Source organism: Cydia amplana, chromosome 8 (assembly GCF_948474715.1).
Source record: "Cydia amplana chromosome 8, ilCydAmpl1.1, whole genome shotgun sequence".
Taxonomy (NCBI): domain Eukaryota; kingdom Metazoa; phylum Arthropoda; class Insecta; order Lepidoptera; family Tortricidae; genus Cydia; species Cydia amplana.
Window position 1 is genome coordinate 16,560,878 of NC_086076.1, and position 61,678 is coordinate 16,622,555.

Genomic DNA, 61,678 nt, shown 5'->3' on the forward strand with positions numbered 1-61,678 from the left:
CGAAAAGCATCATTTTGTAGTGGAAGTGGAACTACTGATGAAGACTATAAAATAAAATGATGGTTTCTTAAACTGCTTTGTTATGTCGGCTCTTTCTTTATTCAGAGTAATTATTAAGATACTTCTAGCGCGTTGTTCTGAATGTATAGTCTAGAAGTAGTAGTCTAGCAAATATCTTAGAAAAAAGTACTTACGAAAATAAAGTATGTGGCCAAGCCAGGCTCTGATCATCCCATCGTTTTCCATGGCCGTGTAACTGAGATCCTTGAGAGACGACATTATATCTGAAAACAGAGTAGGTATGGTTTATTCTCAGGTACCTATGACAATGCAATCGGGTGACAAAAATTACTAATAACTAGTTTTTTTCCAAAAACTTATTCCCTATTCCAATATCTTATACTGATAGGGTATGCCCATTATAGGGGGCCCATTACTGGATCCACGTCCATTACCGGGGTTCCATTACTGGAGCTTTGGTGTCCATGACTGGAGAAAAAAAACATACTTTTAATTTATTAATTATGTGGAAACTAACTGCAGTATCTTTGATACAACACGCCTGAAACATGAAAGAAGGCTAGGATATTCATCTTTTAACAAGCTAAGCGGTAGAACTTTTACATGTATCAGGGAAATATCACAAATACTCCAAATTTCCTCTTAAATGTCCCAAGACTGGTGCCGTTACTATATTTACTTACCACTTTTGCAATGACACATTTGTCATGACTTTTATACATTCATCCACATTTACGAGTATCCACATTCTTTATTCATTTATCCACCATGCCTATAGGTATAATTTGCTGTCAATAAATATTGATCGGTACGAATATACTTATACTGTAGTTACTATATATATAATGCAGTCTACATTGTACCGTTTTCCAATATTTATTAATACAGCGTGTTTTTACCCTTATATTTAATCCAGTAAATTTGTCGAATTTTGTAACGTGGCTCCTCTGCGTCAAATCCGGTAGTTCTGATTTTTTGCAGACTTATTTATGATGTTGGCCAAATTAATAGGTATTCCAAGTTTGTGACCTCGAATGCTCTTTAGGGTTATATTATAATCGCCCAAATCTAAAAGAAAACCGAAACTTTCGTGGTTTTTTCGATTTTTGACAAATGTGCGTTCGGCGCTCAAGGTCACAAACTTGGATTATTAATTGGGCCAACATCATAAATAAGACTACAAAAATCAGAACTAACGTATTTGACGCAAACGCTAAGTGTATACTGTATTATTAGCCATACTACACAATGAACCGGATGATATATCATACTTATGTTCTGAAAAACTCTCACTCGTAGTTTTTGTATCTGAGTGTATATATATGTATATAATTATTAAATGCAATACATATACAAACAAACGGTATACCAGATCAAGGGTACTGCGCTGGCACGGAAAATGCTGCATTGTCGTTCCACAGTCATAACATAATTGAAAAATCATACAACACAACTTACAGTGTAGGTAAATAAAATATTCATCGTAACATTAAACATAAATAGTCAGATAAACTTTGAGCATTTTATCGATTACCTATTTCAAACATATTCGTCATCGTCGCGTTGACCCACCTAAGTACTAAGTATCGAACAGGTAGATTTGCGGCCATTTGAGTGGTGATGGCTGAGAATTTTATTTATTTGGCATATTTATAATTATTTCGAATCGACAGTGAGTATGTTTGTTTGGTACCCTACTTATTTCGTAAAGGAATTGTCTGAAGGTGTGAAAACTACTTAAGTTTTAATAATTAACTATGTATTAGCTATTCGTGATTGATAAATGGAAATTATGCTCGGCGAGTGTTATGTTATAATAACGTATTATTCATAATTTATGTAATTATCCTCGCGGTGGTGTGGTGAAAAATGTTGTGTTTACACTTTTACAGTAAAGTGATTTCTTCTTAGTTCTTAAGTTATCGTTTCAATTTGCAATTCTTTTAGAAAAAATACTACTATTATATGTATAGTCAAAACAAAACTTATAAATCCCAGACTATGGATATGTGTTAATAAGTTTTTAAATCTATATATATAAATGCAAGTGTCCTGACTGACTGACTGACTGACTGATTCATCAACGCAGAGCCGAAACTACAAAAGCTAGAAAGTTGAAATTTGCACACTAGGTTGCATTTATAAAGTGTACAAGAGATAAGAAGCGATTTTGAAAAATTCAACCCCTAAGGGGGTTAAAAAGGGGATGAAAGGTTGTATGGGGTTCAAGTTTTATTTTAAGCTAGGAATTTGAAACTTTGTAAAAATGTATTGTATTAAAAAACAAGAAAAGTAATTTCAGCGTTTTCGAAAATTCATCCCCCAAGGTGGTGAAAAAGGGGTTGAAAGTTTGTATGGAGATCAAATATTTTTGTGAGTGTGGGACTTGAAACTTTGTACATGGGTATATTATTATAAGACAGGAAAAGTAATTTCAGCGTTTTTAAAAATTCATCCCTTAACAGGGTTAAAAAGGGGTTGAAAGTTTGAATCCATTACAAATGCTTTGAAACTTCTTAGAAAGGCATAATAGCCGATTACAAAAAAAAGTAATTACGACGTTTTAGGAAATTCAACCCCTAAGGGGGTAAAAAAGGGGATGAAACTTTGTCTTGGGGTGCAAATTTTATTTTAAGCTAGGACCTTGAAACTTCGCAAAAAAGTATTAAATTAAAAAACAACAAACTATTTTCAGCGTTTTTAAACATTCATCCCCCGAGGTGGTGAAAAAGGGGTTGAAAGTTTGTACGGAGATCAAATATTTTTGAGAGTGCGGGACTTGAATCTTTGTATAAAGGCATAATATTATAAATCAAGAAAAGTAAATTCAGCGTTTTTAAAAATTCATCCCTTAAAAGGGTTAAAAAGGGGATGAAAGTTTGTATGGGGTTCAAGTTTTATTTTAAGCTAGGAATTTGAAACTTTGTAAAAATGTATTATATTAAAAAATAAGAAAAGTAATTTCAGCGTTTTCGAAAATTCATCCCCCAAGGTGGTGAAAAAGGGGTTGAAAGTTTGTATGGAGATCAAATATTTTTGTGAGTGTGGGACTTGAAACTTTGTATATGGGTATATTATTATAAGACAGGAAAAGCAATTTCAGCGTTTTTAAAAATTCATCCCTTAACAGGCTTAAAAAGGGGTTGAAAGTTTGAATCCATTGCAAATGCTTTGAAACTTCTTAGAAAGGCATAATAGCAGATTACAAAAAAAAGTAATTGTAAAATTAAAATTAAAATTGTGTAAAATTCAACCCCTAAGGGGGTAAAAAAGGGAATGAAACTTTGTCTTGGGGTGCAAATTTTATTTTAAGCTAGGACCTTGAAACTTCGCAAAAAGGTATTAAATTAAAAAAACAACAACAAAACTAATTTCAGCGTTTTTAAAAATTCATCCCCCGTGGTGGTGAAAAAGGGGTTGAAAGTTTGTACGGAGATCAAATATTTTTGAGAGTGCGGGACTTGAATCTTTGTATAAAGGCATAATATTAGATATCAAGAAAAGTAATTTCAGCGTTTAAAAAAAATCTTCGCTTAAAAGGGTTAAAAGGGGTTGAAAGTATGTATAGGGTTTAAATTTTATTTTAAGCTACGAATTTGTAACTTCGTAAAAAGTTATTTCATTCAAAGAGAAGAAAACTCATGTCAGCGTTTTTCAAAATTCAACATTTAAGGTGGTGAAAAAGGCGTTGAAAATTTGTATGGAGGTCAAAAAATTTTTTAAGTGCGGGACTTGAATCTTTGTATAATGACATACTATTACAATACGAGAAAAGTAATTTCAGATTTTTTAAAAATTAATCCCCTATAAGGGTCCAAAAGGGGTTGAAAGTTTGTATAGGGATCAAATTTTATTTAAAGCTAGGAACTTGAAACTTCGTGAAAAGGTATTTTATTAAAAAACAAGAAAACCTATTCAGCGTTATTAAAAATTCATCCCCCGAGGAGGTGAAAAAGGGGTTGAAAGTTTGTATGGAGATCAAATATTTTTGAGAATGCGGGACTTAAATTTTTGTATTAAGCCATATTATTAGAACACAAGAAAACTAATTTCAGCGTTTTTAAAAAATCATCGCATAACAGGGTTAAAAAGGGGTTGAAAGTTTGTTTAGGTTACATATAATTTATTATTTAAAGCTAGGAACTTGAAGCTTCGTAAAAAGGTATTTTATTAAGAGAAAAGAAAACTAATTTCAGAGTCTTTGATAATTCATCCCCCAAGGTGGTGAAAAGGGGGTTGAAAATTTGTATGGAACCCAAATATTTATTTGAGTGAGGGACTTGAATCGTTGTATAAAGGCATATTATTAGAATACAAGAAAAGTGATTTTAGCGTTTTTAAAAATTCATCCCCTAACTTTAGTTAGGTTAGGTTAGGTTAGGTTTAAACACTAAACTAAAGGTTTTAGGTTTTATTAAATAGTGGACTTGAAAATCTTCTGGGGGTTGAGAGAGATTATATCGAGAACATTATTTTATTCAGTTAGGGGCTTGAAACTTCGTAGCCAGGTTGTGAAAGACAAATCTCATGCGTTGTATAATAATTAACAAATGATTAACCATCCCTACTGCTATCTTTTGCTGCATAATGTTCCAAGCTAATGTAGAATTTATAACCACCAATATACAAATCCACGCGTACGAAGTCGCGGGCAACAGCTAGTACTTAATAGTTTCAAAGTTTTCAAACTACACTGATTTAAACTTACACGATTTTAAATTATGAAACAGGACTTAATCGCGTATACTTATTAATTAATTTTAGAAGTCGGAGGTAAATTTTATAACTTAATTATACGTGATTAAAAGTTCCCGTTTTATAATTTAATAATGGGATAATGTGACTATTAATTCTTATCCGTCAGTACTGCGAAGAAAAAGGCGGAATATTTGAAACATGTAGGCGCGGAGCGTTGTTTTGAATACTTAATAAGTATTAGAAATTTCTCGTAACATATATTTAAACACCTAATTGCTGAATTGAAGACCATCATCAGGTACTAACATTATTTTAGTGTTACAAATAAAAAAATGTACTCACCCTCCGTCGTTCCCGTGAACTTGTGTGTAATCCCAATAAAAGGCAGCTCTACCTTCCCGCCGGTTATGCGCGAGGCGAGCGCGTACATCCTCCGCCTCCGATAGCGGAACACCACCAACCACAACAACGGCACAACCAAAAACAACCACATGACCATCATAGTGTCCAAAAACTTTTAAAAGTCCAAAAAATCCTTTCGAAATTCGTCCTAAAAACTCTTTTAAAATCCTTCGAAAACCCGTTCAAAATCAAAAATCCTTTTTAAAAACGCCCGAAAATTGAAACTATCTACTACGTATATTTTCGAAAATAGTCGATAATCGGGGCGCGAGTGCATCGACATCTGAAAGTAAAATGATTGCGAATGAGCATAACATATGTTTTTATGAGGATTTTCCTCTCGGTGACGTTTACGGTCAATGATCTTTTATCAAGGCCCCAACGTTGTCATTTCTCAGTCCGTGGCGATTTTGGTGGTGGGCAAGCTTTGTATGTGTGCGTTAAAATGTGTATGTGTGGGTTTATTGCACGTTGGACTTGTCGAGTTTAATCGTTAGTATATACAGTAGAGTCCGGTTATAACGACGTCCAAGGGACCGCTGATATTACGTCGTACTAACCGGACGTCGTACAAAACGAACTGCCAATTTTAATATATTTTTTTGATCAAAATAATTACGTCATTTTATATTTATTAATACTTATGTGACAATCAAAGAAGAAAAAAACATTTCCTTTAAAATATTTATTTACGTTAGTATTACAACACTTTGTCTTAAATGGAGAGACTTGTGTGTTTAGAAGAAGCCACTTTTCAAGGTACGCGTAGTCAACTCACTCGTCATCCGCAAATTACTCGAATCCCGTAAAATAAAAAGTCGTAATTCTTGGGGATCTAATCCAGATGACGTTGTTTTATCACACAGTTCCTATGGCCATCTCTTGTGTCCATAGATTATCTCGAAGGTACCTACCAAAATATTGCATTGTACCCAACTTATGTACCTACATAATTATGTATGTGAAGTTTAAGCTCAATTGAATAATGGGAATTGGGTTTTATTTAGTTTGCAAGATTACAAAAAGTCACATGACTATTTCTACTTGCTGCGTAATTGCGTATAGGCAAAAGGGGGAGGAGAGTTAGGTGCGCGGGACGGAGTAAGCTTCTTACCAACTATTTATTTGTAAAAACTACGTCGCTCGTCGTTGTAACCTGACTTGACGGACGGATTTTGAGTCAATTTCCGTCGTTAAAAGCGATCGGTCGTTATAATCGGAGTCGTAATAAACGGTTGTACTTTCATAGTCGCTCATACTAAAACCAAACAAGTGCCTATACTTACGCCGCTTACGTCGTAAGCGGTTGGTTGTTATATGCGAAGTCGTCGGACTCTACTGTATGTCGTAGTCAGATCGTATAATCCGCCGTATTACATTACGGCTAGCCGTTTTACAAAACAGAGGGCCTACCGCGAACCACGTTCGAAGTGTTGCCTCCCTGTCACACTTACGTGCGAATTTACAAGAGCGACAGAGAGGCAATACGTCGAACGTGGTTCGCGGTAGGCCCTCAGGGGCGTTTTGAAATGCGGCGGTTGGACGATTAGCCGGATTGTCATTGCGATACGTTCTTCAATAAGGCGGCCTACGTTTAGCCGCATCGTATCTACTACTTAGATTGTAGAGTGACCAGTTCTTTCGGTCGCCTACGTAACCGGAGTTTGACAATGTTTGCAATTTAATTTATTTTTACTATGGTCCCACCGCACTACATGTGTTTCTTTTCCAAAACATTTCCTTCACAACTTAAATAGACGGAGCCCCGCAAGCGTTAAACCATTTAAATCAGCGGTCGGCAACAAGCGGCCCGCGAGCCTCCCTGACTATTTCGTATGTAATATTGACAAACGACAATGCCTGATAAAGTCACAAAGTACGACCCGCGTCAACTTCGTTAACTACTATGTGACCCTTGGCTGCTAAAAGGTTGCCGACCGCTGATTTAAATGACCCTTAACTACTGCAGCTAACAATGAACGACTACTTAGTTGCCGTTTCAGATGGTCCTTGAATAAAACATGCACTGCTTCGAAATGGGTTTTATTATAATTGTAGAGATGAACAAATTGGGCAGCTAGTGGGCGGAAGCCATGTTTGAAAGAGACCGGATACAGATCAGTGACAGTAAATGTCATCATTGACTTGTCGCTGGTGGAGAATAGACAACTAGAATATATTTTTAACATACTTTCATAAGCATATAAGCATAGTTTGATACGTTACTTTTGATGCTGACTGTACTGGCTCCTCACGAACAACCGCGTATTTGCACGCCGTGAAATGAAACAGAGTGGTGGTATTCGCGACTATCCACTGGATAGCCATTTATTCTCTTTAACTTTCACATTTACAGAGATATTCTACATTATGAACATCATAGGCATTATATTGTCATTAATAACAAAGAAAATTAGGCGTGATATATACAGAGGATTTAAAATTTTATTGAAAATTCTGTTTGCATTTAGATATTTATAAGCACTATACAACTTTACATAATTTGTAGTAAGCACAATTTGAATAGGTTCTAGTATCTATATATTAATAATGTTATGTATAACTTCACTGCTATTGCGTATAAGCGCAAGATTTACATTATATCGGGAACAAGGCTAATAGACTTTTGTTTGCTGTGTTTAGGAATATATTATGCTACAGTAAAAAGAGAGCTTTTAAAATAAACCGTGTATACTTAAACACTAATTCTCCCTTTCATGTTATCTAGCTAGCCACAAGCACTAGTTATCATTTCTCAAATGAAATATTCTAACGCCTAATATCTTAAAATAACCTAATCGTGAACTAAATAGTTACCAAAGGTACTCTATCGTACCAGCGTACAGTACAATTTTATGGCACAAAATATAATATTGGAAACACTTGCAAACGGTAACACAAGAATATCAAGCTGATGATTCACGTTTTTTGCAACAACATCGACGTATTTCGGAAGTGTTTTGAAATATAATAAAAAGACAAACAGTTTTAGCAAATTGTTATCATTATCACATTCAAATTCAAGTATTTGTGCTTTCACAAATCGATCAGATATGAAAAAGTGGATCAACCTAACTTTTGATATAGTAAATGCTGAACTAGAAGCTTATAGCTCAAAAGTAAAAGTAAAAGAGGTACCAGGGGCCTGTTTCTCAAAAGCATGTAACTTGTAATACAAGCGGATGTCACTTTTTGACAGCTTTTGTTAGAAAGGGAGTTCCACTTGTATTACAAGTTACAAACTTTTGAGAAACGGGCCCCAGTTAGAATTAAAGTACTTAAACAAATGAAGCCAGAGTTGGTGTCAATCAGGTGTAGCATTGATCTACATAAGATGTGAACGTGGTGGCACCGGTGAATGCAGAGCGACTGCAAAACGAGTCCTAGGGCACGGACGGGCCGAAGGGCACGCCGTCACACCTTTCATTATTAAGAGCCAACAGGAGCTAAGATTTAAATATTTTAGGTAAATATACCCGTCTCGCTAACGGAAGCGGCTCCTAAAACTAGTGCGATAAGGACAAGGCGAAAAATCCTGCGTAAAAATATCAAAAATCGAGGTTTCGTACTCGACTGTTTCCTCATCCAAAACTTAACCAATCGTAACCAAATTTGGAAATCTAAATGATTATGACATTATCTGTGTCGGACCGTTTTGCTTTTTTGACTAATTGATGTCAGTTTTGAATAGCACGCCTCTCATTGCGGCATAGTCAATTAGGCCATTTTGGCCATTTTTGAAGGGCTCTAGCGCCTTAAAAAACAAAAATATCAAAAAAAGCAAAACGGTCCGACACAGATATTGACAATATTAATCTGTGTTGAAAAAATCATTGCTCTAGCTTCAAAACCCACGGAGGAAAAAGTCGAGTACGTTTGTACGGAGAAATGACCACTCCTTTTGGCTCTTAACTGAATAGAGATATGTAGCAGAGATGTATGAATTATACAATAGATCACCATACCCAGTATCCAGAATACCCAGAATTAAACAACGTAAATATGTATTTCACGTGATTACCGCGTATACGAGTGACATTTTGGCGTTTATGATGTTTGGTTATGATATGACTACTATTAATTATTTTTTATGCATTGAGTAAAGTTACTTGTACTTTTATTTTTACATGGATATCTATACCTTCAAAATCATATTTTAAAACAAATATTTTTTTCAAACCGCTATCAGTTTATTTAACTCTGGATACATATGGGTCTACATGATGCATATAAATGTTTTACATATCTTGATATATCACGTGATCATATTATATAAAGATGTTACTGTTGACTCGGATTAAGAAATCGGCACACGCACAAAAGAAAATACATCAGAATATTTTTAGAAAATAAGTGAAACATTATTATCTGGTGGGTACCGAAAACTATCTACTAAAAATTTACAGTATCATGTAATCAATGCTTTATTTAAACAAAATAAACAAGAAACTTCTAAACAATCAGAAAATTTGATATTTGATATTTATTTAAAACAAATTTTACAGCATTACAGCTAACACCAATGCACTGTAAAATTAAGTAGTAAAATTAAGTAAGTAATAATAAAGCGATGAATAAGTTACCTATTGCATGTTTGATTCGCAAAAACGTAAAAAATCTTTAAAAATAACCGTCTTTGGAAATTAAATTAAGTTTTGTGACTGGTTTCTCGGATCGCATAAAAAATAGCACATTGTAGATTCACATGACAAATAATTAAATCGTATCGTGTTCAATTCAGAACACCAATCCAGTCCGTGAACCCTAAAATGATGTTCGGGTTTTCGGGTACACGGACATAAAGAGGACATAATCGTATAATAGGGAATGGCGATCTCTTTTTAATGTACTTGTTTTAACTGAAACAGTAAATAAAGGTGTGACATTTTCCGTTTAATTAATCGTCCGATGAACTGAATAGTTGTGACAAACAATCGATTAGCTATACAATTGTCGAAGATCACACATATTAACAGGAAGTTAGAGTTCATTTTACATTGCTGGTTTTTCTTTACTTAAAACGTTTTCTGAGTCAGTATCATTCATATTCACGTCAATAGCTATTGTATAGACCCGTAGTATTTTTCTACAACCCAATTTGTCATTCTAAGAGCTCACGGACAGTATGCTTAAAACAATGGCGGTGTAAAAATATTTTACTTATTAAAAAATTAAAGTCTTATACCGACATTACAAGTTCTTAAAATATAACAATATATTCGTAGAGTAGCGCTTGAATTTTCGTAACTTTATTAATAGGAGTTTTAAAATGCGATAAACTTCATTACTTACGTAGGTATCTACTACAGAAAAATATTTCTCTAAACTTTTCCTAGCTAGTAAACAAAGATCTTAGATTAGACTGAATTGAATTGCTAATGACGTGGCTTCAAAGCAAACTTTTACGTTGGATAAGAGATTCAACATCTAATCTCTAAGGCGGGGTCCCTTTCTTTCCCATAAAGTTTTAAGTCACAACATCATTAGTCATAAAACTGAAACCGTTAACTTTTCAGGATTTTCGTTAGGTTATGCTATAGATAGGTTAGGTTCGGTTAGGTTTGTTTTATGGCAATCCTGAAAAGTGACGCGTTTCTGAGCCAAATAAATTATGACTAACGAAAATGCGGGCAAACAATACAGTCATTATGACTTAAAACTTTTTGGGAATCAATAGAGACCCCTCTAAGACACTTCATAATACCTACTCTTAATAGAATCAAATATGTCGATCCGCGTAAAAAAGACTTCTGGGCAGTTAGCGTCACATATTATGCGTCAGTTTACAACCTAAGGTTCCTTTTTAAACGGACGACACTTACTGACTAGCGGAGCAGTGTATACTATGCACTATATAGTACATAGGTATAAATAATAAGACTGATTTTTTTCTCCATTATTTAGGTAACTCATTGTCTAATTTACAGGATTTAGAACTCAAACATACGTGGACAAATAATTTTTACGAATATTTTTCTCGCTTAAACGCTTTTTTTACTAAGCGTCACTAAAAATTGAACTATAATTGTTTAACTAAAACAAAAGGACTATTAGCTTTAAAATATTCTGCTTTAGCTCTGACACACAAACGAAAACATTTTTTAAAATTATGTTATCAACAATATGCTGCAGCAAAAAAATGGCAACGTATTTTTGGGCCACCTGTACTGTTCCAAAAAATAAATAATAGGTACAATCAGTGTCTGTTATTACCGTTGTCAATTGATATTATATTACAATCAGATTTTTTTAATTAATTGGAATAATTATGCTGTCATTTTATGTAAAGGTGTACAACCGGTGTACCTACAACAAAGGTAGGTAGGTATTTTAAACGTCAAACGTTTTATTTATTTATTGGTCATATTTTCATTGTACACGGTGTTAACACCGCGTGTTGTCTTTTGTTTAAGTTACATGTACTTATTTGTATTGCTTCGCAAATACTTGTAACTCAGTTTACTCCAACTAATTATATACTTAACTTAAATACCTACACTGCAAGGCTAAAGTGAATCAGTGGTAAACCCAAGATAATTGGTCTCCGAGTAAGAGTGGAAATGCGACGTATAAGCATGACTCGTGCGCGAGGCGTATTGTCGCCGTAACCCTGCGGCAATTATAAACCTGGACTTGTGTTCTTGGTAAGATAAAAATCTTACTTCCGCGTGTATACCAGTTATGCAACGCCCTGGGGCCTAGCCTAGAGACCATCGTTTATGGAACACGCCAATCAAAACTTGAATTGAATTATGTTTTTTTTGTTTATGATATAGGAACCAAACCAAAAAGGATGGTAAGCAACTACCGTCGCCTATGGATACCTACAACGCCAGCGGGGTTGCAAGTGGCCTATAAGTGTAAGGCCTGAGTGGACACACAAGTTGGGCGTGCAGCGGGGCGGGGCGTGCGGCGTGCATTTTAAACAAATGCAAGCGTATAGGAGCGGCCTTAGTGCACGCTGCTCAAATCACTTGCGAGCCCGACGCCACGCTGCACGCCCCGCCGAACGCTCCGCTTCGAGCGTCCACTCAGGCAGTGTAAGGCCCAACATGAGCGTCCACTCAGGCCTTACACTAAGACGGGAGTCTCTTGAAGGTTTAATTAAAGGTCGTATCGGTCGGGAAATACATTTTTACGTCCTAATAAATGTTGACATTTATTACTTTAAGATTGTCGTTTGTCGAAAAACGATTGTCATCTTGGCGACGGCACCTTACAACAGAAAATTGTAACCGACCATGCCAAAACTAAATAGGTTAATATACCGCATTAAACGCAAGGTGAAAATTTAACAGATTGTTGTGTAATAGGCTGCGTGAAGTTCCGGTTTCGTGGGTCCTTTACATGTTTAACTTCATAAATATTCTGCTCATACATTCGCCTACTTAAATGACTTCTTTATATTATCGTTACCATGAATTTAGTCACCAACTACGTTCTGTATAAAAACTAAATCGCGCGTACCTACTGTAGTTATGTTGTAAGGTAAGTCTCATCGAATAGCAATTCAAAAAAATCTATTTACTATTAATTTACTTGTCCATTTGATCATTTCAGAGATTAGGTATAGAACTAGAGAATTCATATTATCATCTGCATTATCAGCAATAATCTAAAACTAATTAGTGTAAAACAAAAAACCGATGAATATTGAACATGTTCCCTTGACCCTCATAATAAGCATTTTTTTAAAAATTCCAAGGTAACCATTAGGTTACCAATGAGTAGACCGGTATTGACATCTATTCGGCCGCATATCATAGCATAGTGTTAAGTATTTTTTACCCAAAAAATTATCGAGTAGAGAATTAGATCCTTATTGAAGATAGTAGATAAGTGTGCCCAAGAATTGTGATTAGTTTTATTTTATTGTAAATCGAATTGTAATTTCCGTTTAGGCAAGTACACATTAAAAATTTAAAGCTGCATTTATATATTTGTATATTATATTATCCTAGATTAGTAACTTAACCTCGTCGCGTCACATTTCTTAGTAAGATCACCTTCTTGTCCAACTGCGCAGAACTATAAACATATTTCTATGGAGATTTCAAACATCGCTAAAATACTAAGAAGATGGATCCTGTAATTTAAAATCCTATAAATGGGAGTCCAAAGAATATGCAGCCATTTCTTTCTTATTCATGCTAAAGATATGATACATATCCTCAGTTACTTTCGAGTAAAACAATTGGGTATGTGCCTCCATATTTATCATTTTATATTGAAACATTTGATTTTGAACCGTAATTCGGTTGATTTAATTTCATTTTCGCTATACCGGTGAATAAGTCCACTAAATGGCCCTAACCCGAGGCCAAGGCCAAAAGGCCCGGGACCGAGCGTTCATACTTGACGCTTACACCGCTACGCTTATGTATGCGCATTCAGGGCGTAAGTACGTTTCGAGGAGGCGTAAGTGTCACATAGACTTTGACACCGGCCACTAGCTATTAAGTTATAGTAAAAGTAACTTTCCTCGAAGTTCGAGACGCGTCATAGTTGGGTTTTATTGCGTTTGTCAATTCAAAATTATATTAAATGTGATGTGGTTTATTTACTAACATAAGTTAAGTAGTTATAGTTAAGTGTTTATAAAAACATAAGGTGTTTTGAAGTACAAGGATAAACAAAATTGAGCCCAAATTGAATATTCATAATAGGTTAGTTTACTTAACGATCAAATATATCTCAACAAAACATCAATCGACATTGCTATTGCTACTATGAAGTTTGTCAAACTAAATACAAAATAAAGTCCCTAAGTGCATTAGTATGATCTTGAACTTAGTGAATATGTTAAAATCGATTAACTTAGGATGTAGGTAAACAATTGAATTTATCAATAGAAAACTAACCTATTACGTCATGAAGAGTGTAGACGCCCTTGTAAGCATGTAACTGTCAATAGTCTTAATAGGTGCCTCATATTCTTATTGTACTTAATCTAACATAATTGTAATGCGTTTAATTTGTCCTGAAAAATATAGCTGCCTCGTTCAATAGCAAAACTTATTATTATGGTACATAATAAAAATAATGTAGTAAAAATAAATTCATTCACTCTCTACAACTAAACTAAATATAAACAAGCAACCGTTCAGTTCTGAAACACATTGCACGTACACTTTTGTAAAGCTCAGATTCTAATGTAATTAAAATCACATTTCATTAAATATCTTTGGATACGACCAAATAAAATTACCATATAGCGTACAAAAATACAAACAATATACAAGAATGTCAAATATAATTATGGGAATTCGGTAAGTGCCCTAATGTTTGTGCTATTCTGTACGAAAAGGGATCTTACCAGCACAAATGCTTATTTATACTTATTGTACATATTAGCGAAGGAATCTTTTTGTACAGAACGGCATCACGTTTGCACTAGTAATCCTTCAAACTCCTTTAAGAGCTGTAAAGATCTATTACAATTTAAATACACTATTTAAGTGTTGCGTATTTAAAAAGGACAGATGAAGCCGCAAATAGAATCTTGCGTAGGTCCTTGCGGGTCATGGCCCGTTGCACGAACGCTCATTAAAGCTAATTTTCTTTCGAACATTCCTAACCCCATTACCGAAGGCTGTACTTATTAACGTAATTGTGGTAATATAGGTACAGTTTGCTTCGGAAATCACTAGAATATTTAATCGCAGTAAATAGTTTAACCTTTTGGACGCCTTATATCCGCACTGTAGGTTCAACGCCAAAAACCGAATAATCGGTCACAGACCACAGAGCAACATAGACCTACGTGCGTATGCATAAAGTTCAATTTCAGTTTTGACACTTCGGTGACGTGACGTGGCGTCAGCGTGACAGCTTTTGTGTTTGACACAGCATCGAAAAGGTTAAAAGGGTAAGGCAGATTGAAATGTTACCTACTTCAATAAACGACAAGTTTAGTGTTTGTAGCAGTTCACTGTTTAGAACATTGACTTTTCTTTCCTATAACGCATCTAGATAGGATTAACTGTCGCTAAATGCATCCCAAATTTACTGAAATCGGAATATAAAAGCATATTTTGACATATGCGTTAATTATCAGTGATAATTTATCACTGCCGTAATATCGGTAAGGTTTTATACATAGGTATCGGAATGATCACTAAAATAGCTAAAACCACGAACGTCCATGCAACGAGTAATCGTCGTTCCCATAATTGTTATTGAGATTCGGTCACAGCATGTCCTGCACATGGGACGTGTCCAGATTCGTGATAAGGGTCTTCAGGAAGGTCATCTCCTTCCGCGCGTTCTCGAGGATGACCCTGGGGTCTTGCGACGTGCAGCGGAGGCAGTTGGGCGCAAACACCATGGCGAGGTTCGCAGAGTCCATTTTGGTTTGACTTACAACTTCTGGAGCGGTGAATTGTTGGAGGAAGCTTATGAGATAGGTTAGTACCTGTAACAAACAATTATAGTATTTATTTACGCTTACGCTTAGTGACAGTTCTCACCAGAACCCACGTGCCTTTAATGCTCGAGCTTGTAACGCGATACATTACACCAAAATTGTAAAACTCAGTCTCCACCTTAAAATTTTAAATCTCACGTACCATCGCCCAAACTGTTAACTGTACATCGGTGGACTTTATGCCTTTTGTAATAAGGTCCACATATACAGTTAGGAGTGTTACGGTTTTTACCTATACGCGTCGTGCGGCCGGTTTTTACTTCGTTATGCTTCCATTAGCTAGACCAGTTAAGTCATGACACTCGTTTATGTGCAGGTATAGCAGTTGACGCATACGCTTAATTGGCAGTGACCCTGTCTACGACACTTGAAGGGTCATCCCCGTAAGGACATGTGTGGCGAGCACGTGTTTTTTCAAGCTCTAGTAGACATAATTAATTACAAATAGTATGCGTCTAAGCTAACTATACACTTACTTGGCGGTGACAAAGAGTGGAAGTGCCAATATAATCGTTATATTTTTCAATAAATAATAATAAAATGATAAAGAATGTTAAAGAAGAAGCAAAGCTTGTATAATGATATTTATGATAAATACATACTTATACATTGAAAACATATGGATGGACCTCAGGAACCAATTTAATATTCGTGATAACACACTAAATATAAGGGCATTTACCGGGATTCGAACCCAGGACGTCCAAATTCGTAGGGAGGGTCATACCGACTGAGCTATGAGGCCGTTTTTTATAGGAATATGACGTTTATGCTAGCATTTCCACACTCGCTCACTGCAATTGATGTCCAAGAGATGCTTTAGATACTTAAGACAGTTTACAGAAAACGTATATCTCAACATATCGACACACGAGTACTAATGACACAGTTAAATAACTTCCCGCTCATTACAACATTCCGTTTGCATCCTAAAGAAGATACAGGATATGCTTTGGCAATTGCCAACTCATCCCAAGAATAGGCATAGCCATTATTTTTTACTGCCGTCTGACTTATAACTTATAACCCAGAGGGAAAACAACATGCCTTATCGGGATTAGACCGATTTACTTAGTATAATTTTACCTTCACCAAAATTGTTGAAACTGTGGTACCTAAATATCAATTTCGAAATAAAGCTAAGAACTGGATTTCGAATCCGCGACCTTTGGTTTCAACTTGGAGGATATAATCAAACGGAGACGCCATGTCTGTAATTTTCTGTACAAAACAGTCTGCCGATTTTTGCGGGGGAGGGGAACGTCAAATGTATGCGTAACGTAAAAATAGCCATGTCAGATAAACGTCAGTCCATACATTGTGTATGACCGTTGGCCGCCTATTTTCGACAGAGGGGAAAGCCTGTTAATGGCTACTCCGTTTAGTTGTATCCTCCAAGGGTTTCAATGTCACCTTACCGGTAGACTATGAGCAGTATAAACGTTTCTGACTCAATTAAATATATATTTATTTCAACATATAGATATTATGGGACTATCCCACGTTAATCGAACAAGTCCCCATAGCAAGCTCAATGTAGTTGGGTCATTATTATTAGACGACAATTATCTAGGTATATAATCGATAAATCTAATCACCTACTTCAAATATTTTTATAGTTCGTTTTTTTTAGCATTAGAAATAAGGTTAATCTTGACGTCACTTTTTATTGAAAAACGCTTTTGAAAAATAAGTCACGGCAAATATGTAACAATTATGAATCATAATATACGATTATTTACATTCTTTTGCTTTCATAAGTAATAGTTACTGATTTCTTAAAAGCGTTCTCAAAAAACACGTCAAGATCGCGTAGGTAGAATAAAATAAAATAAATAAAACCAACTCGGTTTGGTGGTAACTACTGGGAATTATTTTTCCCAGTAGTTACCAGTGGTAAAAGGTGGGAAAAAAAATCCCAGTAGTTACCACTGGTAACAACTTGGTGGTAACTAGTGGGAATAACCCAGATAAATTTATAAAGTAGAATTCAATAGAAATTGCACGAACGGTGACGTGCATCCTAAATATAGTTTGTCAAAGGACTGTCTCATTTCAAACATAGACAGAGAGAATCATACTATACTAGTTGATGCACGTTAACAGCTTGTGCGGTGTGCTGCAGCATTGCTCAGCGCCAGTGTTGGCCGAAAGTTAATGCAAATTGAAAATGCTGGCCATTAACCATTATAAATTGAATCGTAAACTATAATCGTCCGATACGGTTTAAGGTTCAATTTATAATGGTTAATGGCCAACATTTTCAATTCGCATTAACTTTCGGCCAACACTGCTCAGCGCACATGTTCGCAGACGACCTATGCGCCTTGCGCGCGGGCACTGACCTTGAGGACACTTTCCGTCTAGTTCAGCAAGACATTAACTCGGTCATTAAGTGGTCTCACGACAATGGAATAGTTCTCAACTCCAATAAAACCAAGTTCTTGCTAATTCATTCACCGTACTTACCAATTAAGAATATCCCTTCCAAACTATATGCCCATACTTTCCATTGCTTTCACCTTAACAACTATAACTGTAACTGTGAACCTATTCAACAAGTAGAATGTATTACTTACCTTAGAATCAAAGTAGACGAGCACCTATCCTGGTCGTATCATGTTAATTTTATTTATGAAAAACTTAGTCTTATTAGGTAAGTTCTATCACTTAAAATTCAAAGTTCCTATTAGCACACTTAGATGTTTATACATGTCACTTGTAGATTCAATATTGAGTTATGCTCTTGACAGCTATGGGCTCACAACTAAGACCAATATCGATAAACTAGAGACTAATCAGATCAGATTTTTAAAATTACTTGTCAACCATAAAATTAAACTCAAATGTAAAGGTAACTACAGACTACTATTTAAAATTTGCAATATTTTACCAGTTAGTTTAAAACATAAATAATTACTCGCGATCAATAACCATAGCTACCAAGAGTCTAACTCAGCGGATTCCTTAACACCAGTTAATCATACATACATCACAAAGGCTGTGACTACAGGCAAACTATCCGTTCCTAGAATTAATAACTACTACGGGGATAGAACACTTAGAAAAAGAATTCCATACTTACTCAATAGTTTGCCTGAAGCTATAAGACGCGAAAACAAGAAGTCCAAATTTAAATCTATGTTAAAAAAACATTACCATGACACATTGTAGTAATTAATTTACCTACTTTAAGTTACATTAAGTTACATATTAACCAGAGACTGATGACCCCACAGTCAAACTCATTGTTGAGTTTTGCGGGGCTATGATTATAGTTAAGAATATCACTGTACTTTATTAATTAAATAAATAAAATAAAATAGTACTAGCACCCAAAAGAAAAGGATGAGTATAGTTTATTTTGTTCTTATCACTGAAAATTTGGTTTGGGCAACTAACTAAGAGTACAAGTTCAGAACGTCAGTTGTTCTACCGGCCATGACGCGCATGCGCGACGATTACCGCGTGTGACGTCACGCCGCATACTTCGCAAACTGATTTACATATTCCGTTGCAGTTCAAGTGACTGCGTCAATAGCATGTGCATTTACGATGCACTTTGTTGAGGTATAATATAATCAATAAATAAATACTATAGGACATTCTTACATAGATTGACTAAGCCCCACAGTAAGCTCAAGAAGGCTCGTGTTGTGGGTACTCACACAACGATATATATAATATACAAATACATAGAAAACACCCAAGACTCAGGAACAAATATCTGTGCTCATCACACAAATAAAAACCTGGATTCGAACCCAGGACCGCGGCTTCACAGGCAGAGTTACTCACTATACTAGGCCAGACCGGTCCTTAGGTTTGGTTTGTTGATTTTCTATTTTACAGCAGGGTCGCTAGTGTCTTATGCATAGTTATTACTGTTATTAGGCCGCGATTTGACTTCTGATCCAGCGTGTCATATTGCGGTCTAATAATGCCTACGACACCAGGGATCGGATACCGGTATTTTTTGTATGGGAATGGAAACGGTATTTTTTCGTTCTTTGCTAATTACTTCATTTCTAATTAGGCAATCTAATAATACGAAGTCGTAACCTAAAAACACAACTGAGTCCTACATTTCGAGTATAAAATAATTCGAAAAATATGGTTACTTCTAAGTTTTTGCTAAAAACCGGTTCCGATCCCTGTACGACACTGTTCTAGTGACCCTTGTCTAAGTACACAGTCTTGCCATAAATTCTGTCCCTAGAGACTATGATTTCAAAGTTATCTAATTAAGTTTTACATTTTTAATAAAGGGACTGTTGTCCCTCGCCTCAATACATGCCTATTAAGGAGTAAGCGAGTCATCCCTAAAACAATTACCATTTTTTGCTGAAATATGACATTCTTGTTTTGGTAGTTTTTATTTAAGTTACCAATATTTGTGCAATTTTTGTCTGCATACGGATCTAAAGAAGCGGCAGATGCAGTTAACAAAGTGCTGCAAGATTATCATCGTCTATTTTATGGTTTTGTGACAAGACCAAGACAAAAGGATCATTGATTTCCATATTTGTGAAAGTGTTCCAGCTAGATTACTGCCGAAAGTAGTCAAGCAACAATGAGCCTTGCGTATCCGTATACGCAAGGGCAGTAGAGCGTGTCCGGTATAAGGGGCTCGTAGAGTTCCCGGTACCTACCAGAGTTTGAGCACAGACCTCTGTGCCAGCCAAGCTAGGATGAACCTTATGTGTACGGAATAGAGTATAGTAGCTCACCAGTCGGTTCAGCGCCGGCAGACGTTGTAGCGCCCTCGCGCATGCGGTGTAGTCTGAACCCGCAGCTACGCACGGCGCGTACAGCGCGTCTGGTATAAGGGGCTCGTATAGTCCCCGGTACCATAGTTTGAGCACAGACCTCTGTGCCAGCAGGCAAGCTAGGATGAACCTTATGTGTACGGGATAGTGTAAAATAGGTCACCAGTCGGTTCAGCGCCGGCAGACGTTGTAGCGCCCTCGCGCATGCGGCGTAGACTGAACCCGCAGCTACGCACGGCGCGTACAGAGCGTCCGGTATAAGGGGCTCGTAGAGTCCCCGGTACCATAGTTTGAGCACAGACCACTGTGCCAGCAGGCAAGCTAGGATGAACCTTATGTGTACGGGATAGTGTAAAATAGCTCACCAGTCAGTTCAGCGCCGGCAGACGTTGTAGCGCCCTCGCGCATGCGGCGTAGACTGAACCCGCAGCTACGCACGGCGCGTACAGAGCGTCCGGTATAAGGGGCTCGTAGAGTCCCCGGTACCATAGTTTGAGCACAGACCACTGTGCCAGCAGGCAAGCTAGGATGAACCTTATGTGTACGGGATAGTGTAAAATAGCTCACCAGTCGGTTCAGCGCCGGCAGACGTTGTAGCGCCCTCGCACATGCAGCGTAGTCTGAACCCGCAGCTACGCACGGCGCGTACAGCGCGTCCGGTATAAGGGGCTCGTAGAGTCCCCGGTACCAGAGTTTGAGCACAGACCACTGTGCCAGCAGGCAAGCTAGGATGAACCATATGTGTACGGGATAGTGTAAAATAGCTCACCAGTCGGTTCAGCGCCGGCAAACGTTGTAGCGCCCTCGCGCATGCAGCGTAGTCTGAACCCGCAGCTACGCACGGCGCATACAGCGCGTCCGGTATAAGGGGCTCGTATAGTTCCCGGTACCAGAGTTTGAGCAGGCTCGCCGGTGCGTGGGCATCTGTTAAAAAAAAAGTTTTTTTTAGTTACTAACAATATTGGATTTTTTTTTCTACTATGACAGTCGTAAAATTAGGTCCATGTTTGGACTCAAAAGGACGAGAGGCACTCCGAACAAATGCTGTAATGGTATTCACACTTTTTACAACCCCGTAATAATGATTAAAAATTAAAAAAATATGTACTAGTTCAGATTTAGTCGCTCCAGTATAAAAAAAAACTGGTAGAGTTTAGAATTAAGAGTAAACTATAAATAGAAAATCTGCCCCAAATCGCCGTTCATTAAAAACCCTGCGGGCGCTTCCCCCAGGCCCCATAGTCTCAACCCCAAACGGCTCAAATATGCAACCACTATTTATGATAGACTTTAGTGTAAACACAATAGTACATTATTGTCGAGGTTCGGAAGTAGCTACTTGCAGGCTGAGGATTCGTTTTAAACGGACGACCTTTGGAGTCCGTTTAATTGAATCCGAAGCCAGCAAGTAGCCTTCCAGCCGAGTCATATATAGTGCTTTTCTCAAAAATGGTGCAAGAAATATAAATATTTTACAGGAGCAACGTTCTAATTTTCGCCGAAAAAAAAAGAAGTGTATTTTTCTGCTGAAAATACGCCAACGTATTTGAGACACCTAAATAGTCGCGGTACCAACATTATAATAATAAGTGCTGATCATCTGTTTGGCTCTTTAATGGACCTATGCCTTCATTTGATATGGCCATTTAAAGTTTTAAAAAGTTCGGAACTCGTTAAATAATGGAATTTGTATGCAACATTGCAGTCCCGAAATCGAGACTGCAATGTTTTTAACTTTTTAATTTTTTGTTTGACCATAAACTACGCACTTCGCGACCTATTTTTTAACCGGCAACGTCGACTTTGCCGTCCATTTTTGAGAAAAATAAATTAAGGAACAAGTTTTAAATTGTTATCGATATTTATTACCTATTTGAATATTAAGTGCAATAAATCAAAGCAGTCTAGACAACCTCTGGTGACATTTCCCCGCGAGGTGAAGGTCTAAATAATAAACGAAATTACGAATCAATATTTTAATTAGTTTAGCTGGCATTAGCATTCGTGCATTTTCTAGAGGAGGATTCATAAACCGGGCAAGCTTTTTTAGGGTTCCGTAGCCAAAATGGCAAAGACCTAAGTTTCCCTTGACCCTTGTAGTTTCTTTATGTCCGTCTGTCTGTATGTCACAGCTATTTTACTCGGAAACTATAAGATATATTTAAAAAAATCTAAAATAAGTATAGGTGTAGTTATGGTCGTTAGCTTTCAACTTGAAAGTTTCAAGCTGGCCACTAAGGGATAACTATTTACTCTTTGTCTATTGTATAAGTTAAACCGCACGTGCTACTTACCTACATAAAAAATGGGCCGTTTTAACCGATTATTCAATTACCACTCTATGGAGATTGCAATAAGGTTCAAAATGAACAAATAGAAAAAGAATTTGCGATTTCTTGTGTGGTTCCTCTGCGGTTACTAAGTGCCGGCAAGTCGAACGCTACAGAACCAGTCTAAAATGTGACATCGAGATGCGTAACAAAGGCGCGTTATCGGAGAGCGCACTTACACTGGTTTTTTGAACGTTGGACTAGTCCGCGCTCAGGTGCCAATTACTTTTTTTAGTAGCACGTGCGGTTTACTTAACAATAGACAAAGGATTAGCCGTTCGGGGCCAGCTACGAATCGAACGACTCGACGGAGTCGCGCGCGAGAACGCAACTCATGCTAGACCGCCAGAAGTAAATATATAATTTCAAATAATATCAACGTTTGGCATAGATTAGATGAGATTATATTTCTTTATTTCAAGATGAAAATTACACTATAAATTTGCTACATTCGTCAAAATTATGTTTATCTTCTCATCATGATCGTCAAAAATAAAAATAAAAAATAAAAATTATAATTCCAAATAATGTGGTCAGACACGCAGTTGGCTAGTCTGTCAATGTTTTAACGATTTTTCCTGGCTGTCCATTACGTTCCGCGTGGTGACTCTTTTATGGGACAACAACATCATTTTGAGCATGTAGACAGATCCGGGTCTACATTTTTTAAACATGATGACGATGATAGTCGTTGATCTCATATACGTGTGATTTGCATCATTGGCTTTTGTGTTAATATTTAGGTTGTAAATGACTGTTGGACTTTGGCAAGTAAACAACGCGAAATGTTAACTATAAAATGTTGTGTTAAAATACAATAAGCATAATTTATTAACCCGTGCGAAGCCGGGGCGGGTCGCTACTATATACAAATACATACACACATAGAAAACACCCAGGAACAAATATCTGTGCTCATCACACAAATAAATGCCCGTACCGGGATTAGAACCCAGGACCGCGGCTTCACAGGCAGGGTCACTACCCATTAGGCCAGACCAGTCGTCAGGTTTGGTTTGGTTTGTTGATTTTCTATTTTACACCAGGGTCGCTAGAATAGTGCGCAGTATTTATGGCTCGGGTGACAAAAAAGTCTACTCAGTGCAATTATAAGTATTCTGATAAGTATAGTAAGATTTAACTCTCGTATTATGCAAATCTACCAGTCTATCAGATATTGAAAACGCAACGTATTATAATATAAACCTTTTTAGGGTTCCGTACCCAAAGGATAAAAACGGGACCCTATTACTAAGACTCCGCTGCCCGTCTGTCTGTCAGTCCGTCTGTCCATCACCAGGTTGTAACTCATGAACCGTGATAGCTAGACAGTTGAAATTGTCTCAGATGTATTTCTGTGGCCGCTACAATTAAATAATAAAAACAAAATAAGATAAATATTTAAGTGGGGCTCCATACAACAAACGTGATTTTTTGCCGTTTTTGCGTAATGGTACGGAACCCTTCGTGCGCGAGTCCGACTCGCACTTGGCCGGTTTTTTATGTAGGTAATCCCAGAGTAAAACTTCTCAAATTGACCCTTCGCCTTGAATCACGCAAGCACAACAACAATTTATATAATTATACATAGTAACGACTGCAATTGACATCTCACCTCATCTCCACGAAAACCAAACATGTCATTCGGTCACGTGTTGCCATGTACAGCGAGCTGCAAAAGTGCATACACACTTCCCCTACCCGCCCAAAGGCCTATAAAAAGGTTTTCCATTCCATTATTTTAAGAATCTTAGTTTAGGGCTCCGTACCCAAAGGGTAAAAACGGGACCCTATTACTAAGACTCCTCTGTCCGTCTGTCTGTCACCAGGCTGTATCGCATGAACCGTGATAGCTAGACAGTAGAAATTCTCACAGATGATGTATGTATTTCTGTTGCCGCTATAACAACAAACACTAAAAAGTACGGAACCCTCGGTGGAAGAGTCCGACTCGCACTTGACCGTTTTTTAAATGACAATTGCTTTTGTCTTAATGGCTAGATTTGATGCCTAGGCGACTAGAGGTGATGAATTAATTCCATTCATAAGGTGGGCACTTTTGCAGCTATGTTTACATCAAGATCATTCATTATTATTTTGACTTTGACCTAATTGTGTGAACACGTTAATGTTTTATTTTTATCTTTTTTCCCTCTTTCGCTTATGAAGTCATCAAGTGAAAAAGCTATAAGACTGATTAATTTTTCTTACATATGTATGTACCTATTTGTACTAGTAAGTACTGTCTTGCGCACGTTGCTTTAATCAATTTAATCATCGATGCAATCTACTTATTGTTACGTCGACGTTAAATTATCCTAATTATAAATTGATTACATAATATTGCTCTTTGAACAGTCGTGGAGTTTAGACAGTAAACAAATTAATTTATCATTATCACTACATAGTATAAAACAAAGTCGCTTCCCGCTGTCTGTCTGTCCCTATGTATGCTTAAATCTTTAACACTACGCAACGTATTTTGATGCTGTTTTTTTAAATAGATAGAGTAATTCAAGAGGAAGGTATATGCATAATTTGATAACCCGTGCGAAGCCGGGGCGGGTATCTAGTTACTTTATAATCACTTACTCCTTATGAGCTTATTTTACTTTGCGATTTGTATTTTTGATTATTAATATTATTATCAAGATTATACTCATTTTAAATTAATATTACCTACTTGTAGGTTTATCTTTTTCTATCTTTAAAATGTAGTCTCGTGCGTCGAACTGTAAGGCAATGTTGCAGTTTTATTAAGCTTTCCGTAGTGAACTTGCTTCACAATTCTTGAAAATATCAAAACAGTAGTGTTTATAAGCAACAATGTAGCGGAAAAAAAAAAAAGCTCTTGGGACATGGACTAAATAAAGAATGGTTCACGGGAAGTTGGTCTGACTCACCAGACTCACCAGAAAGGGTCCGGCAGCTCCCAATTGTCAATCTTGGCCTTGACCGCCCTCGTCTACGTCAGACACCCTGAAGACGCCCTCGGTCTCGCCGCACAGGGCACAAAATAGATACAGTACAGAAGTCAATCACATGTATGTACTTCACTTTTCATACCTACGCTCGGCGGTCGCTCTAGGGTTGTCAACTATGATTTATGCACAAAAAACTATCGTAGTAACGTGACAGTGGCACTCGTATCTAGTAGTGGCCGGGGCGGGGTGCATAGGTACCTACCTACCTAACTGTTCTGTTTAACGTTAAAACGAACCATCGAAATACAAGCAGATACTTACTTACCTCTCTGAAACCACTGGTAGCTTAAAAAACTTCAATTCATCGTTTTATGTTGAATTAAACAACCGTCCACTGAACAGTTATAATAACTTTTTTTTTGTTTCTCCATTATTGCACAAAAAAGTTCACAGACGCGTGTCTCAAGCGGATGGCACTCGCGCTCGCACTGGTCCCAACCGGTCCGAGATATCGTGTCCGTGAGCAGTGTCTATGTGTGCGTTGCTCGAGCGCACTTTGTATGTAGGTTGATTTCTGTACTGTATCTAATTTGTGCTCAGGGTCACCTGCCACAGCTGGTCCACTCACCAGTGAGGGTAGAGGCGTCTGGCAGCTCCCAATTGTCAATCTTGGCCTTGAGCGCGGCCACCTCGTCCACGTCGGCCGACACCCTGAAGATGCCCTCGGTCTCGCGGCCGCTCAGCGCGAGCACTTGCTGCGAGAGAGCCACTTGCACCCACGGGAGCTGGCGGTTCGGGAAACGTTCTTTTTGTATCGCCATTACTTCGGATAGCGTGTTGCCGAACATTGACTGTCGGAATATTTGGATCTGTGGACAATGGACGGGCATTAGCCTAGTGAAACTCAAACAAATATTTTATAAAAAAAATATCCGTTAAAATAAAAACATACAAGTGTAATGGCTGTTTTATAGCTCGGCCTGCAACCTACTTAATCCAAATTGACTCGTCGTAGAATTGAATTCGTCGTAGTTACTTAAATAGGAAATCAAGTCGAAATCCAGCTGTTTGATATGAATAGTGCATAATATCTTTCATGTACATTCATCTTTAACACAATCAACTGTCCATTCGTAAGCCTTATTGCAACGACAAAACGAGATAAGCACGCTTGCACGTGAACCTTATGTCAACGAGATAAGGTCTCAACCTTATGCCAACGAGATAAGGTCTCAACTCACCCGCGCCTGGTCGATGTCCTCGGTGGTGGGCTTCCTGGGCTGCCGCTTGCCGGTGACGCCGATCCGCTCGAGCCACTTGCACTTGAACCTTATGCCAACGATATAAGGTCTCAACTCACCCGCGCCTGGTCGATGTCCTCGGTGGTGGGCTTCCTGGGCTGCCGCTTGCCGGTGACGCCAATCTGCTCGAGCCGCTTGCACGTGAACCTTATGCCAACGAGATAAGGTCTCAACTCACCCGCGCCTGGTCGATGTCCTCGGTGGTGGGCTTCCTGGGCTGCCGCTTGCCGGTGACGCCAATCTGCTCGAGCCACTTGCACGTGAACCTTATGCCAACGAGATAAGGTCTAAACTCACCCGCGCCTGGTCGATGTCCTCGGTGGTGGGCTTCCTGGGCTGCCGCTTGCCGGTGACGCCGATCCGCTCGAGCCACTTGCACTTGAACCTTATGCCAACGAGATAAGGTCTAAACTCACCCGCGCCTGGTCGATGTCCTCGGTGGTGGGCTTCCTGGGCTGCCGCTTGCCGGTGACGCCGATCCGCTCGAGCCGCTTGCACGCCACGCCCGCGTAGTGTGACACTTGCACGTGGATCGGCCATTTGCCAACCTGACAAAAGTACATCATCATCATTATCGTTTCAAGACCAACGAGATCAACAGACCGCTTAAGCTTTGGATTCCTCCGAAAACGGTGCCGTAATATGACGGCCGCTATATAGCGTTGAATGACGTCACTAGAACGTTGTCTATGTAAACAAGATGGCGCGGTTTCCTAGACGGCGTTACGTTACGTTGATTGTCAACGTAACGTAAGATGACGGCCGTCATGACGGTGTCGATAGTTTCGTGAACGTTTTATTAGATAGCGGTGACGCCATTTTGAATAAATGGCACGAGATTTGAATAAATGATTCCGTACTACGATTATTTTCCTCTTCTGATGATATTTCCTCCTCCAAGTAAATTATAGATGATCAAGCAAATCTTGTCAGTAGAAAAAGGCGCGAAATTCAAATTTTCTATAGGACGATATCCCTTCGCGCGTACATTTTTCAAATTTGCCGCTTTGACCTTGGTGGCTGACGGTGTGTTATGACGCCGTGGTACTTTCCACATGTCGTCACCGTAAAGACGGCCGTCTTTTGCGGCCGCTATATGACGGCACCGTTTTCGGAGGAATCCAAAGCTTTAGTATAATTTGATACTTGAACCGGTACTTGATATATGGAGTCGCGCGCGACAAAGCAAGTCATGTTAAGCGGTATGAAGAGGGTAATCTATTTCTATAATATATGTTTTGACATGTAATTGCTGGCCATCCGGCTGCCACCGAGCAATCTTCATTGTGTATAGTTTGTAGCTTTCTAATAGACCCCGAAGGCTAATCCTATTGTCTATTGTTCACTAAAACCGCACGTGCTACTTACCTGCAAAAAAGGGTCCTAATTATTCTATTTGGCACCTGAGCGCGGGCTAGTCCAACGCTCAAAAAACCAGTGTAGGTGCGCTCTCCGATAACGCGCCTCTGTTACGCATCTCGATGACACATTTTAGACTGGTTCTGTAGCGTTCGACTCGCCGGCACTCAGTAACCGAAGTACCGATTTTTTATGCAAGTGGTTGTGGCACGTGGCACGAGCGGTTTTTCTTAACAATAGACAATAGGATTAGCCTTCGGGGTCTATTAGAAAGCTACAAACTATACTGGTTCGGAGTGGCATTATCATCGCTGCGTACCTCGGGGAAGGCGTCGGCGAAGGCGGGGTCGCGGTGGCGGTTGACGTAGTTGGTGAGCGCGGGCTGGAAGGCGCTCGAGGGCGGCACGAAGGCGAGGCACACGGCCAGCAGCTCCCAGCCGCGCAGCAGCGAGTCCCGCAGCGGGTTCTCCGTCGTCTGCCGGCACAGCTGCACGTACAGCTCGTCTCGCAGTCTGGACGGTAACATATTTCACATACAGAGAGGTCATAAATGTAATTTCGGATAAATAACTCGGTTTAAATCTTCAAAATTCCTTCATAATGCCTTCTTGAGCTTGCTTAATATTTATTTGTTTATAATTCAAATTGCAAAAAATTGCATTAGATGGGGTACGATTGGAAAATATACTGGACGTTCTGATAAAAATTTAAGTACTACGGACACAGAACGAGTAACAGATGGCCTGATGTTGACGTTTGGTCCCTTAAGCTAGTTAGATCGTTAGATCTTCATAGGTTCGACCCTATGAAGATGCGCCTGATGGTATTCGAATACCATTTATATCTGGACTGGTGGGAACAGATCTACCTGTATTAAATACCCAGTCTGAACCGATCTTGTAACTTGTGCCACCAAACGTGTGTAGTACTCACTTTTCATGAGCAAAGGTAACGTGCAGGAAGTCCTGTGCGACGGACCACAAGACGCAGACATGTTCAGATGAGTCTGAACATGTCTGCGTCCTTACAACTTGTGGCTAATAGTCTACTCACTTCTCACTAGCGAAGGTGGCGTGGAGTAAGTCCTGAGCGACGGAGTTGAGCGTCATTCCCGGCCTGGCCTTGCGGTCGCCCATGTATATCTGGACAAGTCTGAACATGTCTGCGTCCTTACAAGTAGTGGCTAATAGTCTACTCACTTCTCATTAGCGAAGGTGGCGTGGAGCAAGTCCTGAGCGACGGAGTTGAGCGTCATCCCCGGCCTAGCCTTGCAGTCGCTCATGTATATCTGGACGAGTCTGGACATGTCTGCGGCCTTGCAACTTGTGGCTAATACTCTACTCACTTCTCATTAGCGAAGGTGGCGTGGAGCAAGTCCTGGGCGACGGAGTTGAGCGTCATCCCCGGCCGAGCCTTGCGGTCGCCCATGTATATCTGGACGAGTCTGAACAGGTCGGTGGCTGTCTTCTTGTGGCTGATAGTCTACTCACTTCTCATTAGCGAAGGTGGCGTGGAGTAAGTCCTGTGCGACGGAGTTGAGCGTCATCCCCGGCCTGGCCTTGCGGTCGCCTATGTATATCTGGACAAGTCTAGACATGTCTGCGTCCTTGCAACTTGTGGCTTTAATAGTCTACTCACTTCTCATTAGCGAAGGTGGCGTGCAGCAAGTCCTGGGCGCCGGAGTTGAGCGTCATCCCCGGCCTAGCCTTGCAGTCGCTCATGTATATCTGGACGAGTCTGGACATGTCTGCGGCCTTGCAACTTGTGGCTAATACTCTACTCACTTCTCATTAGCGAAGGTGGCGTGGAGCAAGTCCTGGGCGACGGAGTTGAGCGTCATCCCCGGCCTGGCCTCGCGGTTGCGCGTGTATATCTGGACAAGTCTGAACATGTCTGCGTCCTTGCAACTTGTGGCTAATAGTCTACTCACTTCTCATTAGCGAAGGTGGCGTGCAGCAAGTCCTGAGCGACGGAGTTGAGCGTCATCCCCGGCCTGGCCTTGCGGTCGCCCATGTATATCTGGACAAGTATGAACATGTCTGCGTCCTTACAAGTAGTGGCTAATACTCTACTCACTTCTCATTAGCGAAGGTGGCGTGCAGCAAGTCCTGGGCGACGGAGTTGAGCGTCATCCCCGGCCGAGCCTTGCGGTCGCCCATGTATATCTGGACGAGTCTGAACAGGTCGGTGGCTGTCTTCTTGTGGCTAATAGTCTACTCACTTCTCATTAGCGAAGGTGGCGTGGAGCAAGTCCTGAGCGACGGAGTTGAGCGTCATCCCCGGCCTAGCCTTGCAGTCGCTCATGTATATCTGGACGAGTCTGGACATGTCTGCGGCCTTGCAACTTGTGGCTAATACTCTACTCACTTCTCATTAGCGAAGGTGGCGTGGAGCAAGTCCTGGGCGACGGAGTTGAGCGTCATCCCCGGCCGAGCCTTGCGGTCGCCCATGTATATCTGGACGAGTCTGAACAGGTCGGTGGCTGTCTTCTTGTGGCTAATAGTCTACTCACTTCTCATTAGCGAAGGTGGCGTGGAGTAAGTCCTGTGCGACGGAGTTGAGCGTCATCCCCGGCCTGGCCTTGCGGTCGCCCATGTATATCTGGACAAGTCTGAACAGGTCGGTGGCTGCCTTCTTGTGCGCCTTGTCCCAGTCCGCGCCGACCATGGGCGCGCTGATGCCTGATGACGTCCATGATAACATGTCGCGAACTGACGCCTGAAAATAAACAATTGTTTAGTAACACAGCTTCACGCGGCATTCTTAGTGTAAAGCCTGAGTGTACGCTCGAGTTGGGCGTGCAGCGGGGCGGGGCGTGCGGCGTGCATGTTAAACAAATGCAAGCGTATAGGAGCGGCCTTAGTACACGCTGCTCACATCACGCGTGAGCCCGACGCCACGCTGCACGCCCCGCCGCCATTTCGCGATAGACCCGTCTATAAATGTGAGTTAATATGTGTTCAAAACGCGATAGTTTTAAATATTATATTACCTTCTTCCTAAAGATGCCCTTGTTGAAGTTGAGGTGGTCCTTGGCGAAGATCTCGATGTCCTGCTCGGGCGGCCGCGGCGCGTGCGCTCGCACCGGGCTGTACAACGCTTCCGCGCCCGCTACAGGCTGCAACACACCAAAAAAAAGTGGTTATTGTAACATGAAATGTATAGGTCGTCGATGTCGAGCTATCTTCATCATCAGTACGGATATGATGGTCGTTCTTGTCTACGTGACAGCGTGATAAAACGGTGTCCGTCACTTTCTTTCCCACGGTGTTAAACAGTGACAGTTATTTTATCACGTGGATAAAGATGGATAAAGCTATCCATAATAGGCTGGCAGGTTTTTGTTGTTAAGTACGGTCATAGAGAAATATAGTAAGACAAGAGTACTCACTCCATACATCAGTTAGACTATTAATTTCAGTGTCTACATCTAGCATCGAGTAGCGGAACTATCAGTACTGCTACATCTATTGTCAAGTAGATAGATAGTTCCTCTACTCGATGCTAGATGCTAATAGTCTTTTTGGTACTAAAACTGATGTATGGAGTGAGCAATCTATGTATTTTTTCTCTATGGTACGGTCCAGTATCTAGTAGACATTTTACATGGCTTGACGCACTTCCTGCTTATATCATCTTTCGGTAATGAAGGCCAGAGGGTTAAGCTTAGGTTTCCTCCGAAAGCGGTGCCGTCACTAGAACGGTGTCTATGTAAACCAAATGGCGCGGTTTCCTAGAGGGCGGTGATTGACACCGTAACGTCAAAAAGCGGTGCCGCCATTTGCATGACGGTCGTCTTGACGGTGTCGATAGTTTCGTGAACGTTTTATTTGATAACGGTGAAGCCATTTGTACTAAAATCTCAAATGCACCTTCTGTACCACGAGTTTTGAATAAATTATCTTCTGCAATACGATTATTTTCCTCTTCTGATGATATTTCATCCTCCAAGTAAATTATTAAAGCCTAATCAAGGCCGTCAATCTTTTCTCCTGGATACGTTTTGTTTGACCTTGGTGGTTGACGGTATGTAATGACGCCGTGGAACTTTCCACATGTCGTAACCGTAAAGACGGCCGTCTTTCTGCGTCCGCTATATGCCGGCCGCTACATGACGGCACCGCTATCGGAGGAAACCAAAGCTTAACCCCTCATTTCCCAGGACCTCTCAAATCCATACAATTCCGACTCATATTATTTATTTATTTGTGTGATGAACACTAATATTTGTTCCGGAGTCATGGATGTTTTCTATGTATATGAGTATGTATTTATCTATATGTATGTATATCGTCGCCTAGTACCCATAGTACAAGCTTTGCTTAGTTTGGGGCTAGGTTGATCTGTGTAAGATGTCCCCCAATATTTATTTATTTATTATTTATATTGGAGCCACTGGGAACTGAGAGGTTAATCGTGAAAAGCGGCCCGGCGTCAGGGGGGTGTCACTCCGCAGTTTAGGTACATTTGGCCGGCGCGCCCATCGGACAGGCGTATGGCAGTGGGCTGCCGCTCGGCGTGCACGATAGTCGTGTCACGTGGCGCTCGCGCAAAATTGAAAATACACAATGGCTTCGAAACTTACTTCCGTGAGAATCAGACATACTATCTCCGGATAAAAAAAGTATGTTTACATTATCAACGTTTGTACTTCCTACATATTTATCTTAAAAATAATAAATCAGTGGGTATAAAGTCATTTTTTTTATTCGGTAGACTAAAATGACATTTCATAGTATGAAATGACACATGATGTTCATACTATGAAATGTCATTTCAGTCTACCGAATAAAAAAATAGACTTTAGGTATAAAAACTTGTCAAGTGATAACCCCGTGCTGACACTCACAGCTTGGTCATAAAACTGCGGCGCGCAAAGGAGATTCACGGTTCGTGCGCGGTTATAAGTTTCAATTTTGCTTGCAGGCGGCGATATAGGTGTAATTTTATACCTAAATCTGACTTTTGTGAAGGAGTGAATTTTCTGTACGGTAGTACTATTAGTTATTCTGTGCCGGCGTCGGAAGTGAAGGTGCACTGACCCGGTGGTACTCCCTGTCGGGCTCGTGAAAGGTGTTGTAGTAAGCGACGCCGTGGTTCATGTACTCGGCGTGCTGGTGGGCGAGGTACACGCCGGAGCCGTCGTCGTCGTCCGGCGTGCGCGCGCCGCCGTCGCTCGACTCGTTGTCGGGCTCGTGCCCGGACAGCGAGCGCGACCCCGCCGACCCGGAGCGCGACGAGTTCGACTCGTTGTCAGAACCCGACCCCTCTGCGTAGCGAGCGCCCCCTGTAAAAGGATGCTAACTTTACGGCGCTCATGGTAGCAACGTAGATGGCGCCCCTAATCTAGTGTTTAGTAAATAACAAAAGACAACGTGAAATCAAATGTCGAAATTTAAAAAAAAAAAAACAATTTTAATGCGTGAGTTTGCAGTAAAGAGGCGGACAAAGATCTCCTCTGCGTAGCGACCGCCCCCTGTAAAAGGATGCTAACTTTACGGCGCTCATGGTAGCAACGTAGATGGCGCCCCTAATCTAGTGTTTAGTAAATAACAAAAGACAACGTGAAATCAAATGTCGAAATTTAAAAAAAAAAAAAACAATTTTAATGCGTGAGTTTGCAGTAAAGAGGCGGACAAAGATCTCCTCTGCGTAGCGACCGCCCCCTGTAAAAGGATGCTAACTTTACGGCGCTCATCGTAGCAACGTAGATGGCGCCCCTAATCTAGTGTTTAGTAAATAACAAAAGACAACGTGAAATCAAATGTCGAAATTAAAAAAAAAAAAACAATTTTAATGCGTGAGTTTGCAGTAAAGAGGCGGACAAAGATCTCCTCTGCGTAGCGACCGCCCCCTGTAAAAGGATGCTAACTTTACGGCGCTCATCGTAGCAACGTAGATGGCGCCCCTAATCTAGTGTTTAGTAAATAACAAAAGACAACGTGAAATCAAATGTCGAAATTAAAAAAAAAAAACAATTTTAATGCGTGAGTTTGCAGTAAAGAGGCGGACAAAGATCTCCTCTGCGTAGCGACCGCCCCCTGTAAAAGGATGCTAACTTTACGGCGCTCATCGTAGCGACGTAGATGGCGCCCCTAATCTATTGTTTAGTAAATAACAAAAGACAACGTGAAATCAAATGTCGAAATTTAAAAAAAAAAACAATTTTAATGCGTGAGTTTGCAGTACAGAGGCGGACAAAGATCTAACGGTGAGGGTCGCTCTATCTAATTTTCTTCCCAGGGGAATTTCATCCCCAGGACTAAAGCCATCTACATGATCATCAACCGGTAGGTTCAATGAATTTGCCGTGAAAAGGTAACAGGTAACTATACAGACTATGGACATCCGTGTCATCAGTTGACAATAGTAGTTTGTGTTACAAGCTTGGAGGATATAATCAAACAGAGACGCCATGTCTGTAATTTTCTGTACAAAACAGTCTGCCGATTTTTGCGGGGGAGGGGAACGTCAAATGTATGCGTAACGTAAAAATAGCCATGTCAGATAAACGTCAGTCCATACATTGTGTATGACCGTTGGCCGCCTATTTTCGACAGAGGGGAAAGCCTGTTAATGGCTACTCCGTTTAGTTGTATCCTCCAAGGTTACAAGGGATCAAAATGATATATTTCCGTCAAGCGTAATAAGCAGGGGTCGGACAAAAAGTGCGGATGACGTCAAACCACTTATAGGATGATTTCAAATAGTATTTTTGATTTTCATAAACAATTATCACTTATCATTTATCAACCTCTTTATTAAACGATATCGCCACTTGAAATGAGTAAGTACGTTTTTGACTGACACATTGTCAATCAGATGAACAATAAATTGACTTCGTTATTGTTTAGCTATTGTATCTTCACGATTATATTTAGCTAAAATTTAGCTATAATAGTATAATAACATCAAATTATCTTTTTTTATTTTTACTAATCTTACCTACTGTTCCTACTTTTGACTATTAAATCTATTTATCTGAGGATCCCACAGACTTGTTCTAAGTGTTCTAACTAATTTCAAATAATTTATTTTATTCACTACATCACCCTACCACCTGTATTATTAATTCCATGGATTTATTTACGATTATTTTGTTACTTCATTAATACTACTTTGTTACTACATGTCACACGGAAGTTTAAATACAAACTCAAACATCATCCTGTGTGCAAGATTACGTCATTTTTTGTCCGACCCCTGGTAATAAGGAATTCAAGTGTTAACGCCCAAGACGAAATAATTTTGATACCGTGTGACACATACTGCTTTTCACATAACTATGAGGAAAATAAAAAATCTTAGTGTTGACACAATCTGATGCTTAAACAGATTATTTAGGCTAAAAAAATAATGTGCAAAAAAATTTAAAAATAGTGTGCTAGAACAGAAAAGTGTTGCTTTGATCCCTCCTAGCAGGGAGGAAAAGAGCCACTTTGATCCCTCCTAGCAGGGAAGAAAAAGCTCTTTTCTGAATAGGAGGTGTGAAAACTGAAATAGTTATTTGTACAACAAGAGATCAAAGTTTGATATTTCTTCGAGTGCTTATTTTGAGTCCCGTGCAAGCGAATGATTCTTGAGCGTAGTAAGGGACTCAAAAGCGCACGAGATGTAAATAACTTTGATCTCGTGTAGTTCACAAAACTTTTCACCCCAGCAGTGAGAACATACTTATTAGAGAACCCGAAAAATTTATTCCTTCTTCATCACTTACCTCTATTCACTCATGTTTTCTTAAGATATACCAACAATTAAGTTTTCTCCTCAGCAGCTCAAACAAGTGTACTTTGCTACTTAAAAACAGTGAGCAAAATCGTATTTTGCTCATTTTGTCTCACTCGGTGAGCAAAATGCGATTTTGCTCACTGTTTTTAAGTAGCAAAGTACCCTTGTTCGAGCTGCTGAGGTGAAAAGTATATGTACTCACTGGACAGCTTGGCCTGCTGGATGATGTAGTCCTGCAGCGGCAGCAGGTGCTGCATGCCGCGGAGGTCCCAGTTGCAGTACAGCGGGGAACCATCCTCGTCTTCTTCGTCGGCGTCTAGCGGAGATTCTTCTACTTCTTCTGGCCTCTTGTGACCTGAACACAATATTGATATAAGGCCCACATAGAGAGAGCACCTCGGTCAGTATAAACCAGGGATCGGATACCGGTATTTTTTGTATGGGAACGGAAACGGTATTTTTTTCGTTCATTGCTAATTACTTCATTTCTAATTGAGCAATCTAATAATACGAAGTCGTAACCTACAAACACAACGGAGTCCTACATTTCAAGTATAAAATAATTCGAAAAATATGGTTATTTCTAAGTTTTTGCAAAAAACCGGTTCCGATCCCTGGTATAAACAGCACAATAGGGATGATGACACATTTTGAATTTTATAACAATATCTAGTAAAATAGATAGCAAATGAGCAATTTATCACAATGATGTGGATATTAAAATAAAATACGGAAATGTTACAAAAATACAGGACCGGAATGATTCAAAATTTAAGTTTGTTTTTTTACTTCCAAAGACGATAAAAATATTGTATGTTTTGTAAAACCCAAAATAGCCCAATATTTTTAATTATTTATGCTCTTTACGTAGGATCGAATCATGTATCTAGAGAACAACTTCGTATTATTATATTGTACCATTAAAAATGAAATAATAAGCCAAAGAACGAAAAAGAACGTAATAATACCGGTATTTTTTGTATGAAGACAAAACCGGTTCCGAGCCTTGGCAACTATATACATAAACGCAATATTTCACGGACAAAAACGCAATTTTCTTGTATTGTCCATACTACAAGATGGGATCTCAGTGACCTTGACGTCACGTTCACTTATCCTTTTATGAGGGGCGTTTCGCGAGTGAAGTGCGACTGTCGGACTTTGACTATAATTTCTGATTTTCCTTTTACTTTAATGCAATGGGTCCCATATAGACATTTGATCCTAAAAACAAACCCGATCGATTGATACCATAAATGAAAATTAGTCATGTAGCCTATTTTCAACTTTATTAGAATGTATTAAGGCTCATTTTAGGTATATAGGTCAGCTATAGCCGACTGTGGCGGTTAGGGTTTGCACGACGGATCCGAAATGTATGGGAATATCCGCGGATCCGGATCCAGATCCGGATAACTTCATACATTTCGGATCCGGATTGCAAACCCTAGTGGCGGTCAAAGAGAACAAAAGGCGATCGGCATCAGCGTGGAAAGTATACGCTAAAAGTTGGCTAAAAGTTGTTACAAAGTATGAGTTAAAAGTAGGACTTACGTCTGGATTTGGCCCGATCTCTGGGCGCCGTGGTCCTCTCTAGCCTCTGGTTGTGTTTCTGCACGTTGGGCTCCGTTAGCGGCGGGTCCAGGTTGATGCATTTCATCTTGTAGTTCACTGAAAATATACGCTTTTTTCAAATGCTACGGTTTGGTCGGCTTTGTCTGTGGAAGTGAAAAGGTATAAAGGTTCCGTCACAAAGGCGCGTTTTCCGGGCGGGGCGTGAACGGGGCGTGAGCGTTTTATATGTAATAGCGGCGCGCCCCGCTCACGCCCTGCCCGGAAATCGCGCCTGTGTAACGGAACCTTAAGTATACAGTGTTTTTAATAGGCCAGTGCTCTCACTGACTCAACTACCAGATTAACTGAGCGCGGCTACGCAAAAATGATCTTAGGAGATCTTCCCTAACTTTATAATCAACAGGGATTAAAATGGTAAATTTAAACAAAATGTTTTTTGATGACAATCGATTTCATCCAGGATAATAAGCTTCTAAGGGCTACTTGCACTATCCTAGTAACCCGGGGTTAACCGGTCAAACCTGGAGTTACCATGGTTACCAGTACAAACACTGGGTTCGGTTTAACCGGTTAACCCCGAGTTAGTGGGATGGCGCAAATGGTGCTTTAGTGACTTACCAAATTAAGGCGCTAGAAAACGCCATAACTGAAAGAAACTGTTTCAGACATTTCAGTCATCTTTTGTGACCTGTTAAACCTAAAAATTAACTTACTAGCAGCCATATTGTCTTGTTCATTGGCCGAGCAGAGCCGCATGAAGTTGTGGTGTGGTTCTTGCCGCTTGCCGCTTGCTGCTGCCGGACGAGAGCGAACTTTTGCTTGATGTGTACCGCTCCGGTTCCGCTTGCTGCCTTCTGGAGATACATTTAAAATATAACTTACCGGCGGCCATATTGTCTTGTTCATTGGCCGAGCAGAGCCGCATGAAGTTGTGGTGTGGTTCTTGCCGCTTGCTGCTGCCGGACGAGAGCGAACTTTTGCTTGATGTGTACCGCTCCGGTTCCGCTTGCTGCCTTCTGGAGATACATTTAAAATAGAACTTACCGGCGGCCATATTGTCTTGTTCATTGGCCGAGCAGAGCCGCATGAAGTTGTGGTGTGGTTCTTGCCGCTTGCTGCTGCCGGACGAGAGCGAACTTTTGCTTGATGTGTACCGCTCCGGTTCCGCTTGCTGCCCTCTGGAGATACATTTAAAATAGAACTTACCGGCGGCCATATTGTCTTGTTCATTAGCCGAGCAGAGCCGCATGAAGTTGTGGTGTGGTTCTTGCCGCTTGCTGCTGCCGGACGAGAGCGAACTTTTGCTTGAAGTGTACCGTTCCGGTTCCGCTTGCTGCCTTCTGGAGATACATTTAAAATATGATTCATATTATGTTGACTCTCTCTCTCTCTCTCTTCCTAGCTATCTATACCACATGGTGGTGGGGTCAGCTTTCCTGCTTTTCTTTTTATATTGTAATAGTTCATATTATGTTGTAGTAGCGAAATAAGTGTAATGTCTCAGTCGTTATTATTTTGTTTACAAATAAAGTTGTGCCAAGGCCATTTTGAGCATGTCGCCCGCTTAGTTATTTCTGCGACTGAGTATGCGTGTTGTATTGAGGTGATAACACATTTCCGAGCATAAGAGTGTAATTAATTAGAATTAGTGTATTAAATTAGACAAAATGTAACCCTGCTACTTTGAAATAATTGAGGAGAGAGTTGTATTTCAAATAATGATGGGAATTTGCCAATACTTAACACGTCGACAATAGGGAATATTACGCGAAACTCTGCGTAGGGGGCGCCACTACCACAATTACTCACAATCTGAGGGTCTACCGCAAACGAGACAGTCGAAATTTTGTTATCTAACCTCTCTATCACTCTTGCATATTCGAGCGATAAAGAGGCAGTTTCGATTTTCGCGTTTACTACGCGTACCTTGATGTATCAAAGTCATATTTTACTGTCTGTGAAAACTTATCAAAAAAAAGTTTAAAGCACAGCATGTCTAAGTTACTTTATGGTTTACGATGGGTGCTAGTGCTGCACTCTGGCGGCAGAACATTGCAGTAATACCCCCTATTTTATAAGACGCTTGAACACGCACTATCTCGCTCGGCCATTATCGGTTATCGACGACTGTGGTGATCAGAGGGTTAACTGTAGACATTCGGCTCCAATATAAATTACCTAGTGAACTCCCTTGGTGGATGCCAATTGGGCGCGTGATGTCGCAGATCTAAACTGGTCTGCCGGAAGGGTTTGTCCACACTGTACGCGGCCTGCTTGTCGAACCGCTCCGTTCGCTCCAACTCCACCAGCCGATCCTTGTCCAGGTGTCTGCGAGAGAAGTCACTTTGAAGTTTCCAAAATTTGGCAACGACAGATAGATGTTATGCTCGATTCGGATTTCCCAACAAAGAGGATAGATAACAGATAAAAATCTCGCATAAATATTGTTTAACTTTTGGTATGCTTAGGAGCAGATCTGGTCCCATATTATATTCAACTTACCTTGAACATTAAACATAAACATAAACAAACATAAATGTAATTTTTTTTACAGGAGCATACGAAAGGTTAATGGTAAAATAAGGTACCTACATTTATTGATAAAATTGTACAAATTTTAATACTGTGATAGGTACTCTTATATTTTAGTTTTATTTATTTTTTTCTCTTAGTTTATTGTTGTATGCACAAATAGCTCTGTTTTATTCTGTAGAAAACAATTTGAATTAACATGATGTTAAAATATTTTCATTAAGGAAACTGTAAGTCTAGTTTTAAGAAAATTTCCAGTGTTATATATAACTATAAAAGACTGTTTGTTTCTTGAATAAATAAATAAATAAATAAAAATAAAATAAAAATTCTAAGCTTAAAATGATGCAATCCAAATCCAAGTGCAGGGAAGGCGCCACTGACGTCTATACGCGACAAGTAACTAAAGACAATGTGGTGGAGTAGCAACTGCGCGCATGCCTCGGCTGTTAATGCGGCCGCTCTAGGTCTATAGTTCGTTTTTTTAAACATTAGAAAGAACTTGAAAGAAGGTAAGCGATCTTGACATGTCTTTTAATTGAAAAACGCTTTTTAAACATCAGTAACTATTACTTATGAAAGCAGAAGAATATAAACAATCGTATTAGAATTATAATTGTTACATATTTGCCGTAACTTATTTTTAAAATGTGTTTTTCAATTAAAAGACACATCAAGATTGTTTAAATTGTATTTTTTTTTTCTCGTAATGCATGTTAATTATAAGATGTAATTATTTTTGAAAAGATGTGTCCCGCCGAGTTTGTTGCCGGTCCCATAATGGGATACCCTCCTCCAATTGAGGGGGGATTTAAATCTTCTCGGGGCAGAGGTGTAGGGTTGGAGCCGGTCTACCTAGCTTTATTTGACGTTCATAAGCGCATTGTAATTATGCCTACTTGAATAAACTATCTTTTATCTTTATCTTATCTTACCTTATTTCTAATGCTAAAAAATACGAAGTATAGGCGGTGCAAGACCCGCGAGCCGCCACTGACGTGTATAGACGACAAGTAACTAACCTGTCGGAGTAGCGCTCCCTCGCGTGGCGCGACAGCTGGTGCGGCCGCTCCAGGCTGTGCAGCGCGCGCGCGCCGCCCGCCGCGTCCGTGGCGAGCGAGATGGACGACACCAGCGACGGCCGCGCCGCTGACGTCTGCACAAGACGACGCCATATTTACATTTTTATCAGCGTAATACGACTAAATAGCCATCCGTTTAGGTCTGGAGGCCCACCATATAAATTTTTCCTAACAAATAGTATACAATAATGATATAATTAAGCTTTTAATCTCGCACCCATTAAGGCCACTCAGCAATGGTACTCGACTGAAAAGCTCTCCATTATATCACGATTGTATAAAATACTATTATTTTATTTTTGAAAGCTTATAAATAGATTGAAACGTACTGTAACGTGTAATGCACATTGGATCTTACGAGGTTAAAACTTCGATTGACAAGCAATGATTTATAACTCAAGATGGGTTATAGGCTTTCCAAAATTGAAGCATTTAACTTGTGACAAATTGGACAAGTTGCCTTTAGTCGCGGCTGGACAAGCGAGAAATGTGCACGTGCTAACGAGCTCCCGCACACCGAAAGAGAAAGAGACGACCTTATGTTTAACAACGAGTGTGACAAAGATGGATGGAATGAGAAAATTAATAAAAATAACAGATTTCTTCGTAGGCACAGAAATAAATATGGAAGTATTTTTTGTGTTCCTCAAGTATGAGTATAACCTATCTATGGTTATACACCGTGTTTTTATTGAATTCCGTTAACTTCGGGGTATGGTTAAGTACGTTTAAGAGAACTAAATGGCATAGATAATTTACAAAAAAAATTTTTTTTTTTGTTTTTTTACAAAAAAAAAAGTCTAAAAACTAATTAAATGTAGCATATAGCGTTGTTGTAACACGGGCATTACATTTAACTCAACCAAACAATTGAAATCTGTAACATATCACGAAAATGTCATTTCGAACATCGATTGACCGAGATTGTACCTAAGTTTAGTAGCAAATGTATGAACTCATTCTAAACACTAATCAATATGTAAACCGGCCCTAAGGCAAGTGTACACGCTTGTAGAGGCCTTATAGGAAAAAAAATATTGATTATCTCCGAAATGGAGTTAATTAGAATATCGGTGTCTTTGAGAAAGTTACTTGATTTAAGCTCAGGAATGCACACTTGAAATTAACGGAAATCAAAAAAACACGGTGTATAATATCATTGTTGACAAGTGTCGATCACAATCGGTCTAGGCTATTTAATAGATACGTACCTGTAGGAAGGGCTGGGGCTGCGGTTTCTGCAGGGGGCTGCTCGGGCTCTGCGGGGAGGCCGACTCGCCCGACGACCCCGCGGACTGCTGCTTCAACTGATAATCATTATCAGACGTAATGGTAAGTCTATACTGCCCTGCTAAGCCGAAAAGCGCTATCTCAAAAGAAAATTCATTGCTAACTTATACTTTAGTTTCTCTAGCTGAGAATTCCATTTTCAAAATCATTTGTTTTTGAGATAGCGCTACTTGGCTTAGGAGGGCAGTATAGTTTGGCCCAGCACTGTCTCATTTCAAACACACGGAGAGAATCATACTGACTTTGTCTTACGCTACTACTAGCACCCAAAAGAAAGGGATGTGTATAGTTTTCTTTGTTCTTACTAATAGATTACGTTGCCAGACTACAGAAAAGTTGCTTAACGGGTGAGGTGGTTAACCTCCGATCCGAGGATACCTCTATTAACTCTTTTTAACAATAATTTAACACTCCACTGTTGTCACCATCTTTCTCTAAAGATAAATTACCTACTAATGGCGTTAATCATAAACGGCTGCTAACTTAGGGCCAGTTGCACCAACCACCGTTAACAGACTGATCAACGTCACGCAGCAGAAATCTATTAAACTTGACATAAAATAAAATTTAGCGAACGCCTTAACGGTGACAGACGGTAGTGCAACCGACCCTAAATCAGTTATCCCTATCTGACGTTATGCAATAGAGAGGGACAAACGACGATCATCAGCTGATTAACTTAGCAGACGTTTATTAATAACACCGTTAGCCATTGAGACATAAGTATTAATATAATAAGCGTTGATAAAAAGTATAAAGCCCCGTCTCCATATCGCGCGGGAAACCATCGAACATTGGCTCGTTCGGCAGCCGCGCGCAATGGACACCGGGCTGCCGCGCGAGCCAACTCGATACGCCCGGTATCCATTGCGCGCGGCTGCCGCGCTTCGTTCGTTCGATGGTTTGCCGCGCGATATGGAGACGGGGCTTAAGGAACCCAAAACTTTATAAATGCGAGTGTATACCTTGCGCTTGGTCAGCGGTGTGCTCTCGACGGACTTGAAGTACTTCTCGTGCATGGAGTCATCCGAGGCGTCCTTCCGCGGCGAGACAAAGCTGCCGCTCCTGTTCAACCCTGCCACTACCGTCCAACATAGGTCAAGTATAGTTATTTACGATACAAGTGCGGAAAATAGGAACTTCGAAACGAGTGGCGATAAAACACTTTAAACTCTCGCGTTTTGTACACATATTTATTACACAAACGGGTCTACCACACCCACATACGGGTACGGGGGTACGTGACCACAGCTGGTGCAACTCAGCTGAAACGTCGGAATTAAAGGTAAAAACAATGAAATTATACCGCGGTAGACCCGTTTGTGTAATTAAATGAGTGACGATAAATTAAAACACGACCTAAGGGAGTGTTTTAAATCGACACGAGTTGCGAATTTCCTATTCGAACGTACAACATTTTACAGTACATATGGCACTTTAAACTTTCGACATACGCACGGAAAGTGCTCTTTCCCGCACTAGTTCAGGAAAGTAACACCATATGTAAGATTATTAAGAGCCAATCAACGTGCTCACTAGCGCCACTGCTAAATAATTGTGATTATTTAAATTTAACGATAGATATTTAAAAAAAAGGAGGCCGCTATGCACTGTATTTTGTATTTATAGTTTGTCAAAGGACTGTCTCATTACAAACATAGACATAGAATCATACTATCTTTATCTTACACTAGTACTAGCATCCAAAAGAAAAGGTTGAGTATAGTTTTCTTTGTTCTTATTTACTGACAAATTGGTTTGACCAACTATAAGTACCTTTTGAATACATCAAACTAGTTTTTATGTTGCTGTATTCGTCGATCTATAATGAACTCAAAACAAAAAACGCCGTTTTAACTTTGGACGCATAGATTGACGAATCCAGCAACGTATAAACTATTATAATATACTCTCCTAAATGTATATCGATGGACCTTATTACGTAAGGCAGCGGTCGGCAACCTTTTGGCAGCCAAGGGCCACATAGTAGTTAACGAAGTTGACGCGGGCCGCACTTTGTTAATATTTATGACTTTATCAGACATTGTCGTTTGTCAATATTACATATAGAATAGCCAGGGAGGCTCGCGGGCCGCAAGTGACAGGTTCACGGGCCGCAGGTTTCCGACCGCTGACGTAAGGTCCACTGATGTACAGTTAATAGTGTGGGCGATGGTATATACCTGCGTGCGGCGACCACTTGTCGGCCTCGAGCGGTGGTGCGGGACCGCTGCGTTTCCGCAGCAGCGGCGTGCATACCGGCGCGCACGCAGCCGCCGCCAGCTCCTGCTATACACAGACAACCCGTTAAACATTGCCATAGCCAGTCCGCGGAATGAGAACAACAGTGACTCGTGTCAGGTTTAGGCACAGAATAAGTAATAGTACTACCGTACAAAAGGACACTTCTTTCAAAACCGAAGTTTGACAGCGATTCAGGGTCGAATCATGATCCTTTCTAACTTATGGCACTATCCCTTTCGGTTATTTAGGGTTGTCAAAATTCAAGGGTCAAAGGGTCAAAAAAGGGTCGTTAAGTTGTGTCAACCCTAATAATTGCTCGGAGCAATGCCGAGACGAACGGAGCCGAGTTTGCGCGAAGTCAGAAGTGTCTCCTCTCCCCACTGGTTTAGGGCCAGTTGCACCATCCGCACTTGACAGACTGATCAACGTCACCCGGCGCGCCGCGATGGTTTACTATGAAACTTTCCACACGATAAAATTTAGCGAACTCTTTAACCATGACAAACAGTTGGGTGCAACCGACCCTTAATCGTCATAGGTGGTCTTTGGCAAAAATAAATGTCGAGTGGTCCATTACGAGTATCACTAAAAAGTTGATTCACTGACATAAATAATGAAAACAAACTAATTATTGGCAAGAATACCTATGATATGAGATATTTCTAGATAAATATTAGTGGCTAAGAGAGGTAGCAATTATGGTATGGAAGGGTTTCGCAGATAATCTTTTTTTTTGTGGTAACAATAAAATTTATAAATCAAATATTTTTCAGCGAATATAAATAAAATAAATAAATAAATATTGGGGGACATCTTACACAGATCAACCTAGCCCCAAACTAAGCAAAGCTTGTACTATGGGTGCTAGGCGACGATATACTTACTTATATAGATAAATACATACTTATATACATAGAAAACATCCATGACTCCGGAACAAATATTAGTGTTCATCACACAAATAAATGCCCTTACCGGGATTCGAACCTAGGACCATCGGCTTAGCAGGCAGGGTCACTACCCACTAAGCCAGACCGGTCGTCAAATATGCCACAAAGGCGCTTTTATATATTTAAATTAAACGAAGATGGCCACACTGGCCGACATTCCATTCATTAAAATATCGTACTTTTAGTGGTAGGGCTCTTTAATTCTTCAGACACATTTTTGACAAAGTGTTTCTATATTTCCAGCAGTCGCGTGTTTTGCGGTTAGCCTTTCAATTGCACAGTTTTCATTTAATATCCTTTAAGTACATTAGCCATGAAACAAGATACTATAAGTACACAGTGTTTTAGGACGATAGTGTATCTAAACTTACGTCACGCGTACGCGGGTCAGTGGAACAACTGGGTCATATGCTAATCGTATGTAAATTCAAACCCGTTTCAATCCGCAATGGGAATGTACAGTCGCGGGTATTCATTTATGAGTTGAAATGAAACAAATGATTTCCTAGTAACAACTAAAACAATTGTTAGCAAATATAAAGGATATAAAATAGACTTTCACTCACACACATCCGATGATTCTTCATGACGAAATAAACAGAGAAGACATTTTGATTAAGTACTAAGTACTTAACCGGTTATACGCACATCGTTCCGGTGTTTGAGCGTGACAGCGCTCTGCACGGATATAGCGATGTTCCGCTCGCACACGGGTGCGACGTGCGAATCCTATTAAAACCGCCTTGCGTTTGGTACTCTTTCGGTACGGTACCATAAAAAGTACCAAGCTTGAGCCAGTATTTTCACTTACGGTATTCGCTTACGAAAGTTGCATGTCCGTTCCAGAGAAGAATCTCCTGTGCGACATACAAAAAATGTCCCTTATGACCAGAACTGGCTGGGTCTGTCTCGCTCAGCCTGCCTCCTCTCACCGGTATTGGTCGGTGAGTCACCCGCTTGCGTCGCTGACTGCTGACGCTGCTATCGGAGGAGAGGCCGGAGTCGGTGTGCCGGCACAGCTGGCTCGCTCCGTCTCGCTCAGCCTGCCTCCTCTCTCCGCTATTGGTCGGTGAGTCACCTGCTTGCGTCGCTGACTGCTGACGCTGCTATCGGAGGAGCGGCCAGAGTCGGTGTGCCGGCACAGCTGGCTCGCTCCGTCTCGCTCAGCCTGCCTCCTCTCTCCGCTATTGGTCGGTGAGTCACCTGCTTGCGTCGCTGACTGCTGACGCTGCTATCGGAGGAGCGGCCAGAGTCGGTGTGCCGGCACAGCTGGCTCGCTCCGTCTCGCTCAGCCTGCCTCCTCTCTCCGCTATTGGTCGGTGAGTCACCCGCTTGCGTCGCTGACTGCTGACGCTGCTATCGCAGGAGCGGCCAGAGTCGGTGTGCCGGCACAGCTGGCTCGCTCCGTCTCGCTCAGCCTGCCTCCTCTCTCCGCTATTGGTCGGTGAGTCACCTGCTTGCGTCGCTGACTGCTGACGCTGCTATCGGAGGAGCGGCCAGAGTCGGTGTGCCGGCACAGCTGGCTCGCTCCGTCTCGCTCAGCCTGCCTCCTCTCTCCGCTATTGGTCGGTGAGTCACCTGCTTGCGTCGCTGACTGCTGACGCTGCTATCGGAGGAGCGGCCAGAGTCGGTGTGCCGGCACAGCTGGCTCGCTCCGTCTCGCTCAGCCTGCCTCCTCTCTCCGCTATTGGTCGGTGAGTCACCTGCTTGCGTCGCTGACTGCTGACGCTGCTATCGGAGGAGCGGCCAGAGTCGGTGTGCCGGCACAGCTGGCTCGCTCCGTCTCGCTCAGCCTGCCTCCTCTCTCCGCTATTGATCGGTGAGTCACCTGCTTGCGTCGCTGACTGCTGACGCTGCTATCGGAGGAGCGGCCAGAGTCGGTGTGCCGGCACAGCTGGCTCGCTCCGTCTCGCTCAGCCTGCCTCCTCTCTCCGCTATTGGTCGGTGAGTCACCTGCTTGCGTCGCTGACTGCTGACGCTGCTATCGGAGGAGCGGCCGGAGTCGGTGTGCCGGCACAGCTGGCTCGCTCCGTCTCGCTCAGCCTGCCTCCTCTCTCCGCTATTGGTCGGTGAGTCACCTGCTTGCGTCGCTGACTGCTGACGCTGCTATCGGAGGAGCGGCCGGAGTCGGTGTGCCGGCACAGCTGGCTCGCTCCGTCTCGCTCAGCCTGCCTCCTCTCTCCGCTATTGGTCGGTGAGTCACCTGCTTGCGTCGCTGACTGCTGACGCTGCTATCGGAGGAGCGGCCAGAGTCGGTGTGCCGGCACAGCTGGCTCGCTCCGTCTCGCTCAGCCTGCCTCCTCTCTCCGCTATTGGTCGGTGAGTCACCTGCTTGCGTCGCTGACTGCTGACGCTGCTATCGGAGGAGCGGCCAGAGTCGGTGTGCCGGCACAGCTGGCTCGCTCCGTCTCGCTCAGCCTGCCTCCTCTCTCCGCTATTGGTCGGTGAGTCACCCGCTTGCGTCGCTGACTGCTGACGCTGCTATCGCAGGAGCGGCCAGAGTCGGTGTGCCGGCACAGCTGGCTCGCTCCGTCTCGCTCAGCCTGCCTCCTCTCTCCGCTATTGGTCGGTGAGTCACCTGCTTGCGTCGCTGACTGCTGACGCTGCTATCGGAGGAGCGGCCAGAGTCGGTGTGCCGGCACAGCTGGCTCGCTCCGTCTCGCTCAGCCTGCCTCCTCTCTCCGCTATTGGTCGGTGAGTCACCTGCTTGCGTCGCTGACTGCTGACGCTGCTATCGGAGGAGCGGCCAGAGTCGGTGTGCCGGCACAGCTGGCTCGCTCCGTCTCGCTCAGCCTGCCTCCTCTCTCCGCTATTGGTCGGTGAGTCACCTGCTTGCGTCGCTGACTGCTGACGCTGCTATCGGAGGAGCGGCCAGAGTCGGTGTGCCGGCACAGCTGGCTCGCTCCGTCTCGCTCAGCCTGCCTCCTCTCTCCGCTATTGGTCGGTGAGTCACCTGCTTGCGTCGCTGACTGCTGACGCTGCTATCGGAGGAGCGGCCAGAGTCGGTGTGCCGGCACAGCTGGCTCGCTCCGTCTCGCTCAGCCTGCCTCCTCTCTCCGCTATTGGTCGGTGAGTCACCTGCTTGCGTCGCTGACTGCTGACGCTGCTATCGGAGGAGCGGCCAGAGTCGGTGTGCCGGCACAGCTGGCTCGCTCCGTCTCGCTCAGCCTGCCTCCTCTCTCCGCTATTGGTCGGTGAGTCACCTGCTTGCGTCGCTGACTGCTGACGCTGCTATCGGAGGAGCGGCCAGAGTCGGTGTGCCGGCACAGCTGGCTCGCTCCGTCTCGCTCAGCCTGCCTCCTCTCTCCGCTATTGGTCGGTGAGTCACCTGCTTGCGTCGCTGACTGCTGACGCTGCTATCGGAGGAGCGGCCAGAGTCGGTGTGCCGGCACAGCTGGCTCGCTCCGTCTCGCTCAGCCTGCCTCCTCTCTCCGCTATTGGTCGGTGAGTCACCTGCTTGCGTCGCTGACTGCTGACGCTGCTATCGGAGGAGCGGCCGGAGTCGGTGTGCCGGCACAGCTGGCTCGCTCCGTCTCGCTCAGCCTGCCTCCTCTCTCCGCTATTGGTCGGTGAGTCACCTGCTTGCGTCGCTGACTGCTGACGCTGCTATCGGAGGAGCGGCCAGAGTCGGTGTGCCGGCACAGCTGGCTCGCTCCGTCTCGCTCAGCCTGCCTCCTCTCTCCGCTATTGGTCGGTGAGTCACCTGCTTGCGTCGCTGACTGCTGACGCTGCTATCGGAGGAGCGGCCAGAGTCGGTGTGCCGGCACAGCTGGCTCGCTCCGTCTCGCTCAGCCTGCCTCCTCTCTCCGCTATTGGTCGGTGAGTCACCTGCTTGCGTCGCTGACTGCTGACGCTGCTATCAGAGGAGCGGCCAGAGTCGGTGTGCCGGCACAGCTGGCTCGCTCCGTCTCGCTCAGCCTGCCTCCTCTCTCCGCTATTGGTCGGTGAGTCACCTGCTTGCGTCGCTGACTGCTGACGCTGCTATCGGAGGAGCGGCCAGAGTCGGTGTGCCGGCACAGCTGGCTCGCTCCGTCTCGCTCAGCCTGCCTCCTCTCTCCGCTATTGGTCGGTGAGTCACCTGCTTGCGTCGCTGACTGCTGACGCTGCTATCGGAGGAGCGGCCAGAGTCGGTGTGCCGGCACAGCTGGCTCGCTCCGTCTCGCTCAGCCTGCCTCCTCTCTCCGCTATTGGTCGGTGAGTCACCTGCTTGCGTCGCTGACTGCTGACGCTGCTATCGGAGGAGCGGCCAGAGTCGGTGTGCCGGCACAGCTGGCTCGCTCCGTCCTCGCTCAGCCTGCCTCGCCTCTCTCCGCTATTCCTGAACAAATAGTGTGACATTAAACTAACGCCACTATAATCAAACAAAACTCAAGTGGGAACGGAACTACAGAAAAAATTACAGGAAAATTAGTTTGCAGATACTACAATCTACAGATCAATAGGGGGGATCAGATCAATATGGCTTCGACGTCGAGATAAAGAAAACACCAATCAAAGCACCATAACGGAATTCTTCAAAAATACTGAGTGATTATTTTGTAGAATTGTTTGTAACTTACTTAAATATACGAAAATGGTCAAATATGCGTGTTTTATTATAAAAAATTACTATGAAAATTTCTGCATACTATAATCCGATCGCTCCGTGAGTCCGAACAGGGTATAAATTTTGGGTCTTCGGATTAAAGAGGCCCTGCTGTAACTAGAAATGTTAGTTGGTTTGACTGACACTTCTCTTGGATCATTTCCGCACCTATGATGGTAATGTGAGCGCCTGGTCCGCACCGGACTGGTCTGCGGCAAGGAGACAGTCTTGGCATTGCCAGGTGACAGTTTGCTGACACTCGCTGCTGTGCTGTTACCATTGCTGCTCACTGGATCTATTGATGATGGAGCCTGAAATGTTATGAGTTATTAGAAAGAAATAATCTATAATATAAAAATATGCCAAAACTGGTTCATGGTTATTTATTAATGTGCAGTGAGCTGTAAAATTGCACAGACACAGTATGAAGGAATTCATTTATGAAAGGTTCATGCAATTTTGCAATCATGCAATTTTTTAAAATAATAACATTGCATTCATTTTCTGCAATTTATTGCAATTGTCAACATAATAAAAATTTATTCAAACAGATCACATCTCATATTCCTAGTAGAATTAAGTAGAAAATACACACACAAGAAAAAACATTAACCAGCATTACATTTCTATCATTTTGTCTTTGAAACCCCATAAAATCCATATTGTCTGTTTAGGCAGCGTTCAAGTATTACGTAACGCAATTTTTGGACATTTTTGACCCCCCCTCCCCCTCATGTAACGCGCCGTAACGTTTTTCTGTACCCCCCTCCCCCTAGTAAAACGTTACGTTACGTAACCACCAAGTGACCATTTTTTTTACCTAAAGTCCACAATTATGTGGCGTAAAGTACCTGCCGATGCCGGCCTAGCCAAGGTGACAATCGCTATCGCTTCGACAACGAAACGCTTTGTGTCTCTCTATCACTCTTCCATATTAGAGCGACAGTCACAGTTGCGTTTCGATCGCTACGGAGCGATAGCGATTGTCACTTTGGCTAGGCCGGCTGAAGGGTTAAAATCAATGTTACGTAACGCGTAGTTCAAACCCCAAAATGCGTTACGTAATACTTGAACGCTCCCTTACATTGCTGTCATTGTCACCCCTTATTAATAGATCAGAGGGTGGAATTTTTAAATGGACTTACTGGGCCATGAAAAAAATCCATTCTGTAGTTTTTTTAATCAATTTCAATTTAATTTTATTTCCTTTAAATACAATTTCACTTTACAACATGTTGTTCGTAAGAGTAGGAAACAATTCCTCCGTACCATACTAGTAAAAACTGTATGACATTCAATCTAAATATCTAAGTCTAGATGCAGTATACATAGTATTTACTAGATATTTACCTGAGGTGCAGCTTGGTTGGTCTGTGTGGCACTTTCCCGTCTTTTTAGTGGATCAGTGTTTTGTTTCAGAGTCTGCAACTTTGCTAATGGTATGATATCACAGTCCGTTGGCCTGTGCCATACAGTAGTCTGCAATAAGAAGAATTTGGTTTGTTGTTTATACATAATTCTGCATTTAACACAAGCTATTGAACTTCAACCCTTTAATATGTTGAACTTTAGCTCTAAGGCCTAGAAATATTCCATAAGAAAAAATGCAAAGATGTTATAGGATGGTCATTTAAGCCATAAAATATCTAGGTGTGCACTATACAGAGTTAACAATATTATTTAAATGGCTATTTTATAAGGTAGCTGAATTAACTCAGTTATTTGTACAATAAACTTTAGTAACAAGAGTATGTATGTACAAGTCGATATTTCCAATATGGATGACTGTAAACATACCTGAGTTGATGCATTGTAGTAGTAAAATCTATGTGTGTTGATATCAAAAAGTTCCCACCACTGGGAAGAATCTGTCCGTTTCACTTTAACTCCCTAAAATGTAATAAATAAACATGTTAAGGGTTTTTCATAGGTTGCAGCAACAGTTGCATGATACACAAGAACAATATAATTATAAAATAATTGTTTATAGTCATAATAAGTAACTATCTGCTATTTTTAATATACCACAATGTAAATTAAAGTATTACCTACATAATTGCGTCTATCACTCAAGTATACTTTGCTTTGTGAGACAAAAGCTACAGTTTCTTCCTAAATGGGACACACTTGATTCAATTAATGTGTTCCAATTCCAAAATAATACTCATCCAAACTGAGGAAGTTAACAGTCTGGCATTAAAAACCCACGCAGACTAGTTTATAAGTGAAATGTTGCGAAGAACATGCATGTATTCAGGATATTGAACTAAAAGTAGAACATTACCTCAGGTGGGTCCCATACGCATTCCCCCGTAGTGAGGTTAGCATACATATGTTCCTTTGTCTTGGGCTCGATTATTTCCACCCATTCTACCCTAGAATAAAACATCACCAACCAATTAACTTTAGCCGCACTAGTACAACGCAAAGCACCACGGAAGGAAGAGTGCAGGGCGTGACATTAGCGATTTCCGCGTACTTTATTGATTTTGCAACTTTCAACTGAGGATATCGGAAGTAAATTTGTCACTAATTTATAAAAAGCACTGAAACTTTATATTACCTTTCTGAAGTCATTTTCCCGAACAGAAAATCACTTTTCTAAAGTTTTATATGCATCGTAAACAATCTAATCTACCTAAAATACGGAGGACGACGGTCAGAAACCTTCCATGTTTACGATAGTACGTTCCACTTGCCACTTGCGTTGCGGTGCGAGCAGCGAGTTGCGACAGTTCAGTCGTTTTTCGTTGAGAATGTGTTGCGACAGATATAACAAAACTATAATGACGATAATGTATCGTTCCATTTCATTAATTTCGATATGTTTACGCATCAACAATTTTGTCGAGATTACATATTGGTGCCTTATATCCTGGCAAAGCAATTATTAACACTGTTTTGAAACAGTTACCGAAGGTTACATTTCAATTTCATAATCGATTCATTCGATACTTACGTTTCAATTCAACATTATTATACTGGCAACAAAATTTTGCATTAATTATCTTTTATGAAGATAGCTTATGAAGTTTTTTACAATTAAACGCAAACTTTTTCCATTTTTAAATAATGTTGTTAATATTGTCAAATGATTTTATATGGTATTTAATTTAACTGTATACTGTATATAGCTACAACATAAATACAATGTAACTTATTAGAGTGTTTAAAATAGATAACCAATCTTTGTAAACGTACATAGCTTGAAAAAAAAACCAAAAAAACCTTTCATTAAACAACTGTACCGATATTCGGAACCTAAAGTAATATATTGAGAGTGGCAACACTGTAGTTAGTCGTATTGTCCTTTTCTAGCATATACGTCCATCTCTCTCCCACACCCCCACCACTTCAGGCAGTTGCGTTTGACAATTTTGACAGATAGAAACAAACGCAAATTACCTTATTGGCTTGCTGTTTTTCCATCTGGAAGGTCGTGAAGCTAAACTGCTGGTGAGTTTTTGAATTTGTACCCCAGTTTAGCTGACTATATTGAAAAACAGTTTCTAACGGCTTTTGCCGTTCGAAATAAATATTTAAATTTAGTTGTCCGTTAAACTATCTAGCAAATAAAAATGATCCGGAATAGTGATGTGCAAGTGTTTTCAAAGGCTGCCTGCGCGCACCGTGGCTATGCCAATGAAAATACTAAAACACATGGTAGAAAACACATCGAGCTGGTAAAGCGTGCACGTGTCACCATTATAATTTAATTTTATTAAGTCTCTTCCGAGTCTTGTTAGTTTAAATCTTTGTGTGTGTATAATAACGGTTGAAATTATATAATACTTAAATGGTGATGTGTGGAGGTATACCCTTTCAAGTGATTTGTGTTTTCGAATACGAATGGATCGGATAGTTAATACGTGTTACGTAGAACCTACGTATTAAGGTAGAAGCTTATAGACGTGTAGGTTCTTTATCTGTCCAAGTATCTATCAGCAATTTATCTTTTTATCCCGTTCCGGGTTAATATAATATTGCAAAATTAATTTTTTGGTAATAAACTTGCTGATAAATAACGTGTACCCGAATAGGAGTCGACGATATTTCCGCTCTAAGGGACACAAGGTAACGAACAAACCTACATCGCAAACATTGCATTTATTTTTGTGGAAAGTGAGTACTTCGGCAGTACATAAACTTAAATCTGACTAGACATAGAGAGAGATTAGCATGGCTCTGCGCAAGAATGACATGCGAATTCGTGAAGTATTTCACTCTGTATCTATCAACTTATATCTCTCCAACTAGATCTTTGATTTATGTAGGTAGGTACCTACTGAAATATATAACTTAGCAGGTACTTACAGCTTTAAAGGTTAAGGAAAAGAACTCTTGCATGTAGGTGCTATATGTGCTTGTGTTATTTTGAATTTGAATAACTTGATTATTAATTCTATACGTAACTACATACAAGAGGGTCAATTCTTAAGCCTACTTACCTACCTACATAAATAGTACACTTAAATTAAACGTTTCAAATAAAATCGGAAGCCTGTGACATGGAAGGGCATTAACGATACGGGAATCTTTAGATTGATTCATTGACGAAGACGCATGGTTTGGTTCATATTGTCAAATTATATTATATAGTTAACTGTAGAGTTAAAGTTTAGTTTTGGCAAATCTGCGCGTCACCGTGAATGACACTTTCTAAAAGTGCCTGTTAAAGCCGGCGTAAAGCCTTTCACCTTGTCGAGCAAGGAACCCGCAACTTAGGGAATATTACCCATAAACTCAGGGTATTTGATTTGAATGATACTTATTCTTAAACTTACGTTTGTTATGGTTCCACCTGCTAAGGTGCGCCTAAGAGAATCTTTTATTCGTTCACAAACTAACGTCAAGTTATTTGTGATGAAACCAATATATTATGTACCTATCTAAACCTGCGCAAGGCTGCCATGTTTACACCTGCGTAAGGTGTGCCAAAAGAATCTTTGATTCGTTCACAAACTAACGTCAAGTTATTTGTGATGAAACCAATATATTATGTACCTATCTAAACCTGCGCAAGGCTGCCATGTTTACACCTGCGTAAGGTGTGCCAAAAGAATCTTTGATTCGTTCACAAACTGACGTCAAGTTATTGATGATGATATTATAACCTATGTAAGCCTGCGCAAGGCACGTCAGACATATTCACAGAAATATAAATGATATGGTCATAACACAGGCGTGCGAGTAGACCACAATCACAAAAATATTACAAAGATTAAGTTGTAAATATCTCTTTTTAGAGAATGTAAAAATGGTTTAAAATAATGTTTTGGGTAAAAATCAGTCGAAATAGGCAAGGCTTCGTTATTAGAGTTTTCATTTTTGTTTACCAATCTATTTCAAGGGTCCCGAACACCCTATTGGCTAAACCCGAAATTGGGCTAATTAACTGTGGTAAAAGTGAAAACTGCTTTCCATTTACATAACATTTCTAAAATTATAATAGGTAAAATAAAAACCTAAGATTCCAGGCCTATCTCGACTCATTTTTATTTTAAAGATGGAAAAAAATCTTTGCACCCTAATATAAAATTGTGGTCTGGAGACGCTAAGCCTCATAACTTGGGTGGCATAGATAATACTAAGAGATTTAGTCACCTAATTTCGACTATAAGCCCAGGCAGAATATTGATAATTAGAATAAGGAGTGGTCAATCCTCCAAGGTCCATACAATCTGTGGACTCTAATTAAATCAGGCTCGGTAAGCTCACGACACGACAGAGCTTACGATTCCATTCTGAAATAAGCTATGTTTACAATATATATTACCCATGGTGTGAAACAAACAGCCTGCTCAAGGTGTACAAAGGGTCCGTTTAACGGCCCTATAAACATCTACAAACCTTTGAAGTCTAGGCCTGCTACAATATGACAGACTAGAAATAAATACATATGATCCCAATGTAAGAGCAGCTCACAGTTGCATAAATTATATTTGGCTGGAGAGCACTTGTCTTTCAGTTAACATGTTTACGAGTACCTACCTATGTACACGACATGACCAAGGTTACCTACCTTTTTACATAATTATTATATCCCTGACTGCCATGGTATATTAGGAAAATTATCATGTGCTGGCGGTGCTGCACAAGCATGTTTGAAATAAAATATACAAAACTGGCCTAACGGGCGTTTATGAATTATGTATTTTACACCCTTGTGTCTGTATTGTGACCCTGGAAGTTTTAAACCACCTGTATCGTAAGTGCTCCTATGCACGGATTAAGTTTATAATAAACTACCCATGCCCTAACCTCAAGGGCAAGTGCTTCTATGCACGGACCAGATACTGTTGTCACTTATTTCATTTATCATGACTTGTCATAGTTTGATACTACACGTTTAATAAATTTAAGACCGTGGAATGTACCCACTACAAAAGGTTTTTAAAAATAGTGACTGAATGGTTTGTACGAACGGTTCTAGCACAGTTTCTGGGCGGTCACGTCTAGGGCATGACCCTCTAGTTCTCAATTTATACAAAATTATAGCATTGTGATACTGTTCGCTTTGCACAATAAAATAGGGGAACAGGAGCACGCCTTGCGAAAAGGCGAAGCTATTTTGAAACGCAAACCTTTCAAAAATAGATTGAAATATATAAATAATTATGTTTTTGGTGTGGAACATGTAATTGTACACCCAAACAAATGCAATCATTTATTATATGTTAGCAAAACTCTGCCAAAGTGTTAGTCTGTCTCTACAGTGTAACCTGAAGGCATGAATGCACATGAATCTCTTGAAACATGGTGGATTAACTAATTTACACCCCGTCTGTGTCTTGCTCCTACCAAATCCACAAGTTGAGGACCTCAACCTATCTCTTAGGCACCCTTCTTGCTCGAGACCTGAAAAAATAATCTCATGCAGTCAAGTGTCGGAAAACCAGGTCCACACTCTTAGCACTACCGTGAATATATCTAAGAAGTCTGTATACTGCCTTCCAGGAGGCGGGATGTTAATAGACTAGCCTATATAGTAGGCCAGAGATATAGTATACAAAAGCACACTGGCCCAAATCCAGTAATATTATATGCACTTCAGAATACAAAATAATTGACTATTCTGCGTATATTTGATATCAAAAAGTTACAATTACCTACCCTTAGGTCATAAGGAGGATAAATATACATAAATATCAAATATATTCGACAAAGTGTTGACCCTAGCATTGGATAAAATAGAGGTTCCTCTTAAACGGCATCTGCGCTGTTGGCTTTGGGCCCATGGGTGCCCGGCAAAAGGTCGGGGACCCCATGGTTCCGCACAGTTATTGCAAATAATGTAAAATCACAAAATAAACACAAATTTTCATTTTGGTTAAAAACACATATGCGATGAGCTAAGGTTTCGAATTAAGTACCTTATTCTTAATCTGGAAAGAGAAGACTGAATATTCAGAATTAAGCTATGTCTATGAATGGTTTACATAAATTAAGCCACTTTAGCGTTCAGAAACAATCAAGTTTATGTCTACTAGTAGGCACCAGATAAGGTAAACTACTCATACTGCATATATAGACAATAATGAGTACAATTAAGGTCACTTGATGATAGCTAAACATGAACATAAGCAGAATGAGCTGCACCTATACAAATATCATTGATAAAGCTCTGTGGCAATTCTACATTTACCATTTGAACGCCAAGAGCACCAAAAAGCGTCGTAACTAGTGCCCACATGAGTATTATGATATGGCTTAAGCTCTCAAAGTAACCTTCACAATTTTAAGTAAGGTTTGTTTAGGTCCATTAGCTCGCGTTCGCGTTAGTAAAGCGTACAAACGATTAAATGCATTTTATAGCTATAACCAAATAAATAGCTCACACTGGCTCACAGTCATTAAAAGAATTCAGTAAAATCATTAAAAGTATTCCCTATGACATTTTATTAAGTACCTACCCAATATTAACTTTGTGGGTAGTGATAGTGATATAACGAATATTTAAAATATTCGTCTACTTAATCCTGAGGGATTCTGGAAATAAGAAAGGTCTTGTCCTTGTTATATCCTGCAACTGCTTACCTTACTAGATAATTATTATCAAATTTGTCAATAATTGGGAGTTATAAATAAAAACTACTCGAGTACTTTATGATTTTTATCTTTTCATATTTTAATTACATCACTCCATATCACAGATGTTGTATGCTCCCTGAAGAGTAGACTGACTTATCTTCTTTTACATAGTCTCACATACATATAATTAAGTACTATAGCACCCTTGTGGTGACTCACTTATTTTCGTTGAAAATTTATAAGTACCTACATTAAATACGTATATAAAATGGAAAGTTAGTATCATAATATAATGGTATATAAAATTGTATGCTTTACTAAATACCTCTCTCCTCACATGTATTAAAATAAAGGGTGTACTACATAATTAATTAATTAATTAAACACTCCTAATATAATAATCTATATATATAAATGCAAGTGTCCTGACTGACTGACTGACTGACTGACTGACTGACTGATTCATCAACGCAGAGCCGAAACTACAAAAGCTAGAAAGTTGAAATTTGCACACTAGGTTGCATTTGTAAAGTGTACAAGAGATAAGAAGCGATTTTGAAAAATTCAACCCCTAAGGGGGTTAAAAAGGGGATGAAAGGTTGTATGGGGTTCAAGTTTTAGTTTAAGGTAGGAATTTGAAACTTTGTGAAAATGTATTATATTAAAAAACAAGAAAACTAATTTCAGCGTTTTCGAAAATTCATCCCCCAAGGTGGTGAAAAAGGGGTTGAAAGTTTGTATGGAGATCAAATTTTTTTGTGAGTGTGGGACTTGAAACTTTGTATATGGGTATGTTATTATAAGACAGGAAAAGTAATTTCAGCGTTTTTGAAAATTCATCCCCTAACAGGGTTAAAAAGGGGTTGAAAGTTTGAATCCATTACAAATGAAACTTTTTAGAAAGGAATAATAGCCGATTGCAAAAAAAGGAATTGCGACGTTTTAGGAAATTCAACCCCTAAGGGGGTAAAAAAGGGGATGAAACTTTGTCTTGGGGTGCAAATTTTATTTTAAGCTAGGACCTTGAAACTTCGTAAAAAGGTATGAAATTAAAAAACAACAAAAATAATTTCAGTGTTTTTAAAAATTCATCACCCGAGGTGGTGAAAAAGGGGTTGAAAGTTTGTATGGAGATCAAATATTTTTTAGAGTGCGGGACTTGAATCTTTGTATAAAGCCATATTATTAGATCTCAAGAAAAGTTATTTCAGCGTTTTCAAAAATTCATCCCTTATAAGGGTTAAAAAGGGGTTGAAAGATTGTATAGGGGTTAAATTTTTTTTCAAGCTACGAATTTGTAACTTCGTAAAAAGTTATTTCATTAAAAGAGAAGTTTTTAAAAATACATCCCCTATAAGGATCCAAAAGGGGTTGAAAGTCTGTATAGGATTCAAATTTTATTTAAAGCTAGGAACTTGAAACTTCGTAAAAAGGTATTTTATTAAAAAACAAAAAACCCCATTCAGCGATTTTAAAAATTCATCCCCCGAGGAGGTGAAAAAGGGGTTGAAAGTTTGTATGGAGATCAAATATTTTTGAGAGTGCGGGACTTAAATCTACATATATAAATGCAAGTGTCCTGACTGACTGACTGACTGACTGATTCATCAACGCAGAGCCGAAACTACAAAAGTTAGAAAGTTGAAATTTGCACACTAGGTTGAATTTATAAAGTGTACAAGAGATAAGAAGCGATTTTGAAAAATTCAACCCCTAAGGGGGTTAAAAAGGGGATGAAAGGTTGTATGGGGTGCAAGTTTTATTTTAAGCTAGGAATTTGAAACTTTGTAAAAATTTATTATATTAAAAAATAAGTAAACTAATTTCAGCGTTTTTGAAAATTCATCCCCCAAGGTGGTGAAAAAGGGGTTGAAAGTCTGTATGGAGATCAAATATTTTTGTGAGTGTGGGACTTGAAACTTTGTATATGGGGATATTATTATAAGACAGGAAAAGTAATTTCAGCGTTTTTGAAAAGTCATCCCCTAACAGGGTTAAAAAGGGGTTGAAAGTTTGAATCCACTACAAATACTTTGAAACTTCTTAGAAAGGCATAATAGCCAATTACAAAATAAAGTATTTGCGACGTTTTTGGAAATTCAACTCCTAAGGGGGTTAAAAAGGGGATGAAAGTTCGTCTTGGGGTGCAAATTTCATTTTCAGCTAGGAACTTGAAACTTTGCAAAAAGATATTAAATTTAAATACAAGAAAACTAATTTCAGCGTTTTTGAAAATTCATCCCCCAAGGTGGTGAAAGAAGGGTTGAAAGTTTATATGGATATCAAACATTTTTTCGAGCGCGGGACTTGAATCTTTGTATTTGGGGATATTATTAGAAGACAATACACGTAATTTCAGCGTTTTGTAAAATTCATCCCTTAAATGGGTTAAAAAGGGGTTGAAAATTTGTATGGAGATTTTTGAGTGCGGGACTTGAATCTTTGTATGAAGGCATATTATTAGAATTCAAGAAAAGTAATTTCAGCGTTTTTGAAAATTCATCTCTCAAGGTGGTGAAAAAGAGGTTGAAACTTTGTATGGAGAACAAACAGTTTTGTGAGTGCGGGGCTTGAATCTTTGTACAAAAGCATATTATTAGAATACAAGAAAAGTAATTTCAGCGTTTTTGAAAATTTATCTCACAAGGTGGTGAAAAAGAGGTTGAAACTTTGTATGAAGAACAAACATTTTTGTGAGTGCGGGGCTTGAATCTTTGTACAAAAGCATATTATTAGAATACAAGAAAAGTAATTTCAGCGTTTTATATAAATAATCCTATAAAAGGGTTAAAAAGGGGTTGAAACTTTGTATGGGGTTCAAATTTTATTTTAAGCTAGGAACTTGAAACTTCGTATAAAGGTATTTAATTAAAAGAGAAGAAAACTAATTTCAGCGTTTTTGAAAATTCATCTCTCAAGGTGGTGAAAAAGGGGTTGAAAATTTGTATGGAGATCAAACATTTTTGTGAGTGCGGTGCGGGTCATGAGTTAAAAGGGTTAAAAAGGGGTTGAAAGTTAGTATGGGGTTCAAATTTAGCCAGGAACTTGAAACTTCGTAAAAATGTATTTTATTAAAAGAGAAGAAAACTCATTTCAGCGTTTTTGAAAATTCATCCCTCAATGTGGTGAGAAAGGGTTGAAAGTATGCATCGGGCGCGATTTTTTTTTAAATAGTGGAGTTGAAAATCTTCTAAGGGCCACGCAAGAGGGATTCTATCGAGAATTTTTTTTTTCAGTTAGGGAGCTTGAAACTTCATGAGTAGTTTGTGACAGACAAATTTCATGCTTTGTATAATTATTAACAGTCCCTACTGCTATCTTCTTTAGGTGCATCCGTTAGGGCATGGCAATTAAAGAAGAAGAAGAAGACTACTATATTTTGCCGCATTAATGCTCTATGCTCATGTAGAATATATTACCACCAGGCACCA

General features: G+C 40.4%; 1 protein-coding gene and 1 non-coding gene across 2 annotated transcripts; one reads left to right on the top strand and one right to left on the bottom strand.

Moving 5' to 3' along the window:
- Positions 1-15,225: 15,225 nt before the first annotated feature.
- On the bottom strand, positions 15,226-52,605 carry LOC134650330 (rho GTPase-activating protein 39). The gene is made up of 21 exons (XM_063505291.1): positions 52,501-52,605; positions 52,014-52,106; positions 51,567-51,695; positions 50,385-50,527; positions 49,835-49,949; positions 44,621-44,723; positions 43,403-43,512; positions 42,359-42,454; positions 41,088-41,221; positions 39,712-39,861; positions 38,740-38,873; positions 37,513-37,629; positions 36,161-36,313; positions 33,273-33,517; positions 31,223-31,348; positions 30,743-30,948; positions 28,550-28,742; positions 27,288-27,419; positions 26,199-26,439; positions 21,086-21,240; positions 15,226-15,535 (listed from the first exon to the last, which is right to left on the bottom strand). The coding sequence occupies exons 1-21, from the start codon at positions 52,603-52,605 to the stop codon at positions 15,311-15,313; spliced, it is 3,105 nt and encodes a 1,034-aa protein (XP_063361361.1). The 3' UTR covers positions 15,226-15,310.
- Positions 52,606-54,342: 1,737 nt separating this feature from the next.
- Positions 54,343-54,446, top strand: LOC134650615 (U6 spliceosomal RNA). Its single transcript, XR_010097057.1, has one exon. It is a non-coding gene; the product is annotated as a U6 spliceosomal RNA (small nuclear RNA).
- Positions 54,447-61,678: the final 7,232 nt, after the last annotated feature.

What these genes read in the sequence shown, in the direction of transcription:
- LOC134650330 (XM_063505291.1), bottom strand. Translation starts at nt 52,605, where the DNA reads ATGTTTTATTCTAGGGTAGAATGGGTGGAAATAATCGAGCCCAAGACA. An exon ending in CGCTCACATTACCATCATAG is followed by an intron (nt 49,950 to 50,384) that starts GTGCGGAAATGA and finishes CTATTTGTTCAG; the next exon opens with GAATAGCGGAGAGAGGCGAG. An exon ending in GCAGTCAGCGACGCAAGCAG is followed by an intron (nt 44,724 to 49,834) that starts GTGACTCACCGA and finishes TGTGTATAGCAG; the next exon opens with GAGCTGGCGGCGGCTGCGTG.